The 72,089-nt window shown below is 40.3% G+C and overlaps 1 protein-coding gene across 1 annotated transcript; it reads right to left on the bottom strand.

Annotated features, from left to right (window-relative positions):
* Positions 1-39,657: 39,657 nt before the first annotated feature.
* LOC126092823 (protein nubbin) lies at positions 39,658-64,965 on the bottom strand. Its single transcript, XM_049908551.1, has 7 exons — positions 64,927-64,965; positions 57,794-57,940; positions 52,292-52,483; positions 51,112-51,180; positions 47,320-47,663; positions 45,767-46,063; positions 39,658-44,068 (listed from the first exon to the last, which is right to left on the bottom strand). The coding sequence occupies exons 1-7, from the start codon at positions 64,963-64,965 to the stop codon at positions 43,759-43,761; spliced, it is 1,398 nt and encodes a 465-aa protein (XP_049764508.1). The 3' UTR covers positions 39,658-43,758.
* Between the last annotated feature and the right edge of the window lie 7,124 nt (positions 64,966-72,089).

Genomic DNA, 72,089 nt, shown 5'->3' with positions numbered 1-72,089 from the left:
AAAGGCGTGACACTGCGCTTTGGCACATTTTAAACCAAATAACATGTATTACATTTGATCGAACATATATGTTCTATATACTAAACTGTTCATAAGGATGTGCGCTACAAAATGAAAATATTTTTGAAAGAAACTATTTTTTTTAAAATTTTTGACGTTCTGTCTCAAATGCTCGGGGGCGGGCGCCAATTTCAAGTTTTTGCCCCGGTTCGGAAGGTTGATCCGGGGCTGCTGGGAAGTTCTCCTTGAAGAACTTCCTGACCAGCTAGATCAGAGCGAGCATTCCACTGGAGAAGCATACGAGCCATTGTAGAGGATTTGGCCTAGTTTCGTTATTTATAATATTTCCGTGTTTTGAATGATTACTCAAGCGATCTGTAAATGACTCTAATAACTAAAGTAACGGTTCATTATTTTGCTTACCGCATGCCGGATATCTGATGACAGATAAGTGCCCCTACTTTTGCTTGTTCGACAACTCCTATAATGATATTGAGAAACTTCTCGACAATCGAATTGAAGTCGTGATTTGATAGATCGTTGTTACATGTGACGTCGATTCCTTCTGCTGTACTGGACGTGGATTGTGAACGTGGTGACGTCGTCACTGAATGTAGGTTGCCTGCTGTAGTGTTAGATAGACTGGCAGTTTGGCCATGGGCACAGCAGTTGGGGTGGTGTGCGTTGGAACAAATCTGCTGACTTGGGCCTTGGTAGCTTTACAGAATTGCTACATGTGGTATTGTAGCACAGCTTTGGTGTTTAGCTGCTGTGTTCGTTTTGAATAAGCAATGGATGGGATTAGTATCAGCTAATCAAATTAAATCAAAGCTAACCAATGTGCGATGGGAAACATCTGACCACAGTCATTATACTAACTGTAATCCAGGCACGACTGGAGGAAAAAAATTAAAAATGTGATTAATATTTGTTTTTAACCCATTTAAAGATAAACATTAATTTTGTACAGTTAAAACAATTTAATAATCTCCATTTTTCCATCCCCTACAGCGCGGGAATTATTAGTCTAAGAGAAAAAAAGAATACGACCTTTATTGCAGGAAATTTAATGTAGTTTAATTTTGCGTTGGGGAAATATTTTCGTTAGAAGCCACAGTTTTGAGTTATTCAAGAAAAACACAAAAATGTGGTCTTTAAACGTACCCACTCCTCAGTGCTCACATCCAGTCTGTCAAGATTTTTAGTAAGTTATTCGCGGCACTCTCTTCTACCACTGTATAAAAATTTAGGGCTACACTAACTTTTTCCCCTAATTTTTCTTCGTTGAGTGGACTAGTACCACCATTCTTACGTCACGTTACGCACTGAACTTTTAAGTACAACCTTGTACCTTAACTATGATGCACCCTACTCGCATCAGAAAGGTCATCCAGATAGTAATATCTAATGCAAAGGAGCAAGATAAAAGCATAATTAAAATGGTTTGTCAGTAAAATGGTATTTGTTATCTAGCTACTGTTACACATAATTCAATTCTTTGCTGAATATACCGTATAACAGGGTAAAATATAATTAATATTACCACTGTAATACTTTACCATTTCATAAATTATTGTAGTGCACTCAGATGAAGTATATGTCTTTGACATATTTCCACCTATCAAAAACTTCTCTCTACACAATCAATGGAAAATCATTCATGTATTGTAACAGGCAAACTTCGTACTACCATGTAGAAATGGACAGAAAATAATTAAAAATACGTAGAAGCAACAAAAACCTAACCTTTGGCATTAACTAAGGAGCACCACCCTTCTCTTCTTTAGTTTATTGACAAAATTTTATAAGACAGTGGTTTCGTACTTACAGCCGCCATGTACAATCTAGACGTAAATCCTATAGTACTCGTCCGGAATCTTGCGAAAAATAAGATCAGTAATCCTAATATGCCATGCATTTCACTCTCTAACCGCAATAACGGCTGATGGTTTTGCTGCTTATAAACTTCATGGGTCACTTTGTCTGGTAACGGTACTTCGGTGAATTGTCCGTCAATTTCGCTGCTTTTATACACTAGTAGCCTTTCAGTTGGCCTCAAAATATTAAGTCAACCTCTTTCCAGACCTTTCCACCAGATAAAAAATGAAGTGGTCGCCGGAGATCGAACCTGGAACCTCAGTGTTTGTAGTCACAAATGCTAATCACTTTTTTCCTTGTTTTATTTTTTTTTCTTTATCGCAGGTGGTCCATTTGCTTTCACCGAGGTGATATTAGCATTTAGTGTCGTCACACTGGAAGACTTGAAAGGCTGTGTATCACGTCAAAAAAAGTGAGGAAACTGAAATATAACAAAATCAGTCGACATAGATTGAAGAACGAGCTACATTATTATAAGGGGCTGAAACCGTGAGGCTGAAACACATAGGAACTTAGGAAATACGACATTGGTTCGCTGCCAGGTCGCTTCGAGCGCTACAAATTTATCAGTCCGTCATCTCGTTTCCTTATTCAGTGACTTAAAGTCTTCCAAATTTGTTTTGGTTTTGTTCAAAACAGAATTGGTTACATAGCACTGTGTTCCTGGTTACGGCTTCACATGTGTACTGCACTTTTTGAAACGCATTTTGAAAATTTTGCTCTCATTCTGCTTGAGTTTTGCTCGCATCCGTAATATTGGGTCCAGGTGGCCTATATATTTCCATATTTGTTTTTGTTTCATGTAAAACAGAAGCTTGTTTCATTGGATAGTATTCTGTGGACGTTTGTCCCTGCCTCCAAATCTGTTCGCGAACTGCTTTAAATGCGTAGTAAGTATAGTGCTCGTGTTCTATAATCCTTCGTCATAAGACTAAACCTGATGTAAAGATTGCTCTATGTATTCTTCCGCGTATGCTGGAACCTCATTGGATTTCCGTTTCACGTGGCACTGCAGCCAAGCTGTCTCGGGTACTGTCAAGTACGATTATAGGGTACGTTTTGTGCTGTGCGTTACGCGCACATCGACTTAGCAATAATAGAGGACAACAGCTTTACCGGCGCATTTAGCTTGTACAGCACTGGCCGGTCAGCTGGTACAGCTAGCGTGCAGTGACGTGGCGAGCTGCAGTTCACTCGTGAAAACAGACGAACAGAGGAGCAATACAGCTTCGAATGCCATTTAATTTTTAAGCAGAATTAAATAATACTCTGCAAATCTACCACAATACGCTCTTTAGACGACTAGACCAAAACCGCAACACGTTATCGTTTTTAGCTAACACACTATTGTAATTAAAAACAAGAATGATGAAAATTCCTGACTTAACCACAGGGTAATTTTCCTTTATGAGCTGTGTGTAACGTGGGAGAGTATTGAAGGATTTCACCGTATAGTTAAACTCTGAAGCCACTGAAGGTATTACTTAAAGTCAATCGTCTGGTAATCTATTAGCTCCTTCCTTTTCCGAATCTGAGAAATACATTTAAATTCTGGAAGTGTCATCTGCTACGTTGATAACGAGCCTATCAACGACAGAATCCACGAAGCCAACCAGACGCAGTATTTTCTCTTCTTTTATGACGAGCCGTTCTATATCCCGCCAGCCTTCGGCAGTGACGTGTGAAAAAGCTGCGTGCGTTACTTCCAGTACGACTGGCAGCTTAACAGTCTTGTTACTTCTCGGGCCAAATCCCGCAGCTTGGCTCCAGATCAGTTCTATTGGGTTTATATTGTAATGGTACAGTAGCATATGTAAAAATGAAGCATTTGTATGACGAGCTCGATGCTGTGAAAATGATTGTTTTTCATGTTTCTACGATACTTATTTACCAATGTGATATAGAACGATGGACATAGTCCAAATAAAGAGGATTTGGTTTTTCATTTTCGCCTTAAAAATTAAATTGTTATATTTACTTAATTTAAGCAACTTTTATTAACAGTTTTTCATAAAACATCGATAGTTAAGAATTTGTATTTGAAATGGTAACAGGAATTTCGCGTCCAACATGTAATTAGAAACAAGAAGACGTGCATTATTCATAAAAAAATGATGAGTTTTATAATTATGAGAGGTAGGTATCTCAAATTGAACGAAAAAAATTTTGATTTCGGGTAGGCTTGAACCAACGCACGAAAAACTGTCCATTTGGAACTCATGCCAACACGCTACCTGCTGCGCCACACGCTTTTTTTTGGGGTGAGGGGGGGGAGGGATTTTTTGGAAATGGATCAGGTAGTGGGGTGGCGGAGGCAAGGTGGGCAGGGGTCGCAACCTGAGGCCTGGCCACGATGTCACCTCCCTCCCACCCTGGGGATGTGATGTGGTACAAAGAATGCAATGGGTGTATTATTGTGAATGTTTTGTTGTTATTTTATTTATTTATTTTTAATTTTTTAATTTTTTTAACAGTAAGCAACTGAAACTAGTAATTACACTCGCGTCGAGTTGGGAACGCACATAACTGAAAACATGCTTATACTTGCAGCAATGGGCATAAAGAAAGACAGCAAAGTGTGGGGTTCCTGCAAATAGTTCCAAAAGTCTAAAGTGTCCTTAGTGCCGTCCTGAAACAAAACCTAAGAGTGGAATGCATACCACCATTAACCTGTGTTACATCTTGTACCGGATGGGAAACAAAAACTGCAGACTTTTTCGCACTGGGGAAAAAAGAGGGAATGGGGCAAATATTGCTATAGAGTACGAGGGGTCACGACGAATCTCTCCATCTGCTGTATCATCCAGGTATGACGTCTCGCAATGACCAAGGTAGATCCCACGTTGTACCATGTAGTGTTCTATCATCGTCTTGTAATTTTAGCTTCTCTCACCCGAGATGTTCCAGCTTCGTGGAGGGTCGTGGAACGCACTCCACATATAATTGGAAAAATATTGTAGATACTTTGGGCTATGGAGAATCTTGCAATGTCGTTCCTGCAAATAGTTCCAAAAGTCTTAAGTGTCCTTAGTGCCGTCTTGAAACAAATAATGCACTGCATGTCCACGAAGCCACTTCATGGTATTAGTTTTTGTGAGTGGGTAATACGTCTCATCCGGGTATAAGATAGTCTTGAGGTCGCTATGATTCGGCGTCACTCGAAGGAAGTATGCTGACATTTGCTTCACTAAGTGCCTCACTGGCGTAGACTCGCCACAGCTAAGACGGTGTTCTTCGTTGTCTTGCCCGCCACAGCTTGTGCACGTGTGTGGGTCTACCATATGGATCACATGTAGCCTTGATCTGGTCACCTGCTTACCGTTGACAGTGATATACCCCATGGCCGTGACGTCAGTGTCCAGTGTTACGTGGTGAATTGTCCTCCACACTACTCGCTAGTTCACGTTCGGGTGCTTCCTCTCCACGACGTTATCGGGTCGTCCACGTTGCAGGACCCGATAAAACGTCTTTGCCGTCGCCAGTTGAGTCGCTGGTAAGGCAAGTCGAACGTAACTGAGTTCGAGGTAAAAGACACCGATGTAAAAGAGCGAGGAGGGGACGTAGTGTATTGGCATAGGTGGCAACAGGGATGGCGGTGCTAGTTCTTCTATTAACGAACTTGGCAGACTGTCCGGACGGTGGTGCCATAATTTGACTAACATGCTCACAAATAGGGCGACCGCTCTGTCATAAACGTGATAAAGGCCAAGCCCTCCCCGGTCTGTGGGAAGGGTGAGTGTCTTATATTTGATCTTGAAAAGCATTCCTGAACTCACGAAGGACCCAAAAGCCGCCAGTATATGGCGAGCTAACATCAGCGGTATAGGTAATATCTGGGCGATGTGCGGAATGCGTGATGCTAAATGTGTGTTGACATACTAGGTCCTTTGGACGATGTCGAGGGCTCGTAGGTGGTTGTCGGCTATCCCAGTGCTAACATTTCATAAAAGCCGTCGGAAGTTGTGAGCAGTGGTTCGTCGTATATCGTCTGTAAAATCAATGTCAAGACATTTCAAAGTATCTCTGAGCTGTAAGGGGTTGACGCTGTCCTCAGACAATCCGACCCTGATGTTCATCGCCACCGATTTTGCGACTTTTATACGACTACCAGTGACCATGCTATATGTCGCTATCCAATTCAGTGCGTTAGCTATGTCGTCGCCGTTGCGGATGACAATCACCAGGTCGTCAGTATACGCTTTACATTGGAAAGTGTGGCCTTGTAACGTCATACCCGTTAGTCGTTGGCGCAGGCCGCATATTAGTGGTTCAATGGCCACAGCGTAAAGTAAAGTGGACAGAAGGCAGCCTTGGCGTATCGATCGAGAAATGGTGAGGGGCTGCGTAGGTCAGCCGTTGACAATAACATTGGATGTCGCGCCACGGAGTAGTCGCATGACTGAGGGACTGCGTACAGTGGGCTGCCAGGTAAGAGACATGGGAGGACACCTGTGACACCAGTGACGAATGGCTGTGGGCACCGCATATATTGGAGGACCGCTTCCAAATAATCGTGGTTCACGCGGTCGAAAGCTTGACTGAAATCGATTGCCGCCAGTGCACCCTTCAGACGACTTGCCCTCGCCAGTGAGATTAAGTCACTTAGTGCTCCTTGAATATCCATTTGGAACTCATGCCAACACGCTACCTGCTGCGCCACACGCTTTTTTTTGGGGTGAGGGGGGGGAGGGATTTTTTGGAAATGGATCAGGTAGTGGGGTGGCGGAGGCAAGGTGGGCAGGGGTCGCAACCTGAGGCCTGGCCACGATGTCACCTCCCTCCCACCCTGGGGATGTGATGTGGTACAAAGAATGCAATGGGTGTATTATTGTGAATGTTTTGTTGTTATTTTATTTATTTATTTTTAATTTTTTAATTTTTTTAACAGTAAGCAACTGAAACTAGTAATTACACTCGCGTCGAGTTGGGAACGCACATAACTGAAAACATGCTTATACTTGCAGCAATGGGCATAAAGAAAGACAGCAAAGTGTGGGGTTCCTGCAAATAGTTCCAAAAGTCTAAAGTGTCCTTAGTGCCGTCCTGAAACAAAACCTAAGAGTGGAATGCATACCACCATTAACCTGTGTTACATCTTGTACCGGATGGGAAACAAAAACTGCAGACTTTTTCGCACTGGGGAAAAAAGAGGGAATGGGGCAAATATTGCTATAGAGTACGAGGGGTCACGACGAAACTCTCCATCTGCTGTATCATCCAGGTATGACGTCTCGCAATGACCAAGGTAGATCCCACGTTGTACCATGTAGTGTTCTATCATCGTCTTGTAATTTTAGCTTCTCTCACCCGAGATGTTCCAGCTTCGTGGAGGGTCGTGGAACGCACTCCACATATAATTGGAAAAATATTGTAGATACTTTGGGCTATGGAGAATCTTGCAATGTCGTTCCTGCAAATAGTTCCAAAAGTCTTAAGTGTCCTTAGTGCCGTCTTGAAACAAATAATGCACTGCATGTCCACGAAGCCACTTCATGGTATTAGTTTTTGTGAGTGGGTAATACGTCTCATCCGGGTATAAGATAGTCTTGAGGTCGCTATGATTCGGCGTCACTCGAAGGAAGTATGCTGACATTTGCTTCACTAAGTGCCTCACTGGCGTAGACTCGCCACAGCTAAGACGGTGTTCTTCGTTGTCTTGCCCGCCACAGCTTGTGCACGTGTGTGGGTCTACCATATGGATCACATGTAGCCTTGATCTGGTCACCTGCTTACCGTTGACAGTGATATACCCCATGGCCGGACGTCAGTGTCCAGTGTTACGTGGTGAATTGTCCTCCACACTACTCGCTAGTTCACGTTCGGGTGCTTCCTCTCCACGACGTTATCGGGTCGTCCACGTTGCAGGACCCGATAAAACGTCTTTGCCGTCGCCAGTTGAGTCGCTGGTAAGGCAAGTCGAACGTAACTGAGTTCGAGGTAAAAGACACCGATGTAAAAGAGCGAGGAGGGGACGTAGTGTATTGGCATAGGTGGCAACAGGGATGGCGGTGCTAGTTCTTCTATTAACGAACTTGGCAGACTGTCCGGACGGTGGTGCCATAATTTGACTAACATGCTCACAAATAGGGCGACCGCTCTGTCATAAACGTGATAAAGGCCAAGCCCTCCCCGGTCTGTGGGAAGGGTGAGTGTCTTATATTTGATCTTGAAAAGCATTCCTGAACTCACGAAGGACCCAAAAGCCGCCAGTATACGGCGAGCTAACATCAGCGGTATAGGTAATATCTGGGCGATGTGCGGAATGCGTGATGCTAAATGTGTGTTGACATACTAGGTCCTTTGGACGATGTCGAGGGCTCGTAGGTGGTTGTCGGCTATCCCAGTGCTAACATTTCATAAAAGCCGTCGGAAGTTGTGAGCAGTGGTTCGTCGTATATCGTCTGTAAAATCAATGTCAAGACATTTCAAAGTATCTCTGAGCTGTAAGGGGTTGACGCTGTCCTCAGACAATCCGACCCTGATGTTCATCGCCACCGATTTTGCGACTTTTATACGACTACCAGTGACCATGCTATATGTCGCTATCCAATTCAGTGCGTTAGCTATGTCGTCGCCGTTGCGGATGACAATCACCAGGTCGTCAGTATACGCTTTACATTGGAAAGTGTGGCCTTGTAACGTCATACCCGTTAGTCGTTGGCGCAGGCCGCATATTAGTGGTTCAATGGCCACAGCGTAAAGTAAAGTGGACAGAAGGCAGCCTTGGCGTATCGATCGAGAAATGGTGAGGGGCTGCGTAGGTCAGCCGTTGACAATAACATTGGATGTCGCGCCACGGAGTAGTCGCATGACTGAGGGACTGCGTACAGTGGGCTGCCAGGTAAGAGACATGGGAGGACACCTGTGACACCAGTGACGAATGGCTGTGGGCACCGCATATATTGGAGGACCGCTTCCAAATAATCGTGGTTCACGCGGTCGAAAGCTTGACTGAAATCGATTGCCGCCAGTGCACCCTTCAGACGACTTGCCCTCGCCAGTGAGATTAAGTCACTTAGTGCTCCTTGAATATTATTGTCGCCTCCTAATGACGTTTGATCAGGTGAGATGACATTTCGTAAGGTCTGGTGTATCCGCGCCGCCAACAGTCGAGAAAAGATCTTAAAGTCGCAGTTCAATAGCGTCAACGGGCGGTAGTCCTGCAGCCGTGAGCCACCAAACGGTTTGTGAATAGGAATAATCATCCCTTCCACAATGGCCGCAGGGAGCAGCACTTCTGGGGATAGTAGTTCGCGACAGATGTCCGTCCATCGGGTGGCTAATAAATATCGAAAAGTCCGGTAAAATTCCAAGGGGAGGCTATCAGGACCCGGAGACTTGTTGACAGCTCCTTTTCTAATGGTGCCGATCACTTCTTCTTCCGTAATTTCTTTCGTCAAGGCCGCTTCCATTGTTGGGGTGACAGTGTCATAAATCGTCTGACAGGCGTCCTCCAGTGCTGTCGGATCAGGGGTCTGAGCGAAATAGAGCTGGGAATAATGATCATAGAATGTTGTGTTTATGTCTTGTTACATGGTGAGGCGACGACCGTCCTCCGTGTCGATGAAGCATATCAGCACTTGTTGGCGTCGTTTACGTTCACGAAGTACATGGAACATCGATGGGCATTCACTCGGTATCCGATCCTGCATCCTCAAGCGGATGACCACCCCCTGTAGGTGGCGTCTGATATGAGCAATGATCTGAGCCTTAGCACGGTGGACCGCTGTTTGTCATTCCGGAGACGGTGTCAGAGCATTGCAGTCGCGCAGTACCCTGAAGTAAAAATCGAATGTATGTCTACACCAAGCAGCGTGGTCGCGACCGTAGGTTATCAACGTTCGCCTCAGTGCCGGTTTGGCGCAGTATAACCACCAGCGGATCGTTGTGGGATATGCACGGAGGCGATTTTCACACAAATGCCACGTATCCTCAGTGGCTTGGTGGCAATCCAGGTGCGACAGGTGAGCGATGTTCAATTTCCATGGGCTGCGGCTTCTCCACACTTGTTGCCGCCAGAGAGTGACAGCACAAATGTAAGCTGAGTGGGCCGAGAAAGCTGTAGGCCACTGTTCCGCATCCTGTGTTCCAGTGGCAAGAGAGCGTGAGACATAAATCCGGTCGATGCGACCGGAAGAGTGACTCATGAAGTGTGTAAATCCCGGTCGGTGGCTGTGAAGATATTCCCAGGTGTCCACCATCTCCAGGTCTCGAATTAGCGTCCCGGGCACGAATTATGTTGTGGGAGTTGGTCTCTTGGCACCAGTACGCAGTTGTGGTCACCTCCAAACACTAGATGGTCGTTTCGGCCTGGGAAGAGTGGGGCGACGTCTTCTGCAAAGAATCGTGAACGTTCGCGACGTTTGTCCGTCCCGGAAGGTACATAGATATTGATAAGGTGGACACTTAGTACTGTGAGTGCCATTCCTCTTGCCCCAGGCAGAAAGAGGATATCATCCACTACTATCCTTTCCCGAAGAAGTACAGCGACACCACTGCCTGTGGGGGAAGCTGGAGAGACGTAAGAATTGTAACCGTACATGCCGGGGAAGTCATCGACGAACACTTCCTGGAGAAGGGCTATATCGATGGAAGCAGAATTCAACATATCCTGAAGCAAGGATAACTTAGCGTGTGTCCGTATAGTGTTGATATTTATAGTTGCAATCCGATACGTTTGAGGTCTATCCACAGCACCCGTGTTGGCCATCAATACCCTTGTAAGGCTGTCTCGTCACTGTATCTGATGGTGGGAAAGGATCAACACTGGTAAGGTAAATTCCCCCACGTGTCATCCGACATGATGGGCAAGGAGTTTTCCTCACTGTCGTCCGCCCAGTCGCCATGAAATACCATCGGCTGTTAGTGGCTGTTTGTAGCTGCTGCAGCACTCGGCGCTGACTCCATTGGCTCTACTGGCTGGGATTCGGCAGCGGCTGTCTGCTTGTGATCCTGCTGCTCTGTGGGGTCGGACAGACTGAAGCCGTCACCATGGCGATCTGTTTGGTGGGATGTTACTGCGGCCTCTGTACCACCAGTACTGTCGTCAGAGTGTCCACAGTGCATGTCAGACGATCACTGCAAACACTCGTCCGATGAAGCACGCTGCCGTCTCTTGTGTTTCCACGGGGAACGCTGTTTACAGATGTGTGTTTCAGTATCCGAATGTGGGTGGATTTCTTCAGCTTCTCTCGTGTCTGGAAGAAAAGCCGCTGTCAGCCCAACCTGCGGGTAATGTCCATCCTGGCATCCATGCTTTCTTGCAAGGACGGTTGGTGATTATCTTCAGGTGGGGGCGTTGTTGTAGAGGCCGGATCCAGTACTGCAGAATCCATCATGGTCTCGCTATCAGGGGGGGCTATCGGACGAATGTGGTCAGCATCGGAAAGGGTTGCTGCTCCTGCAACTTCGGCATAATTGAGAGGAAGGGTCATCACCGTAGAAGGAGGCATAGATTCACCTGTCGGGATTTGAGTAAGCCGCCGTCGGTGACAATCCGACCGGATGTGCCCTTCTTGGCCACAACCGGAGCAAGTGCGTGACTGACCGTCATACATAATGATTGCTCTACATCCGCTGATGACAAGGTAGGATGGTACATGTTTGGTCAGTTCAATTTTGATCTGTTGTACCCCGTTAAGAACCGGGTACGTTGTAAAGGTGGTCCATTTTTCGGCCAAGTAGCTGACCACTCTGCCGTAAGGCTGGAAAGCCGTGGTGACTACATCCAGTGGTACTTCGAAAGGGAGTTCAAAGACTCATATCGTACGGAGTCCAAGCTCCTCGTGATCGATAGAGACCACCCCAATATGGACATCAGAATGTTTGAATTTAAGATCGTTCGCATGTGCGCGCACGATTATGTTGCACACCTCGTCACTTACTAACTTCACGTAGACAACACTGCTCGTAATAGAGAGATGGATACCAATTATGTCCCACGGTGCAATTTTAACATCGTCACATAGAAAACGTTCCACTTCAAAAGCTCGCAGTCGTGCATGATCGGGTTGAAAACTGATTTTGATGATGGTTTGTCTGTATGAATGTGCCATGTTGCGTCGGTAGTAATGGACTCTAAACTAGCGATGACGAAGTAGTAAACAACTATTGACACTTGCGACCGCGTGGATGGGACGTTAACAAGACGCCCTCCCTGCAGTGCTGTGGAAAGCAGACTGACGCTCAGTGGGGAAATGAGAACAAGTGAATTTTATACAACTTAGGGAAAACTTCGAAGCTGACTATCTCCGTAAGTTTATGAAAAACAATAAGAACAGCCTTTGCGCATTAACAGCGCGACAATCAAGAGCACAACGCTCCAGGGGCTGTGACGGTACACGATTTTTGAAATAAAAACTACATAGGTAAAGCGTGATTAACAAAAGCGTTGATGACTGTTAATACATTTGAATATCTTAATGTTTCATTTAACGTAACTTAGTAATAAGATATCTAATACAAAAGTTGGACCTAATTCCAAGAGCGTAATGATACCAGTGTAGGTGTGCTACGGCTTTTGATTAATCATCACATTTATGTTTGTTTCCATCAGATTTATTCTTACGATGAATGGATTATACATTTTTTCTGTTTGCATCCGTTTTTTGCACTTTCTCACATTTAAAGGAGAGCATGTTAGTAGCTTTTGATGGAAGTGGTATTGAACTTTATTACATCTCATCACGAAACGAGTATGTATTTCTGCTTTTAATGATGTTGCTTCTTGCAACTGACTATGCTTTCAAGTCTTAGTAACTAAGACATTCATTTTGCAAATCCTAAAAATGCAACAGTAGTTAGCAAATATGTTCACATGTTATTGACAGATACTACAGACAATCGATGTAGTAGATCACACTCCCACACTAAAAGATGGGAACAAAAACAAAGAGGAATACGACCAAATTGATTGGAATGAATTTAAAGTGAGCAGATCATACACGGATTTGTCAAATATACATGAGCACGCAGAACACTGTGCGACAAAACCATCTTCTGTTTTATATGGAACAAAAACAAATATGCAACCATTTACCCCACCCAATATTACAGATACAAGCAACATACTGACAATACAATTCAAAGGGTGCACTACACACAAGAAGTCATACTCATGCACACAATAGTATTTGAGCAAGGCCATTTCTACCACACAGGGTACCCCAAGAGTTCTGTAACGATGACATCATCCAAGGTGGCGGCGATGACGTCATCGAAGATAGTGGTCTGTAGACTTGGCAACAGTGCACGACATCACCCAAGATGGCGGATTTTGACGGGAAGATACATCAATTGGGCTACCCCCACTAACCTTACCCCCCTCCCCGCCCCCAGAAAATGGCGGGAAGCTCAAATTTCGTCAGGACAATGCAACCTCCACTAGCATAAGAAAATGGCGAGAAAGAAAGTTCACTTGGGTTACCTCCACTAACCCAAGTCATCCGACCAGCATCTCATCCTAAAAATGGCGGGAAAAGGACTTTCTTGTGGTAGACATAAGACTTTATTATTAAGAGACAGCTCAACCATCCAGTGTGTTCACCACAAGGTCCAGACTCCAACTGTCCTAGTACACAGTACCACGACCAGAGGGTGCTGTTGTCTGTTCTGTGACGTAATCGAAGATCGCGGGCATGACGTCAGCTGATGACGCAAGTACTGTTATCCAAGATGGCGGATTTTGGAGGGAAAAACAGTGTTTACCACGAGGTCTGGGCCTAGTTCACAGTACCACAACCAGAGGGCACTGTCGTCCATTCTGTGATCTAATCCAAGACTGGGGCCATGACATCAGCTGATGATACAAGTACCGTTATCCAAGATGGCGTGAAACCGTTTTTGCCATGAGGTCTGGATCTAGTACACAGTACTGCCACCAGAGTGTGCTGTCATCCGTTCCATGACGTAACCCGAGATGGTGTGGAAAAATGGCGGGAAACAGTGTGTTCACCAGGAGATCTGGACCCAGTACACTTTACTGCCACCAGAGAGCGCTGTCTTCTGCTCCATGACATAACCCAGGATGACTGTCTGGAGGGGCGATATGACACAGCCTGCACTGGGCTGCTGGAGAGAGGAAGGAGTGTACTTTATTTATTTTGGAACAATTTATATAGAGATGGATTTGAGATAGTATATTTATCACACTGATACAAAACACATGCTCTGACATGCTTGGGGTCATGCCATACAGCCCACAGACCTGTAAACTGCTCCTAAATAATGCCCTACAAACAACTCCTAAATTACTGAAGTAATTTCAGTACAGACATGCAAACCCCTCTTAATGATGCAGTACACTGATGTGCAGACACAAAATCAACTTGAAAACTGTCCAAATAACACATAGCACAACCTACAGACCTGTTCCCAAAGTAATGCAACAGACACGCAAACAACATCGCCCGCCGCCCCCTGTCCATTGGACCACGCAGGAGGCTATGGCACATGCACCCAGAAGTCGGGATGCACTGGCAACCCCCCTGAAGTGACACGTTTTCTCGGATTCCTATTGCTGCCGCATACTTGTCCCAATGTACAAATTGTTCTGCACAAACCAGAAGATACGCAAGTACACATTTCGGTTTATATTCATTCAATTTATACCTACTCCCTGTCAGTTTTCGCAATTCTATCGATTTTTTTATGTCAGTTCTATCCATGCGATCATGACATACATCTCGTTCTGTGTTCTAACACTGCTTGTAAATGTAGTACAGGTGCCAACACCTAGCCCAAATGCACTGGTCAGGAGGCATAATATAGAACTGTACTCGATTGTGTCCAGTCATGTCCACATTTGTAGAGCATTTGCTCTGTTTTCTGTATGTCTGTTGTGTTCCAACATGTGTGAAGGAGATGACTGTGGAATACTGTGAAAGCGAGGGAAGAGTATGTCAAGTCATAAGAATGGTAGAGATATTTCTATTTCCAGGACCATGGCTGTCAGCAGGATGTATTTCCGATACTTAGCTCATTGTCAAATGTCATTCAACTGAAACCACAATCGTAATATTTAATTGTAAGTACAATGATGAAACATATATGTGACCGGTTTTCTAGGATGATTCCGTCTATATGTGGCCTGTGGTGGGAATGATTCATGTTTCCAGCTAACGGCAGGAGCCGTCTGAATGCAGATGTCTGTTGGTATGCAGGAATGTAGATGAGTTAACTGTGTCGTCCTCTAGACAGCAGAATAGTGAACTAACACTTAGTATGAGTTGGGCCTCTTTCATGATCACATGGAAAGAGAGAAGATTGAAAATGGAGAGTGTTTGCACTTGACCGATATTCCCTCCCATGTAGATTGTTTGGTTGACTGCTTCTGTAAATTTCGCGCCTTTATTTAGTTGAGGGAACATCGATTGTGGAGTGTGCATCTAGCAGGTGAAAAACACATTTGCTGGTTCTCTAGATATGAGAAACACATTAGTTGACTTTGCAAATTATAAGGATGATTTGGAATCTGTTACATCATGGACATCAGTATTCGCGAGTGGAAATATAGGTATCCTCTATTTTGTTTTGAGTTCTTACATAAATGTCTTTGCAAATGGGACAAGTTTCTAGTTACTCAGTGGTCTGGAGCATCCTCCAAAGTTTCGGGTTTGTAGAGAAATAATTTCCAGTCTATATCTTGGGAATTATGGTGAGCGAGTGGTCGGTAGGATGCAGCCGTGTGCTTGATATCGAGAAGTACCACGAGAATGGTATAATATTGTGGCAAACCATGTGAAAATACATGTGTTCTTGTAATCCCTGAGTCTGGAGATGGGTGTAGAAAGTGAACAAGCAAGCAGGTCCAGACCAGAAACAGTAACTCATTTGTGCCCAGGGGAATCGAGCCCAAATTTGTAGAACAGTTCTGAGAGTGACTTCGAACTTTGAACCGCTGAGGGTGCACTAATCACATGTCAGGGGTGGATGACCACCGACCTCGCAGGGAAATATCTAGTACTGCAAGGGGTATATACGACGCAATCTGTCTTCATGGTATATGTACAAATGACGTAAAAGAGGTGTTTTTGTATGGTGCAGGATAGGAATTGTATGTTTACAACATCGACACAGTACACAGTGATATATTGCTGGGTTAGAGATCGGTTTCACGCTCTAATATTCAAGCTCCTGTTCTCAGTGGGAGAGCAGTGTATCTGAGTAAGAGTCTTTCATATTTCACGATATGTAGGGGCACTTTGAAGGGTTTAATTGTCAGTGCAATATGGTGATCTGTGTAAAATAGTTTTTTTTCCCTCTGAAAGGCTCATCTGCAGAAAGAAAGAAAAGGCGGACAGTGCTTCAACACCGGCGGCATCAATAATTCGAAGGGTAAATTCGATAAGAGCCAATCATATTGCTCGATTCATTCACATGATATACTTCGTGCTGGGATATAGGAGTCTCCACATAGTGGTGAGAACGTTTGCGTATATTGAAAGCAGGAAGGGTAACACATGATGGCTTGGGTGCTACGTTAGGTCCATGAGGAAGAATGCATTTGAAGTTATTCTGTGCTATTTTCGTAAACAGGGTCTGTTAGAGCAAGAATTTCCATGCATACAAGCTGAGACATCGAGAAAGAGAGCGTTAACTATTTCTGGGACACTATACAATTCCAAAGAGGGTGACTCAGTTCTTATTTTACATAGCCATGTGACATCAGTATAAGATTGATAACCTTGTTAGATGCACTTGCGATGGTTTGTAGCTACACGCGTGCACATCGCAATGTCGCATCAGTCACGCTGGGTAGTTAAGACCGGTTAGAATTGTCTCTCATGTCACACTAGGAACAATGCACCAATGTGGTACGCGGTGATGTTAGTATCCCCAGGTATTGCATCAGCAATGGTGAAATGCACATGCTTTCCAGAGGTCTCTTGCATATAGGACCAATGTGAGTGCACGTTTGAGTTCTGTGATGTCAGTATAACACTCGAAGAACTCTAACTGTATACCCAAAAACAGAAGCAACTTTCACCCTCGTGCTGCAGGTAGCAGTGGCATGAGAATGGTGGCTCCCACTGGCTTGTGTCCGGTGGTGGCTCGAGGTGGTGTCATCGTGCTCCGCAAATGGGTCTTCACTCGGGTCCAGTCCCGTCAGCAATGGTGCCTAGGTGAACACATATTTCGAGAGGAATTTCTTAGGTGTCAAGTATGAAAGGGATGTCGCTGCCTCATGGTTGCAGGACCCAAACGGGCAGCTATATGTGACTTCAGGGGGGTTGTCAGTGCATCCCGACTTCTGGGTGCATGTGACATAGCCTCCTGTGTGGTCCAATGGACAGTGGGTGGCGGGCGATGTTGTTTGCGTGTCTGTTGCATTACTTTGGGAACAGGTCTGTAGGTTGTGCTATGTGTTATTTGGACAGTTTTCAAGTTGATTTTGTGTCCGCACATCAGTGTACTGCATCATTAAGAGGGGTTTGCATGTCTGTACTGAAATTACTTCAGTAATTTAGGAGTTGTTTGTAGGGCATTATTTAGGAGCAGTTTACAGGTCTGTGGGCTGTATGGCATGACCCCAAGCATGTCAGAGCATGTGTTTTGTACCAGTGTGATAAATATACTATTTCAAATCCATCTCTAAATAAATTGTTCCAAAATAAATAAAATACACTCCTTCCTCTCTCCAGCAGCCCAGTGCAGGCTGTGTCATATCACCCCTCCAGACAGTCATCCTGGGTTATGTCATGGAACAGAAGACAGCGCTCTTTGGTGACAGTAAAGTGTACTGGGTCCAGATCTCCTGGTGAACACACTGTTTCCCGCCATTTTTCCACACCATCTTGGGTTACGTCATGGAACGGATGACAGCACACTCTGGTGGCAGTACTGTGTACTAGATCCAGACCTCATGACAAAAACGGTTTCACACCATCTCGGATAACGGTACTTGTACAATCAGCTGATGTCATGGCCCCAATCTTGGATTAGATCACAGAATGGACGACAGTGCCCTCTGGTTGTGGTACTGTGAACTAGGCCCAGACCTCGTGGTAAACACTGTTTTTCCCTCCAAATCCGCCATCTTGGATAACAGTACTTGCGTCATCAGCTGACGTCATGCCTGCCATCTTGGATTACGTCACAGAACAGACAATAGCACCCTCTGGTCGTGGTACTGTGTACTAGGACAGTTGGAGTCTGGACCTTGTGGTGAACACACTGGATGGTTGTGCTGTCTCTTATTGTTTAAATAAATAATGCATGTAAAATAATAAAGTCTTATGTCTAGCACAAGACAAGTCCTTTTCCCGCCATTTCTAGGATGAGGTGGCGGTTGGATGACTTTGGTTAGTGGGGGTTGGTGGGGGTAGCCCAATTGATCTATCTTCCAGCCAAAATCCGCCATCTTGGGTGACGTCATCGCCGCGATCTTGGATATATCTGGCAGCAATGGACTGTGGAGTGGCATCAGCCTGAGGTGGGGTTGACATCATCTCCGCCACCTTGGATGATGTCATGGTGATGGAACTTTTGGGGCACCCTGTGTGGTAGAACCGTCGTTGCCCCAATACTCGCAATGCGCTAAAAACAGCTGCTGTGTGGTATGTCAGATGATTTTTAAGTTTTGCATGTGCTAAAACACAATTATTTACATTTAATAATGGTCACATGGTTGGAATTGCAGTACTGGGGTTTGCAGATAATTAATTTAAGTCGGAAAGCGACCATGAAGTCATTTACAGAGTTTTACATGAATGTGAATTCCTGCTACGAGAAGTTAATCTTTGTTTTTGATTGACATTTCTCGAATATATTACGAGGGCGGCCTAAAAGTAATGCCTCCGAATTTTTTAATCTGTTCTCAATATAGGTTTTCACACATATCACTCAGTTCTCTTTCTCGCTTTTCCGTCGCAAATTGCAACTCTCTGCCGTGTAACGTAGCAATGTGTAACGTAACAACGTCGGTCTGTGAGAAACAGCGTGCTGTAGTCGAGTTCCTGACTAGATACCTCCATTTGAAATCCATAGAAGAATGAAAGATGTGTACAGTGATGATTGTATCGATATCAGTTATGCGCGATGTTGGGTTGTTGATTCTCGTACACAAGGAAACCGACGAGACCTCTCGGAATCGGGTTGATGAACTCATCAGTGTAAATCGTCGGCTAAAACAGTCATCGCTCTCAGTTAAATGTGGCATATTACCAGAGCGTGTTCAGTCCATCATTGCAGAACTGCAGTACAGAAAATTATGTGCACTGTGGGTACCTCGAACGCTCACTCCTGGCATGAAACAGGTGTGATTCGACATCGTTTTGAGCGTGTGTGTGAAGAATTTCTTAACAACACTGGACGGGTGATGAACGCTGGATTCACCATTTTGAGCCCGAAAACAAGAGATTATTTGTTTCCAAAACTTAGAGAACATCTTCGGGGAATTCGCTTTGGCCGGCCTTGGTGGCCGTACGGTTCTAGGCGCTTTAGTCGGGAACCGAGGGACTGCAACGGTCGCAGGTTCGACTCCTGCGTCGGGCATGGATGTGCGTGATGTCCTTAGGTTAGTTAGATTTAAGTAGTTCTATGTTCTAGGGGACTGATGACCTCATATATTAAGTCCCATAGTGCTCAGAGCCATTTGAAGTATTTGAACTTCGCTTTTATAGTGATGAAGCGCTGCAAACGGAGGGGAGTTTGTGCCTCCATCAACAAACAAACATTCTGCAGTGGCGCTATCAACAAACTGGTCTGTCATTGGGAGAAATGTGTTCATTGCCAGGGTGACTACGTTGAGAAATAAATATGTAGACATGAAGAATAAAGACGTAAAATGTCAACGAATTTTGTGTTATTTAAAAAGCTTTAAGAGTTTTTCCACATGAATAATTTGGAGGCATTACTTTTTAGTAGGGTCCCATACTTTACAACGTCGCAAAAACGTTTTCAGGAACAAGTTTACTAGCAGGCTATTAGCAGACTCATAATGTATAAATAAAAAATATTATCATCTGATACTTGTATTTCACTACGTAAGAATACGCTATATTTTCCCCAGATTTGAGGTTCACTGCCAGGCCACTAACACGGAAACTCCCCATTTCACCCCCCTCAGATTTAGTGGTAAGTGGGTCCAATAGACAACTCGTCAAAAACTGAACAAAGATCAAGCATGAAAAGAGGAAGAAGGTGTGCTGAACTGTGAAAAAAAAAAAAAGCAAAACAGAAACCGTGAAGGGTTCGAGCTTAACATGGAGCAAAGAAGAGAAGCGACGTCAACTTGGTGAAGTGGTCAGCGTTGTGCACTACAAGCGGCCGAGCCGTGATCAAAGCTCCCTTGTCCCTTTCTTCTTTTTTTAATCTTTTTTTTCGCTGTTCGATGTATTCAGATTTGTATATGTGTCGTGGTGTAACGTCCGTTTGCAACAGCGAGGTGTACAGAAGGGATCAACAATGATAGTTGATTCTGCACAACTACTCCATTAGCAGTAGGATCCGCAAACCTTTGCTGACAAGGCGACAAGTCAACCGAATGTTCCACCGGAAAACACATCTGGTATGTTATACACGGAATTACGTCTGTCATAAGACAGGACCAAATTTGTACGCCTGGTGAGTGAGTGAGATATGCCTCCTTGCCCGATTTAGGTGTTCGTATTAATGCGAATGTGGCCACTTCTAAGGAAATGATGAAAATATGACAGTTTGTCACATAAGCTGCAACAAATGGACCCAACAGTTTCAGAGTCACATAGTTTTTCTGTGCTCTCTCAAAACACATAGTTTTAAGGTTTTTGAAGTTGCGTTCGGTGTGGGAAGTTTTGACTCTTGAATTCCTCTGTTATAACATAGTTCATGTTGTGGTTGTCAGGAGAGCCAACACCGTGTTACTAGAGGAAGCCGAAAGGCACGCGTTTTAGCTCACGCAGGCTGGCGTGAGGTCTGAACAGGACAAGGAAATTAGAATTTAGAAAAAACGGACGTAGCGGGTGGAATACTTAACTTTAATCCATTAATGGTGAACGTCACTCTTGACGGTACATGATTTACAGTATCAATAGTAATGGTAATGGCGCCTTGCTAGGTCGTAGCAAATGACGTAGCTGAAGGCTATGCTAACTATCGTCTCGGCAAATGAGAGCGTATTTTGTCAGTGAACCATCGCTAGCAAAGTCGGTTGTCCAACTGGAGCGAGTGCTAGGAAGTCTCTCTAGACCTGCCGTGTGGCGGCGCTCGGTCTGCAATCACTGATAGTGGCGACACGCGGGTCCGACGTATACTAACGGACCGCGGCCGATTTAAAGGCTACCACCTAGCAAGTGTGGTGTCTGGCGGTGACACCACAGTTCACATCCGTTTATTTCATTCCTGTGAGACGTCTATGTGGTGTCTCGCCTGCTGTCACTATTCATCACATTTACTTGCGACGGTAATGTATTTTTACCACATGACTTATATTCAATAACCAACGTATACTATGACGACTGCTAAGACTACAGAAAGAGAACAAACGTTTCAATGACTGGACGGACAGTTCATAAGGTTGTGAAATAAATAAATGGCACGAGGGGGTTTAGCACCCGGCTCGCTCGCTTCACAGCGGAACAGCATGACCACTTAACCACGACGACATGATGCACTTGTTGAGTTTTTGGACCGTTCGTTGTTTCTATTGTCCTTTTTTTTCGCGGTTCAGTACATCTTCTTCCTGTTTTCATGCTTGATCTGTGTTCAGCTTTTGAGGGGCTATGCACTGGGCCATCTGACCGCTAAACCTGACTGGGTGCGATAGGAAGGTTCCCATGAAAGAACGCTACTGTCGTCCTCTGTTTCCGTATTGTAAATGGGCCTTGCACTCTATTTTAGTGTTCTGTGTCTGAAACAACAGTCACTGCTGTGGAAGATAGCGTCGTCATTGGGGAAGATAATTTTACAAATAATGCCAGCGAAGAAGCGTGAGCTGCTGTTGTGTGAAATATTGTACTCTGTTATTTTTCTAAATAGTGTCGCTTTAAAGGGCTCTACACACGCATCAACCTACCGACCGACAAACTGAATGTATATCCCTTAACTCACGAGGTGTGGTGTCTCAGACCGCGCGAAAATTTTCGAACTCGCTCTCCAAGGCCAGTTGTGGTGGAACTCTTCTATACTCCCGCTACTCTCCTTAAATTGCCAGACCTACGATGTTTGTTGTCGGTTGCGTTATCGCCTTCTGTGTTTATTGTTGACACGTGTTATTGATAGGTGTTGGAGTCTCCTAGACCGCTCCTTGTAAACTATGTACCTGTTTGCTTCAGTACTATATTGTATAGCTCAAACTGTGTTGACACGAATGTGTCATATTTAACTTTCCCGAGTATGATGAAATTGCTAGTCGGCCTATGGAGCAAAGTGTCAGTGATATAGATCAAGAAATAAATTATTTTACATTCTCCAGTGATCACAGCTCTGTTATCAAACAAGAGTATCATTCAGAGGAAGAACTCCAGGAAAGTTGTGATGGGGATCTGTCTGTTTCTTCAAAGAAATACTTAAAGTGTCTGTTAAAAACGAATGTGTTCTGATTGGCGATAAAAATGTAGTTCCCTGCAATGAATGCAGATTTTCTTTATGTACCTATCGGATGGAATTTTCATGAGCAAATTTAAACACAGGAAATTAGTTTTATTTAGGTAATTTATTTGCTTCAGAGATTTTATAATTTTTCAGAATGTGAAATTCATTATTCTAACAGTCTATTTGTACGTCCTATTTAAAATTTACCTCGCAAAATTATGTGTGATAAATAGTAAAATGCTGCAGGCTTTTTTAGTGCTATAAAATAAAATATAAGCATTTAAACAACACAAATAATTGTAAAAATAGATGTTATACAGCACAAATTAAAAATTTCAAATGATTTTCGCCTTAAATCTCGGTTTAAATACAGGGGTCCTAGAGACCGCACCTCGTGGTATACGTTACAGAAAAGTCACCTCGCGAGTTAAGGGATATAGACACTTTGGCCAACCGACTGGCCAACTTTTCTTGTCGGGCGGTCGGTTGGGTATGACCATGCATATGAGAATATTCTAATATCCTTGGGCACGACCACCCAACAGCCGACCCTCACCACCATTTTAAGCAACAATTGTGCTGTGTGTACTATTGTACCAATCGCTCAACAAAAGTTCGTATTTTGTGGTTATGGCTCTGTAATCGCTGAATAAAATCACTTGGGACCTACACACGAAATTGGTTGTTCAGTTGGTTGGTGCATTGGTGGTTGGCATGTCAGTCAGTTGGTCTCCTCAGTATTCACAGTGAACCACTTGTAAGAGTACAGGAGTGTACGCTATTGCTACCTCGCCTCCTGCTACTCAGACGCCATGTCCATGTTTCCAGTTTGGTTTGCCGAATAGTAGGCTAATTCCTGTTTAATAAAAACAGAAAGTGCTGCTGCTGCTGGTGGGTTCGCTTGGCTCCACAACTGTGGTGTGTTCTTCACTGAAACGCCCATTTTGAAACATCTCACAAATGCTTCACAACCTAGCAGTCAATAAATCCGCAGTAGAAAATATATTCAAGTTAGTTCCCTTTGTGGCTTTTGGGCTTAACATCTGATGACATGCTTTTCAAGCAGTAGATGAACTATATAATAGTTTTAAGCATTGTTCAGTGAGGAATTAGGTTCTACGAACGACTTCACAGCTTGTATACCATAAATTCGTCAGTGGCACAAAAATTCTTTTGAGCTTAGTCCATTCAGTTTGCCTTAAAGGTGTTGCATAAAAAGAAATTCGCACACTAGAAGCTCAAGTGTTGTAAGATATATAAGTTACTCTCCTTAGTACAGGGGAACATATTCCTTTTTAGCAACGATGTAGGAAGTAACCATTGTTAATAACGCAGGAATATATGAGTGGCGAGCCAGTGTCACTTCCATTTAGTTCTCCAGTGTGAAATTTCGTGGACTTTTGTCTTGGCCCTGTACACCCTTGTTCTTGATGTTAAAATCATTTTCTCTAGCGTAGTCTCCATCAATATTCCTAGACCTATTAAGTTTCTCTTAAGCATTTGTTTAGTGGTACATGATATGGATGGTGTGACGAAAAAGTACTAATAAAAACAATTGAAATTGTATTGGGGCGCTTCTGATGTTAATTAAACGACAAGTTCTCAGAATTTACACAGATATTACAGATCGTCTTGCTGTGGTACCCTCTGAACATAGGCTATGTATTTGGGAGGCTAGAAGGGACTGTTATGGGGTGATACAACCAATTCCGCCAAGCAATGAAGCTCGGTGGCACAGTGGGAAAGTGCCGTACTGCAAATTCAGAGGTTTCCGTGGTATGGCAGGAGCTACAGAAAGTGATAAGGTGTCGAGCTATAATTAATTCAGACACGTTTTTATAACAAATTTACAACAAGAGCCACCCACTCAATATTTACAAAAAACACATGTTGCCAAACAGAGTTTCCTAAAAAAAAAAAAAAAGGTAACCATTACAACACAGTTGATTAAATAACAAGCTTGATCCAATATTGATGGCAAATAACGGTGGTATAACGGTATCAACTTTAAGGTCATGGCAGTTACTCTGACACCAATTAAAAGTTTTAGCTGAAACAAGGTAATTACTTGTCATTAAAGTTTAAATTCACAAACTATCGGTAAAAATGCACATAGTAAACCTTTAAACAAAATTTATAATGATAAACTGACATCAACTCAAATATAAAAAAATCTTCAAATAACGTCAATTTAGCAGCAGAACTTAAAATAAACAATAACAATTACAGTGGGACCCCTACTGGCAAGTTTTACGCACTTCAATTTGACTTGTGGTAAAATTTAAGAATTTCTCAAGTACTGTAGGGAAGTAACAGATTACAAAACGAGCTTAGGCGTACAGTGCCTTCACTTGAATGCCAAATAAGAAGTGTGAATTGTTCAATTACAATAGCTGATTACTTAAAACTTGATCTGCAGCATTAGGATTCATCCATGGATATCTCAAGGGGCTTACAGTGCCGTAAGCTTGGAATCAGATTTTATTCCACACTTCAGTCCAGTGTACACTTCTTGGTGATACGTTATGCACATCACTGAACTAGTATGATAAAACCTGAAGCATAAATCAGATGCCATCAGTTCCACACGTACGCACAATAAAATCGGCACCCCCAAGGGCAGACTCGGTGACAACCGTTACAACATGAACCTATCAAATAAACAGATCACCAGCTATTGAATAGTAAAACTATTCAGCTTCACACGGAGTGAATGAGTACTCGTCCACAAACGCAATCAGGGTTCAGTAACAGTGCAGTGAAAGCTGGGTGAACCTTCTATCTATGCTTTGATCGACAATCTCTTCCAGACAACGGATACAGTTTCCGAAAATGTACACACCATTCACTGTTAATGTGTTTATGAACACCAATATAGAACCAGCGAATACTTGATTATAAAAGCGGTGGTTCTTTTCAAACAAACGGTCCTCGACTCCAGCGAGACCATGCTATCATTCCAGGCCCAGATAAGACGTTTTCAGACACAAACACGGGTTTGTTCCCAGCACCGGCCCGGCTCGGCACCTTCCTCATGCCGCTGCTAACCCAAAACTTCTTTACTGAGGCCCATGTTCTAACGACAAGTTACTCTCTGGCAAAGAGAATATGTACCACCACTGGCTCCACCAGAGGGGCACGAAGTCAGCAAAAAAAAAAAAAAATAAATAAATAACTTTCAGGAGGGTTCTGTGCACGGCACACTCAGGCTCGATCAATGGTCGATCCTAGGATTTTTACCTCTTACTTATGACTTCTGGAAAAGTTTGTTGATGTGAAAAATGCCGAGTTGAACCGTGGTTTTGAGTCCATGTTAAACTGTAGGTTCCGGTATAACAGGCTGGGTAAGGCAGTTCAAATGTCGAAGGAAGGCAGAAGCTTACCACCTCCAACAGGTGCATGCCTAGAGAAGCACTGATTTGTTAAAAACGAGCTTCAAATTCATGACTGCTTTACTAATTTTCTTACAGTGGCACACTGGCAGAGACAATAACACAGCCAAATGACACACTCTGCTTGTGCAGCTATTTTAAAATTGATATATTTGCTTGTTCAGTAACAAATATTTAGTACTTGGCTGCCTGAAGGATCTGTTATCCAGACTGTTTTTTTCTTTTTTAAACCTCACGAATATCATTTTCGCACATGTATATTGACAAATTACCGCTAGATGCAGGAATGCAGCAGGTTACGAAAATCAACAAATCTCTGGTTTATAGATATATAATGATTATCATTTGGTTTAATGTTAGCCTCAATACTATTCAAGACTCTCATAAGTACTTAGAAGAACTATTCACAACCTCTCATTGCCATATCTGAGCCACACTGCGAGCATCCCAAAATAACGATCCACTTTCTACAACACTGGGATCTTCTCTTAACCTAATAGGATCATGGGTAATTCCTGTAGTATGACACGTCTTATTCACACCGATGTAAACAATCACAACACCAAAAAATAATTAATGTAGAGTAGTGAAATTTTGGGAGTATGTTTGTGTAACATATTTAAGTGATTACATTGCAAGGTCAGAAGTTAACATACATGTGAGGTACGCCATTGCAAATGTGAAATGCCTGCATGTTGATAACTGGTGTAATCGCCAGAATGTTGAATGCAACCCTGCAAACGTGCATGCATTGTGTTGTACTGGTGACAGATGTCAGTTTGTGGGATGGATTTCCAAGTTACATCGTCAGACCAGTTTAACTCTACATCAAGTGTCAGGCCAAGAAATTTGGTCGAGTATTCTTTTTTAATGTATTCATCACTTATTAAAATTTGGTTTTCATGAGTTTTTTTCCTCCCAAGAACAAATTCAATATAGACAGATTTAATAGTGTTTAATTTTAGTTTGTTTTCATTAAAATACTGCAGAATTATGCCTGCTGCAGCATTGGATTCCACTTCAGGCTGCAAACAGCTTGGATTGTAGCATATTAACGTGGTATCATCTGCACATAATATAGCTTTAGTTGGGTTTGTTATAGACTGAATATAATTAACATAAATAATAAAAAGAAGTGGTCCTAATATTGACCCCTGTGGAATACCAAAATTAATGTCAGTGGTGTTTGATTTGTATGCTCCCTCTGAAGTGCTAATAGACACAAACTGCTGCCTATTTGTCAAGTAGGATATAATCAGATTATGGGCTGTGCCTCGAATGCCATAGTTCCACAGTTTGTCCAGGAATATCGTCATATCAACACAGTCAAATTCTTTCAGTAATTGTAGAAGGATGCCACATACATGTTCTTTACGATTTATTGCTTGAATGACATCTTCGATTAAGTTGGATGTTGCTGTAATGATGGATGACCCCTTCACAAACCCATACTGCCACTCAGAAGTTTTGCCTACCAGGAAGTTCTAGATTCTTATGTATATGACTTTCTCAAAGATTTTGGATATTATTGGAAGAACAGATATGGGTCGAAAGTTTTCTACTAGATTTCTGTTTCCTTTTTTAAAAATAGGCACAACTCAAGCAATTTTCAACTCATCTGGAAAAATACCATCTTCCATATGGATGTTGACAATTGCTGACATAGGTGATGCAATTTTATGACTGCATTTCTTAAGAGTGTCCAGACTTAGACCATCATATCCTGCTGCATGAGTATTCCTCAAGATACTCACTATTTTAATTATTTTTTCTTCACTTGTTGGTGTCAAAAATATGCTTCCTGACACTGGTGTTCCTTTGAATTTATATTTATGATTTGCAAGCTGATTGTTTATGCGGAAGCCAACAGAAACAAAGTAATTGTTAGATAGATCTGCTACCTTATTCTGATCAGTTTCTATTGTGCCATGTATTAGCAAGTGATTTTGCAGTTTTATGTTTCCCAGATTTACCTGTTTCTCTGTTTACTAGTGACCATGATGTTTACTAGGCAGTATGCCACAGTATGGTTAGTTACACTCCTGGTCATTGACACTACAACACCAGGAAAAAAAGCAAATAAGGAAATGTTACACGTTGTAGGTATACTGCACAGTTGTTTGAATACACAGTTGCATTTGTAGGTGACTTGGGGGCGTACAGAGTTGCTACATTTTTCAGCAACAATGGTCACCAAAAAGACCTGAGCTTGGATAACAGGTACGAGTACTTTCGTCCTTGCTGCTCCAACTCTATGCGAGATTTCATGGATCATAGTAATTATCGAGTGGTGACATACCATTCTCATTGACTTGACGATATTCTACATATACATCTACATAGATACTCCACAAGCGGCGGTACAGTGCGTGAATGAATTTCGAGAGTAATAAGGAATCCTGCTGAGTAAAAATAGAGGAAAGAAAACCTTTACTTATATCAAGAATACAAAATTGTGTATTTCTAATATAAATTATAGGCATAAAATGTAAATTTATTTATTTATATAATATGATAAAATGTGTACTTCAATCTATTCTACACTGTTAAGTATTCACTTGAACTTACTTATGGGGTGAAGATAAAAATCAGAATCTCAAGTTCGTAAATGACGATATTAGGTGATCATGTCGTAACTGTGCTAGTGACGAACGTGAAGATTTTCTCAACACGATAAATTCAAAAGACGAATTTAATAAGGTACTGAATAGTAGTGACATTGACACTCTCTGAAAACAAATTGTAATCTTGAAGCAAGAAAGCGGGTAACTGTTAAATGAAAAACGTTTATGAATCCGTGGAAACAGCGAATCAGTGAAGGAAAATGGCGAAAAAAACAAACTCAAAGTTTGAAAAGTGATATGCAAACCGATAAACGTGATGATAATGACGAAAGTCAAGTAGAAAGAAATACAAAATACGTTGAACGTAGAAATAAATATACGTGGGTTGCAGTAACGTACCAAAACAAAGGAAGGAAGCATCAAGAAGGTGGCAAACAAATCACCGGAAATGGCTTCTTAATAACTGGTGATTCACTAATTAAAAACGCTGCAGTACCGAATGCTAAAATTGATGTCTACCCAGGGACAAAGGTATACATCACCTCAAGAACATGCAGACAACGAAAAAAATGCATTCTCGCCGCTACATCGCAGTGAAAACTACAAAGGTGTATTCATCCACGTGGGGACGACTCGCTGCGAAAGAGCAGTGAAGAAGAGATAGTAAAAGAAGCAATAAATCAAATCCGGACTGCGAAAAACGTGTACCCAGCATCAAAGTTAATAATGAGTAGTATCCTGTACAGAAGATCGGTAAGTGATAAATACATAGACAGGATTAACAATCGCATCAGAGAGCAGTGCAACAGACTTGGTGTAGTTTTCGTGGATTCGAATAAATTTATCAGTGATAAATGTGTAAGACAAGATTGCCTGCATCTAAACAGGCTAGGATCGGCAACATTCAGCAATATGTAAAGTTATGTATGTAAGATCATACATAGTAAGGGAAACTAGTATGCAGAAATTGATAACGAAGTTGAAACGAAAATATACAAACAGCTTTTCAAACCAGATGGCATTGGGAATATTCAAAAAAGTAATAATACCTTCGGAATGCACTTTAACATAAATGGCAGAGAAACAAATCTTAACGACTTGCAAATCATTGTGTCAGAAATAACAAATATCAAGGTTGTATGCTTGAATGAATACTGGCTTACAAAGGGTAGTATCTAAATCTTAAATAACCTTGATAACTTTTGTGTTGCTAGCAGCTTTTGTAGGAGTAATTTAATTTGAGGAGGAGCGTGCATACTTGTGGAAAGATCAATGGAGTATAGAGGAAGACTCGATTTCGATTCGCTTAATGAAGTTTGTATATTTGAAAGCTTCTACGTTGAGTTAGAGCAACATATTGCAATTTTATCTGTGTATAGAATTCCAGTCGCAGAAATAAAGAAACATTATTAGTCGAAATTCCAGTCTCTATTGCAAAAAAACTTCAAAAAGAAACCAAGACAACAGCCATAATAACTGCTGATTTCAACATTGATATAGCCAGTGAAGCCAATTACTCAACAAAATTCATTGATATGATTCCAATATCTGGTTTCAGCGCAAATTTCACAGATTAACGAAAGGTCTGCAACACGTATAGATAATATTTTAACCGATTACACTTATAATGAGGCAAATAAGGTGTTTTTTTTTTTTGTTTTTTTTTTTTTTTTTAGGACTTTCTGATCATTGTGCTCTGTTTATGGAGCTACCAAAAACAATAGAACCTTACTCCAAAAAAACCTACACCAACCCCATTACAGCAAAGAAAATATGAACTTATTCTTTCATACATTTAATAACGTGGAGTGGGCTATAGATCATAGTATTTAATGCTCTGAAAATTTTGCTACTTTCTTGGAAAACTTCTACATGTTTTTAATGAAACTTTCCACTTTACTATACATCATAAAAAAGTAGGAAATGAAGTAAAGTGGATTACTGAAGGAATAAAAATCTCTAGTGCAAGGAAAAGACAGCTACACAGGGAAATAAAACATCACAAAAGTCCTGATTTTGTTGCCTATGTAAGAAATTACAAAAATATTTAAAAAAAAGTTGTAACAGCAGCCAAATAACTAGCCAATAACAGATTTATATTGGACAGTGAAAATAAATCAAAGGCATTATGGTCAGTGATCAAAGCTGAAACAGGTGCCACAGATAGAGGCCATGATATTTTTGAAATCAAGATGAAGGATAAAACTATTGGAAATCCTTTTTAAATTTCTGAATTATTTAATGAATTCTCTAGAAATATAATCAAATCTAATGTCAATGTATCAGAGTGCGCAGACAATGTAAATTTCTTCAACAGAGAGCAATTTGATGATGAATTTTTCAGTACATTTTCCAAAACTACAGTAAAAGATATAGAAAATGTGATAGCAACATAAGTGTTACAAACAGTCTCTAAAATAATTGTGCAGCCACTAACTACAATAGTTAACCAGTTCCTTCAAGAAGGGTATTTTCCAGACACACTGAAGTACGCAGTAGTTAAGCCACTATTAAAAAAAGGCACAAAGGAACACATGGGAAACTACTGTCCAGTCTCTCTTCTTCCACCGCTATCAAAAATATTTGAGAAGGTAGTCACTATACAAATTCAAAATCTCACAGAAAAATTTAAAATAATCTAAAAAAATCAGTATGGATTTCAAAAAGGCAAAACCATAGTATCTGCTATAAATAATTTTGTTGATAAAATTAGCTCATCTCTAGACAACTCACTGTACACCACAGGAGTTTTTTGATAGCGCGAATCACTCCTTGCTAGTCTGTAAACTGGAAAAGTATGGAATTAAGGGCATGGTATTACAATAGTTTAAGTCCTATCTAACGAACCGAAGGCAAAGAGTGTTTATAACATCAGAGAGAGGAATGTGAATTTCAAAATGGAAAACCATTTCACATGGAGTACCCCAGGGTTCTGTCTTATGTAAAACAAAAACAGAATGGGACCTAAATGATCTGTCACTTAATATTGAGTGTCACGCAGTTTTATTTGCAGATGATTCATCTTTAATCATTGAAAGTAGCAGTACTGATCAAATTCCACAAACTGTATTAAATACTTTATAAAAATTAGATACCTGGTTTGATTCAAACAGGTTAGAATTAAACATGGAAAAGACTCAGTAAATGCAGATACAAAAAAGAAAAATTAAGTAATATTCAGGTCAGTCACAGAAACCAGGATTTGCAGGAAGTTAGCTGCGTGAAATTCCTAGGAATGCAACTAGATAAAAATCTATCATGGGGATCACATATACAGCACCTTGCAAATAAATTAAATAGCTTAGCATTTGCAATGAGACTATTATACAATGCTACCAGTATGGACATAAGAGGAGCAGTGTATCACAGCTACTTTGAGTCATTGTAAGGTATGGAATTGTATTTTGGGGTATCTCAAGCCATATGTGCCGAATACTAAAACTTCAGAAAACCACCATTAGAAATGTGGACAACATAGGGTGAAGAAAGTCGTCATCCACAACTGAAAAATCTAAGTATATTAAGTGTTCCCTCTCTATACATACATGAGCTGATTATCTTTCTACACAGTAACCCTGATTTATTTGTAGCAAATCATTTTCAACATGATTACAACACCAGATATCAAAATAATTTTATGCTGCCCACCCACCATTTAAAACTTTATGCTCAAACTCCACATTATATGGGTATGAAAATGTATTAAAGTGAAAGCAAGAGAATTGCTCAGCATAAATTTAGAAACACTGAAAAAAATCCTTATCTGAGAAACTAGAGCAGAAATGTTACTATTCAGTAGAAGAATTTATAAATGACAGCCTGAAAATTTGAGCAGCAGAAGCAAGTACTTACAGCTGTTAATCTTTCAAAGTTTGTTACTTTTGAAGAAAAATTATTAATTGCATAATTAAGTTATTATTCAGTGCTGTATATTACATTACTGGTGTTATAAGGAATATTGTAAACCAGTTTTTGTGTTTTGACGAGTCTCTTGTACTTTAAGTCAGTGACTTGAAATTGTATGTTGTGAGACAATAAACTTCTACTTCTACTATACCAGTAAAATGAAGATTATACTATTGTCCATAATCAATCATTCATAGAAAATAAGTAATTATGAGATACATAAAATTCTCACATAATTTTGTTTTATTTCACTTCACTTGTCCTATATTACTAGTACACCATCTGTACTATATGTAATCAACAGGACCAAATAAAAAATCAAATCAAGCCAGTAGTTTATATGACTTAAGTGGCCCTTGACTGAAGTTTCCTGGGTGAACAGCAGCATTTTGGTGGGCGTATTTATGTTGGAGATGGTCAGGCTGTGATAGTTTGTGTTTCAAGGAAGTTTATATGATAAACAGTGAAATAGCTCTAGTTTACATATGTGAATTATTCAGAGCTCCTACTTCCGGACTTCTTACTAAATAAATAGAGGAATCATTAAAAGTAGTGGCAGTACTGCAAACTTTAGGTATATAGGAAATTATTTAATGTATAATTTATATTTTTTGTAATATTTACACTTATAAATCTGAAGATGGAGGAAAACCATAACAATTATTGTTTATAAATAAGCTATGACAGATAAAAGAAAAATGTCATTGAAGGTGTGTTAGTCTGTAATTCGAGAAAGTTTATTTGAGGAGCACTGAAATAGCTGCTAGTCCATGTGTGTGAATTATTCAGAGTTCCTACTTTTGGACACTGAAGTTTTTCAGCATCTTATGGCCTTGTTATTTTTAGGGTTGCATGTGATAGAAGCTGCATTAGAAGGTTTCTGTGTGTAGCCATTGTGGAATTTGTAGTTTGAGATACTGTGCAACTTTAACAATTTTCTAAAGATAACACACACAGTTAATTGTGATTTATTCAGCCACCTCCAAGATCTTAAGAAACTTGGCCAGGCTCTGAAATTAATTTATGTTGAACTGTGACTTTCGATGTTTCTGTATTCGTGTTACTATAAACTCGATTATGTGAAACTTCAAAAAATACATGAGTGTGTACATGATTTGTGCATAGAAATACTGTCTGCATCTATATTAAACACGTTTGTGGAGCATTGTGTACACTGCAGTGAATGTGAGTTAGCACCCCATAGATGAAACTTAGTCAGACTTGTAAGTCCAACTGTAGTTACAGGGGTACATTGAAGTGTTTGTGCTGTGTAGTTTGTGGGTAAATCTGTTCATGCAGTAGCACCTGGGGACTCTGAGCTGATACAGAACTTGTGAACAGTTTAGAACTTTGATTTTTGGTGCGTTAATGAGAGAGATTGTATTTTATTTCGTCACGCACAACATGCACATTCTCATTCAACCTGTACAGTCACAATAATTACCAGACATAAACTGCTTTGCACCAACACATATGCATTGTACAAAATGTAATAGTGTGTACTTATGTGGTGTAGACTACTCTTTCTATTGTGGAATAAACCTAAAATGATTTGTAAAGAATTGCCATTAGTAATTTAATTGCGTTTTTGTGTCACTTGATGGATTGTATCTTATATTCATATTGATAAAACTAAAAGCATGAAGAACATTTTAATTCTGAAATACAACCAGGGTCAGAGTATAATGTGTGTACATGGAGATGATAACAGTTATAGTTATGGATCATAAGATGGACATTGTCCTGTACTAGTTGATAAGAAGTTTAATTTGCTGTCACCACCTAATTTGAGGGTAATGAGATTCTTAAGATAATAATCTACTGATAAAGTAATTAAGCTAAGCCATAGCAGTGAAAGCTGTTATCCATTTGGTAAGCTAGTAATGTATTAAGGGTTTCCTAGATTTTGAGTGATTCTCAATTGAATGGGGTATTAGTTAGGTATAGGTTTACATTCACAGTTGATATGATATCTAGAATTTTTCTTCCTCACTTAGTTTTGCTGTCAGTTGCATATGTCACTGTGGTTGATGCAAGTGAGTACAGCACATAAATAAATGAACAATGAAATATACAGCACTGTGTACTTTCTACAACTGTACACATGAAGCACCTGAGCCTATAAGGAACCAAAGGTGTACATAAAACAATTCAGAAGCAGAGTTGCCAAGATAATTTTACCTTTTTGTTTATGTTACTATGTTAACTTCAGTTGAGTACCGTATAATATGGCTCACAGTCACTAGTGATTTGTGATGGCAGTATTAAAAATGATATATTGTGAGGATGCCATATGAGTCTACTAGATTTATATCTATAGATTGACAATTAGAACATTCAAAATATTAGCTGGTTAGCTGCTTGACTGACTTTACAGTGTGGATAAGGAACTGTAAACTGCAATGGCAAACACCAAAAAACTGTGAGTAACACTTGCCTTCAATCAGCTACTCTGATATTGGGGTACAAATTTCTGCTGTGTGGTGTAGACTACTCTTTCTGTTGTGGAATAAACCTAAACTGATTTGTAAAGAGTTATCACAAATATGTTAGTTGAATTTTTGTGTCACTTGATGGACTGTGTGATGGAAGCACTGCCGTGAGCATTACACAAGTAAATGAAAGTAGAGACATGCTACTACTGAGCAACTGCTGCTGAGATGACAATTAGTTTGGCCAGCTGGCATTGGTAATAAAAACTGTGTGCATCAGGCACCTTCAAAATATGTGTTATGGCTTATCAAGAGGGCAGTAAACTAACTAACTACACATGTACAATGTAAGTGCATTTGCAAATATAATGGCCTGTATTGCTATGACTGTGGGCTGTGGTGTGAGTCACAAGTTGATGAACAGTGAACTCAACTGGCTCACAGACAGATTCTGCTAACCATTAGCCAGCCGGGGTGGCCAAGCGGTTCTAGGTGCTACAGTCTGGAACTGCGTGATTGCTACTGTCGCAGGTTCAAATCCTGCCTTGGGCATGGATGTGTGTGATGTCCTTAGGTTAGTTAGGTTTAAGTAGTTCTAAGTTCTAGGGGACTGATGACCTCAGAAGTTAAGTCCCATAGTGCTCAGAGCCATTTTTCTGCTAACCATTATCAAATGAACTTTGTTGTAGATTGCTTCTCCCTAATCTGCATGTTTGCAAATTGTGGTAGGTTAGGAATCTCTTATGAGCGAGAATATCTCTGCCTCCAGTTTAACAATTGATATTTAACTTGTTTTCCCATCAGAGAGCTATTACTGTTATATGTTTTTGATACCTGTGTTCAATTGTTTCATGTGTTCCTGCCATGATGGATGGTGGTTCCATGAGCTGTACCCCCTTAACTTGGATCATCACACTGCTTCCTGGGCTGAAGCTCTGAGACAAAGCTCCACTGACAACCATATATGCAATCCATATGAACAATCTCCAGTCTGTTACATTTGTGAAGCAAGAATCTCTCTGTGAATACCCTTTGTAAATGCCAAACAGCTATGAAAACCAAGCAAGTATTAATGTAAAAACTTCTCCAATGAAAATAGTGAAACTTATTTGTCAAAATACTGTAATGATAGTTACCATATGTAAAATAACTTAATGTCTCTGAGGTTGGAGGCCATTCCCTTGATTTCCCTGGTTTCCTGATGGACTGGACTAAATAGTGGGGCAAAATATAGAGATTAATCCAGGGTGAAAATTAAATCCAACCTCAGAAGTAGGAAGAATAACAGCATTGATGCTTAATGTTGTATACTGTTGAAAATGAAACAAATTGTAATTCACTGATGCACTCATCATGTAAACTCTGTTCTGTCAAACCATCTTTATTACTCCTTTCCGTGGTACTGCAATTTATGCCAGTGTGGATATTCATGTAAAAAATAAATAAATACAGGTATTCCACAATAACTCTAGCCTTGTCTTCTTATGTCAACCAAAGAGAAAAACAAAAATTAACCTTAAAGAAAATATAAAATTTAATTTGGGAATTTCAGAGAACAAATAAGAAAGATAGAAATGTATTAAGTAGTGGAGTGAGTAAAATCAGAATGGCAAGAGCTTTGTTTACCTAGTAAATAAAGTCTCTCACCATTATGGGCTTTGTGTTGAATTTTCTTGATTTGTGATATTTTCCATCTTTATTCACTGTAGCATAGAATCCAGAGGTGCTACGTGCATGAAATTTAATCCTTCTGTTGTCGTTCTCACTGAGTCTTCTCCGTGTGGCAAAAAAGCTAAATGGACATATAATACAGGGGTTGGACAAAAATATGGAAACACCAGAAACACAATAATACATTAACATGCCTAATACAGTGCAGGAAACATATTGGCATTTGGGACAGCTTCCAGTCGTCTTGAATGAATGAGTACAGGTCCTGTGTGGTTTTTAAGTGAATTTTGTACCATTCTTCCTACAAAATAGTGGCCAGTTTCAGTAACAACGATGGAGGTGTATAGTGATCATGCACCCTTCTCTCCAAAGCAGACCAAAAAGGCTCAATATACTGAGATCTGGCGACTGTGGTGCCCAGGGGAGATAATTGACCAGTCCTGGAAGATGCGAGCTGTGTGAACAGAGGCCCTGTCGTCTTAGGACACATCAGTATTGTAGAATGGGGATGCATTGTTCAGTCAAAATGCTGACATGGCTGGTAAATGAGATGTTATATGCTCATTTTTCTTTTGGCATTTTTCTTTCTGCATCTTCACAATTTATTTCAAGGATTATTTTTGCTAACAAAAAAATTAATTTACTATGATGCCTTATCCCACTTGACAGAACAAGCAAATATAATCCTTCATTCTGCTTGCAAATACATTACACATAAACCTCAGTAAATAGTAAAGTAAAATTTCATTCTATTACAAGGTATTGTTCTTATGTTAAGCATCAGTATTTAAAGTCTGCTGGGGCAGATAAAAAATATGGTGATAGAAGTAGTGGAATAGCAGTGGATTTTATGCTAAATAACATTTCTTCCATGACATGTTTAAGTCTATACTTTTCTCTTTTACGTTTGTATCTACAGAAAGTTCTCGTAGAGGTTCTCTAATGTTCATGAGGATGTTTTCAATTTCCTTTTTGTGATATGTAGTGAGAGCCAGCCTTTTCACACCTAAAATTACTGGTTTTAGTTCCAGTGCAAAATTCACTATGCCCCTAAAGTATTTCATTGCAATAATTGTTCTTTCCAAAGTTTATTCTAATTCAGACTGCCGAATTTGGGGGGCTCTATAAGCTGAATTCTGGATTATAATGTACATCATTTTTAAATATGATACAGTTCTAAGCAGAGTATGGTAATGGAAATTTTCATTCACATTATCTTGCCCTTTACTGCAAACTTCATTACAGTTAAAATTCACCTGCAGCACCAAGCAATCCCCTATTGTTGCTGTTCATTAGAGTAAATAACTTTTGGCCTTTGATGGTTGGTCTTTAAACATAACATTACAAGACAGTCTCAAACAATGAAATGTTTTGTTGAATTATGATAAGTAAATGGAACTAGCCCAATACCAAATTTTTGTAATTGGTCAGAACTGTCCACAACTAGATTCGTACCACAAACAGGGTAATTAGTTTTCCTTTTCTGCAGTAGCTAATCCAGAAGGATCAGAAAATTTGATGCTCATCAATAGGTAACTCCACTGAACTACTTTTGTGTGTGGCTGTATTTTAATTAGTTAATGATTTTATTGTGAGATGTTGAAATGAAAAAGGACTTATTATTCAGCTGAACAATCAAAAATTTTAATCCAGTATTTGCCAATTGGTCATTAATATCATGATGAATTTGTTCATTTCTGCACCTTTCTGTTTCAAGAAGGAAGGTTGAAGCCTTTTAAAACATCTGAGAATGCCACATTTCTAAATCTTTTCTAGTAGTGTAGGCACTAATGACTTATTGAACTATGTTAACATGAAATAAACACTTCTAACAGCATTTTAGTTGCCCTGCATCTTCCTCATAGAGATTCATTTTTTTTCTGTGGTTTTATAAACAAAAGTATGTGCAGAGTAGCATGTGCTGCCACCACAAATCAGTCATCTACTTCATGATTATTTTCCAAACTCACCCTATCAGCACTTGCAGTCTAATGTTAAATAATAGTCCATTATATCTTTTTTTGTAATTTTTCTTTGAGCTTACAGGAAGGAAGGGTGAAATACATTTACCAGTATGAACAGCATGAAGAGAGAAGAGGACTTTCTTTCCACTCATCATATCCAGTGTTACCCACCTGTGTTTTCTGCTTCTGGCCAGCATACACAACAGGAAACCAGCCAGGCAGAACTTAAGAGAGACTTAAACACTTCATGTAATTAGACCTGAAGTGGTGGTAATGAGGGACCCATTTCTGCATAAAATGTTTGGGCGTACAGACATATTAGTAAGCATGACATGGTAGTAAGCAGGAACTCCAAGAAGAGCTTCATACCATATATGGACAATTTTTCATGAAAACAACAATTTTAGAACTGACTGAAATACACAGTGGGCTAGTGTAATGGATGCAAAGGACGTAATGGAAGATATCAGAAAACAGATAAACAGATGCTTGAGAAGAACTTAGTCAAAAGTCTCATGTAATAGGATGATGAAAATCCTAGATTACTATTCTTCTTCTTCTTCTTCTTCTTCTTCTTCTTCTTCTTCTTCTTCTTTGTTTTCCTTGTATCTTCACAGGGTTGGCATGTTGATTGGGATTTGGCAGTGTTAGTTGTAGAGGGTGGCCAGATCCCACACCTGCCAATACCTCTTCCTCTCCAGGACAGAATCTGTGTACTCCATCTATCTGCATCTAGTGTTACTCCATATGAAAGTGTGAGAACATTTTAAAAATGTTTGCAGATCTTGTAACTGAGGTGGGGGTGCAAGTACCAGCCCAGTATTCACGTAGTCTGATCTGTGAAACTGCATCCAGACCCACCGGCTCATGTAATTAATCAATGGGGCAGATTTGCTCCAGGGTTGGTACACGTCTCAGAATCCCTGAAGCAGTGTGCTAATGTGTGTGGCTATCTTGGCCAGTCCTTACATTGCTACTGAAAAACAAAATATGCACATCTTGTCTCTCCTGGTCTAGAATGTTATTAGTGCACAAATATTTGCTGAGCAGTAAAAGATGCAGTCCCAATATAAAACTGTTTAAATGATGAATAGCATCTGCTACAGTTATTTCTGAGAAGCAAGGCACTGTGTTTTGTATCATGTTATGAGATATTTTTGCAGTCTCAATACAAAAACATGTAAAAGATGAATGTCAATTATTTCTATTATTTCTGAGATGAGTAATTGAAGCATGGCACTGTGTTCTGTAATGTGTTGTGTAAGACTTTCTTCAATGCATCAGTGATTTTCTTGAAAGTTATTATTATATATTTGTTAATATATAATCCTGCACACAATCTCTTTTAAGTTTGTAACTGATATCATCTTAATGTCTTCTTCATGTATAATGTCAGTTTTTTCAACATTTTTGAACTTAAACTCCTAGATCAACTTAGTGCAACAGAATATCAGGACAACATGACAACTTGATAAACTGAGAGCACATTTACTTAATGAAAATAATGTGCAGTATAATTTTATTGCCTATTTCTTCATTAATCAGAGGGCAGGTACAGTACAGATATGCATTACTTGTCAAAACACCATGAAATAATATAACATATATTTCCTTTACAGTTTCTGTACAACCAGGTAGCTCCAATGTGCATATCCTGTACTTGTTCCCCTGCCCCCACTCTTACACCTCGTATTAACAATGGCAAAATTATATCTTTGAAACACAAGTATTTATATAAAAACTTATTGTTCATTAAATATACAATCATCAAATCATTTAAACAAAACGTGTAACAAAAATGAAGCTACCTTCTGATGTTCATACATCTAGAATATTTCTGTTATTTGCTAGCACCTTTAGCTTAGAAACAAAATTTCTCCACACACACCCTTCATTTACAAGCAACTAATTCCCTTTTCTTATGTCTCTTGGTTAGGTTTTCTGAACCCATAATATTGTGTAACACCACTGCACACCTTGTTACTTGTTTGTCAGCAGTTTTTTTGGATGGAATAAAATGGAGAAGATTGCAGACACAGAAGATATATATGATGCAAATAGTCAGCAGGTAAGTCAATATCTACTGCCTAAATATTTAAACATAAATCTCACTTTCCATTTAAGTGACATGTTTCTTAATAAAAATTCAGCTATAACAAGACACAACTACCAAATGTAGCTTCTTATCTGACCAATTTTCATTTGTTACAAACTGAAATATCAACACTGCCAATGGACAAAGTAAAGTTATAAACAGTGTTATCTGTGGTACAGTTAACATATTTCACTTTCATTTGCTTAGTAGCTGTTTTCATACTGAACTCCACTGATCAGAAATGTAGTTCACTCTGAATAATGACTGTGGAGAAAGTACATCAGTGACATAGCTAGGATTTTTTCCTTAGCCAAAATACTTCTCTGCTGACTTTATAAACAGTACACTTATGCAGAAACAAGAGTTAACTGCTGTCTACAATAGCAAATCTGCTTCACAACTTATTTAAGTTTGGTTTTGGGGGGGCACTCAACTGCACAGTCATCAGTGCTTAATTAAGTCATACCTGTAAAAAGAATGGAATATATCTTACAAAGTTCACAACTTCAAATATTTTTTTCTTATTTCACTTTGTATGTATTGTAGAATAAAATATTACATATATATATGGAAGTTTTTCCCACTTTATAATATTAAGCAAAATCATGAAACAATGACATGTTCAAAAGGACAAAATTTGCTAACCCGCAATGATTGGAGTCCTTTGTGGAAAACAACAGAATAGCAGCACAATTTTACTCAGCCACAGTGTAAGAAATTGACAGATAATTGATTAGACCACGTATGAAGCATGATAACTTAAGCCATATAAAGACTGGCAGGGTGTACATCTTTTCTGAACAGAAACAATAATGTAAGACAGTAACAAAGTGGCAGGTGGCTGCTTTGTGTGTGGAAAAAAATTACATATATCAGTTTTAGCACAAGCAATCACTGTACAGTGCAAATGGCATTAAAACAGTCAACTCACCAAACTTCAAACAATTTAAATATCTAACAGATAAGTAACAAAACAACTTTTGTAATTTGTACACCAAATTCAGAATGATATGTATCAAAATTGTTTGAAATAAGTCATAAAATAAAAGGATAGCTGCTCTGAAGGAGTCCTTTTCAGTATTCACATCATCTCTCCACAGACACAAATATATAAATCTCCTTCATCAACAAACTTCCATAAAATTGAAAAACATCTTTGCTCATAATATATTTGAAAAATCTTTAAAAACTGAAGTTCATCAGCTATATATTTCTTTTACAAGTAGAGTTCTCAGAATGAACCAATCAAAGTAATAGGTTTAAAATAAGTAATTTACACTCCTGAGGCCAGAAATTTGATTGGTTCATTTTATGCTCAGTTTTTATTATATCATTTCTAAACATCTAAGTTAACACAATGTGATATATAAAGTTTGTGTTACTGTGACAAGATGACAAGACACATGCTGACAACAGATGGTTCCTACTTCTTGTGTATTTTCTATTTATAGAATACCACAGTAAGCTGGCACAGAACCTAATATTCTGTGCCAATGAACCTTAAGAAACAAATATGGACGACATATATCACACCAATAAAAAAGAATTTTTGAAGCCACCTTCAATAGCCTCAGTCTGTAGTCTTTGGAAGTGGATAGATTAGAAACAATAGATTTACAATACAGCTCATATTTAGTCTACAGTAGTGAATAGATACACATGACTTTTTTTGCAATGAGTAATTGCAAGAAGGAAAAGAAGGAAGTCACAAGATAGTACACAACAGTACAAAAGGTCATATAAACACCATGACCATTTGTTAATATAGGTTGCTACTAGCTTACATTTGGTCAATCTATTCCAAATTCTAAACAAAATCAGGTATAAAGTAATAACATCGATATCCTACAACAATAACGGTTAACAGCCCAAGGAAAATAAAAACACTTGTATGACCTCAGAGGTAACTTAATTTTTGGTATTTCCAAGAAACATCCTTTGCAATGGTGGAAACACAGAGAAAAGCAGACTGAGAAGATCTTTCATAGGAAGAAATCAGTGAAAAGTAACAATATTAAGCAGAATTTTAAAATGATGAACTCTGCTATTATATTTTTAGCTTTTATGATCATAATTTAAATTTAAAAGAGTACACAATACATCTGTTTTCACACTGAAATAAAAAAGAACCGAACCTCATTCGACATTTCAAACCATATTTGGTTGTGCCAAGATGGCAATAGGAACTTTCACTTTATTCTTGGTCCTCTTGGCAAGCAGAGAATGAAAGTCGAGAGTTCGGGTTGTGCCGCACATAGCTGCCCATGTCCTGCCCAGAATTTGATGAGGAACCCTGCTTTGACGGGTGGGTACATGGGGTGCATAGGTACGGCATTGTCTTGATCACACACACCTACATATGAACATATGTTTGCAGACCATCAGCACATGAGCATGGGTCAAATTTAATGGCATTTCCAAAAAAGTTCAACCGATGAATGAGGACTCTACACGCAAACAAACGACTATATATTGCATTTACATATCAGATAATACTAGAATTGGTAGGAACTTCTTTGTTGGAAGACATTTTCCACTATTACACTTTCCTTTCACTCTCTTCATGGAAGAAATACGTTACATAATGTAATGATCTCTGAGGAATAGCAAGAAGTGCCAAAAGGGAGTCCATAAATTTAGTTTGCTACAGTTAAAAAATTATACTTCTTGAGATCAGGCAATAACTTGGTCAAATATTCTTTGGAAATTTATAAATGATTACTACTGATCTCGTTATGGACAAAATGAGTAAAACACTTCTTGGTGTAAAACTTTACATATTTTGATAAATTTTTGTGATAGAAATGTTAAACAAATTGTTCTGTATCAGCTGTAATGAAGATTAAATACCACAAATAGAACATTATTTATTATTTTTGTAAAAAATTAGCATGGTAATATCTGACTCATCCTATCATCTATGACACAGAAGACCTTACTTTTTAAAAAACATTATTTGACCTCATCAAGCCTCATATAGTGTGATAGTGGCCCATCCCCATGGTGCTGTGGCCAGTTTGCAACATTGTCCCAATATAATCCACTCTTAACTTACACTATGTTACAGACACTTTGACAGTGCCAAGTCAATAGATTCTATTACACCAGCAGATACAAATGAATTTGTAAAACTGGGTAGTTTACACACACTTAAAGAGTCTGCAGTTATGTGAATAGCTGTCCAGTTTCTTGCTCTTCTTCTACTGAATGACTTCGACCATTATTTACACTGTTTTTACAGCTACTTTCAGAATACATATTCACTGATGTAGAGAATGACACCACACTGCTACCAATCGAGAGCAGTCAATATGTCATGCGCCATGGCACGACAGTTCAGAAAGGTCATTCCGTCTTGACAGCAGGAGCAGAGTAATTCGCTGTAGGTCCTCCTACACCCACACCTGTGACGAGCGACAGTGGGCCATGCGGATGCGGGTGTGGGTGAGGGTGAGGGTGGGCGTGCGCATGGGCGTTGATGCTCAGGGCGCCTGTGGCAGCCAGGGGCCCAGCCAGGTGGCCAAACACGGTGGTACTGCCAGTGCTGCCATTCCCGGAGCCCGCTCCGCCGGCACTGCCGCTGCTAGGGGTGTTGCTGCCGGGTGGCCCGCCCATCGCCGCACTCGGGGGGTTGATCCTCTTCTCCTTCTGGCGCCTGCAACAACGCAGGGGGTGGTAGCGAAATAACCCTGTTCCCGGGCTAGTTAGGTTGTGTTATGGAGCAAATCAATGGGCTAATTTTGAAATTAGATTGTAATAAGAACTGTTTGTTGGCACTAAAACATCAAATGGTCTATTTTTTCAGGAGGAATGGATCATTTTAGGGGGGTAAAGTATTCCACACAAGAGCAATAAACAAAATAGTGAGTGGCTGTGTTGCAAAAATGGCCCTAAATATCAGCCCATGATGTTATATCTACATCTGACACAATCTGTGGAGATTGTAACTGATATATATATGATGAATTAATGGAGTTCCAAAACTGTAAACATTGAGCACAGACATATATTATATAATGTAAATAATTGTGATTTTTTTTACATAAAATTATAATTGCCATAGCTGACAAACAGATTCAAGGGAAGAAGATAATAACAGTTCAGCATTTAATAACTTTTGGAACTAGGTAATATCTTCTACAACAAAATTATTGTGAACTGTGGTACAAATTTCCAGTCAGATGCAGTATCTCCACGTGGATTTGATAGCAAAATGTTCACTTACAAACATTCAGAAACTTCAATCATTTTCTTTGTCCAGAATTTCCTCCTTATGAAGTACACCTTTATTTGTTTTAAGGCCATTTTTCCATTGTTCTCTGAGTTCTTCAGTTCCTCTTACTCACTCTAATTTCAAGCCCACATACATCCATATTTTGTACTGAGTCCTTAATCATACTTGTTTCTAAAGTCTGCATCTGAGCTCTTATATTCTGATAATGGTTTCCAGAGGTCCTTCAACTGTATCCTCAAAGTAGTTGAATGCATGTTTGTGCAAAGTAGAGTAGATAACTTCTCATGACGTAAAAAGGGCACTGAGTAGTAGACAGGCATTTAGAAATGAACATTAATTGCTATGCTTTCGAAGCTAGCCCTGAAGATGGACACAATCTGAACATTTAGCAGTTTAATATCCTTTCTACAGACCCGTCTACTGTTCAGCACTGTTATGCCTGCAAGTAGACATGCTGTCTCCTATACATAATTCTATTCCATCTCAGATTTACGTTTGATGGATATTTGTTTAGGTAAGTTTATTTTTATTTCAGCTCTGGTACTAAAAATGGAACATAATTCTACACGTATTATTTGTGATCTTTCATTATTCTAGTACCTTTATTTTTTTTTTTTTTTTTTTGTTTCATCTTCAGCTTTTACTGATTCTCTCAAAAATCTTTGTTTTGTCTCACTTGTAGCTACACAACTTACAGATAACTGAAATGCATTTGCATATGTGTAGTTGCATTTTTGTCATCTGTAAATATTCATAACAGTTGTCCCATGGAATTCACAGTGCAAGTTGTTCTCATATGTTTTTTTCAATCACATTCAAGTATTTCATTGTGAATCAAAATTCCCTTTATGATGACACTGCTGGTACAGTGAAAATATGTTTGAAATTTCTTTAAAAAACATGATATTTCCTGGTATTTTACATTCTGTAACATCATATGCCTAACAGCACCATATGAATCCATATCACGTACATTTCTGCAAGAGACTGCACCTGCTCTTTGAAAATCACACATATTTCCTGTAAATGACTAAAACAAACTCACAGAACCAACAATTTATTAATATGTCAAGAAAATTACTCCTACACCACAACAACAGTAGTTTGTGTGCCCCATACCTGTTACAGAACCATACTCGCACCACCTCCTTTTCCATGACCAGACTTTCAGCAAGCACAGCAATTTCTTCACTTGTTGGCTTTGGATTCTGTAGGAAAGCCTTCTCAAGTGCTACACGAACACTCGTCTCAATAGATGTGCGCTTCTTGCGACGACGGCCTACAGCCTCTGGTGTTGTCAGAGGGTTGCTTAAGGAGCCGGGGTTGCTTGCTGAGCTGTCTGCATCCTCTAACCACTTTTGTAACAGTGGCTTCAATTTGCACATGTTCTTGAATGACAGATTTAGAGCTTCAAACCTGAAACACAACAATAACTCTCAAGAATAAGACTTTCTCAAATATATTACACTGTTGGTTATACTTGGACTAAATTGGATAGATATCAATTTACTATGTCAGAAGTGGGAAAGGGTTCATGTACTGTTAATGATCAATTAACTGGAAAATCTAACACACTATTCCTGAGAGCAGCTTAAGACTGCATTACTTTAGCATATGTGGGAATAAAAAATACTTATGAACTTTCAGGATGCTAGAGTACTTGCAGGGCAACAACTTGTGTTAATCAATACAATAGAAAACCAGCCAAAGCTGCCAATTTCACTTTTATTTACTTGATAACTAGTTTCGGTTCAGGATCCATTTTCAAATCATCCAGATAGTCAAAATGGCATTTCCCAAAATATAAGAACCATGCCAAGATACACCTATTAACAAAGTGTTAGTGAACAGTTACAGAAAATACAGATAACTCTGCTGTATAACTGTTCATTTGCACAAGTTTGTTATCTTGATATGGTTCTTATATTTTGGAAAATACAGTTTTGACTATCTGGATGATTTGAAACTGGGTCCCAAATTGAATCTAGTCATCAAATAAGTAAAAGTTAAATTTGCAACTTTGGCCATTTTTTCATTGTGATGAATAAAAAATACTGCTACAGAAATTATGATTAAGAAGGGTAAATGTAAAACATCACAGAATAATTTGTATCTTTTAATAAAAAATACTTCTGCCTGCAGCACACTCAATGAACATCTGATAAAGAGGCAAATGCATTATTCATTGATACATTAGGTACAGGAAAGCAGTGAGCAAAAAATTCTCTGGCACATCAATGAAAAAAAAAAAAAAAAAAAACCATTGAAAGTTTGTGTCAGTCTTAATTTTTTTGAAAAATACATTTAAATTCATTGATTCATTACACACTTACAGAATTTCAATATTCAAAGTCACAAAGTTGAAATGTGAGAATTATAAATGGAGCTGTGCCTCAGAATCAGACAAAAGTGGCAAGATGTTGCTATGGTAATATGCATATAAAGGCCCCATGATACTGAGTGGATTTCACTGAAATAACATCCAAGGTTGTTTCCTGAGACTGAACCCAGAAACTCTCTGTCATTAGTCAGCAATGATATAATCAAATGTGAGTTACAGACAATTTTAGATGAAACTGTAGATTTGGCAGAGCTCTCTTATAATACCAGAAGAGTTGTAAAAGACATTATAAGTTTTCTCATGCCACTTGCAGAAAATTTTAACAACTAACCTGGAGATTGTGGTTTGTGAGAAGTCATTCCCATATAGTTTCCCCATAGCAAGTCCAACATCACCTTGAGTGAACCCCAATTTTATGCGTCGCTGCTTAAAAGTTTTTGCAAACTGTTCCAATTCTTCCAGGTCAGTTGTCTCGTCTGGGCCTGGTGGTTGTGGTTCTGGAGTCCTCATCACTGTTGCACCAGCCTTGTGATGTTGGTGATGGTGATTGTGGTGGTGGTGATGGTTATGATGGTTGTGGGGAGATGGCCCATGAGCATGACTGTGTTGCTGTGATGCTTGTTGCTTCTGCAACTGCTGCAGCTGTTGTGCTGCTTGTGCCACTGCATGCTGCACCTGTGAACACATTCATTATATGTTTCTGTGCAACAGCATGAACATTATACAATTCTTGTACACACAGCATCATCACAACAGTAATGTAATTTCTGAGATATTCTGGATATAAAACATAAAAAAAGTAAAAGAATTTGTGAATAGTAATACAATGAAGTGCCAAAGAAACTGGTATAGGAATACATACTCAAATACACAGATATGTAAACAGGCAGAATACAGCACATGAGTGATGGGACACAGCACTTCTGAGATAGGGATGAAGTGAAGATTTTTCCCATATGACAATTTCATGAGTATATCGTGAATATAAGGAATCCGATAAAACATCAAAACTCCAACATTGCTACGGCCAGAGAAATATCCTACAAGAAGGGGACCAACAATGACTGAAGAGAATCGTTCAGCATGACAGATGTGCAACCCTTCTGCAGATTGTTGCAGATTTCAATTCTGGGCCAGCAACAAGTATCAGTGTGTGAACCATTCAACAAAACATCATTGATATGGGCTTTTGGAGCTGAAGGCCCACTCGTGTACCCTCGATAACTGCACTGCACAAAGCTTTACGCCTCACCTGGGCTCATCACCAATATTGGACTGTTGATGACTGGAAACATGTTGCCTGGTCGGCTGAGTCTCGTTTCAAATTGTATCGAGTGGATGAACATGTGGGTGCAGTTGGAGTGATATGGGACCCCTGACATGTCAAGATATGACTCTGGAAGGTGACACATATGTAGGCATCCTGTTTGATAACCTGCATCTGTTCATGTCCATTGTACATTCCAATGATCTTGGGCAATTCCAGTAGGACAATGCAACACCACACAAGTCCAGAATTGCTACGGAGTGGCTCCAGGAATGCTCTGCTGAGTTTAAATACTTCAGTTGGCCACCGAACTCCCCAGACACGAACATTATTGAGCACATCTGGGATCCCTTGCAGCATGCTGTTCAGAAGAGAATTCCACACCCTCCTACTCTTATGGATTTATGGACAGCCCTGCAGGATTTCTGGTCTCAGTTCCATGCAGCACTACTTCAGACATTAGTTGAGTCCGTGCCATGTAGTGTTGCGGCACTTCTGCATGCTTGTGGGGGCCCTGCTTGATATTAGACAGGTGTACCACCTTCTTTGGCTCTTCAATGTACTTTTTAGTGTATGCACAAAATCCTTTTTTTCATTCTTTATCAGCTACTCAGCTAGGACATTTTTTTCTGGGAAAACTTGGGCTACCAATATATAAAAATAAAAACTTACTTTCCTTTTGTGTGTACCTGACGAATACATAATTTCAGTTGCTTTTTATGTGCAAGCTTATTTTTTTCCTTGTTGTGATAGCATTTTTCCTTGGCCTTCCTGTTCACTAATGATTTCTCTTACTAATGTTGTCTATGTTTCTTCTCCTTTCTCTAACAGTGAGAGTAATTTCTCTTTTGTAATGCTTTGAACTGTCAGTGGGTATGAGAAGACATATCCATTCTTTCGAATATGCTAGGAAATACATGGCACACATGCAACTGCTCATTGTGCTTTTCTGTGATCACTGTGAATATCTCTCACATGGTGAGAACGTATTTCCAGAAATAAGTATTACTTTGTTAACCCTGGGACATAATAGCCAAGGAAACTTTGCCAGGCTATATTTTTATATTAACAAAGTGCCAAAATAATTTATAAATTTCCACACAGAAATATTTTATTTTGCACAGAGGTGATTCAACTGACATTTATATTGAAAAATTAACTATTGCAACTGGGCTGAGAAACGATGAACAGAAGGCAACTGCACTTGTCAGTATTCTGTATCTTTGACAAGTTATGTCATTTCTTATTCACTTTTGCTGCTCCTCAGGTTCCTCTCCCTCATCAACTCATTTCCAGTTCCTATGTTTATTAAGTGGCCTTGTATTTTAAATTCAGGTATCCAAATTCCAGTACTACCTAAAGAAACATATAAAAGTGCAAAAAGCTATCCTAGCCTTCTGCACTATTAGTTCCTTCCTCAGGAAAGAGGGAGTGACAGGTTAGGGAAGGTTGGGACAGGACATGTCACTCAGAATACATTATGAAAAGTATCACAGGATAAATGTAGTCAAAGATTTGTTCCTTCCTCTAGGAGGAAAAGCCATACCTCACCCTTTCTAACCTTCCCCAGCCCATCCCTCTCTTTTTCTGAGACAGAAACTTATAGTAGAAAGTCTGTCACTTTAAATTTTAATATGTGTATTGGCAGGACTGGAATTTGGTCCCCCAAAGGTACTTAAAGTATGGCCAACCATTCTGTCTCAGTAATTTTATGTAGCGAGTATACCTCTTGATACAGTTAAATGAGCTTGTCTTTTCCTGTTATATTAAATTTCATACTTCAGTTTTCCTCGTTTCAGGTTTATTTTCTATGATATTCATGATACTGACTGATTCTAATTTCTTGTATTTTAATGCTGTTGTTGCCCATAGATGTGGATCCAAACACTTGTTTCTTCTCGTTTACTAGATTTTTGTATTTTGCATTTTATAATGTAAGAAAATGATCTGAAATCACTATGGAAAACTACAAAGTTGAATCATGTTGAGGAACACGTTTCACATTACTGCTGGTAAATCTTTTGAGGTAAAGGGTCATGATCCACAAAACTCTTCTGTTCTTAATGTTTCATTCAAAACTGCACTGGATGTCTCAATGACGTTGCTCCTATGTTGAGTCTTGCCAATGGAGAAGCAACACCTCTGAAGATGTCTGGCACAGTTCCGGACAAAATGTTAGGAACAGAAGAATTTCAAGGACCACAACCTTATACCTTGAATGGTTTACCAGCAGCAATGTCATCCAGTTGTAAAAGCCCTCATTCTATGAATATTTCACATTGGATAATTATTATGATGTTCTACAACACATAATTGCTTAATGCTCACTTTTGACCCTCTGTCACAAAGTATAAAATAAACATGCCATGCTAAGATAAATAAATCACATAAGCATCAGGGCTTTTCTTGCTGAAGCAAAGGTCAGTGCAGGAGGAGAGACTGTAAAATGGTGGGTGCTGTAATCAGACAAGTGACAGCAGATACAAAAAAAGAGCATTTGTGTATCATCTTATTCAATGAGAGGAATATTATCAGTAAAACTTTGCATGGATCATAATAGTTTTGTTTTCTGAATATGCAGAAAACTGATTAAACAAGAGAGATTGCTGGATTCCCCAAGCACTAAAAAATTAAATACAAAAAACTGCAGCCTTCTGTCATGAATGAATTCTTTCTCTAAAAATGTGAGGTTCTTTCTGAGATTGCACTATAGCCTACTCATGCATCCTGAAACTCTGCAGATGTTTGACATGCGGCTAATGATATGCAGGAATTACTACGGTTTCAAAAAACCAAATGTTTCACAGGGAAGGAAACAATGCATTCAAGCAGGTAGTCAAGGAAAGGGCGAGTTACCTGCGCTGTCTGCGTAGGTACTCCGCGCCCAGACAGATTTTGATGAGTAAACCCTTGTTGTAACAGATCCTGTAAACATCAGAGGCATATAGCCAAGAACAGAAACTTACTGTTGTTTGCAGTTGCTACAGAGAGAATATGGCATTGAAATAGAAAGGGAAGACAGGTTGTAACGGGAATTTTATGTATGATATGCAAAAACATTTTAAAAGAAAATCCTGTCTTACAGATGACAATGACAGAGTATTGTAACTTTGAGAAAGTGGGGAGAAAACAGAATGGGGCAAAGCTTTTGAAAATTATTGATATCTGTATATCATTTTCTTAATATTTCAAAAACCTGTGAAATCATTAATTTTTCCAAAACACGCCCATCACATTCTGCAATGTAAGTCCACGTTTAGTACATTAGCAAAGTGTAATTTTCTTCTAGTTTGATAACAGACTGCGTTTACTACAAGGAACATGCACCTGTGCAAATTCTCTCTTTTCTTAGTAGTCGTACTTGAAAAATGAAAATTAAATTTTATCTTCTGTCATTATAATACGCACAATCAATTTCAGTAGTTACTGGTTCTGCCAAGAATAACCACAGCACGCAGGACTGATGGAACTGACACTACTATACACATTTCTATAAAGTATACACTTTATTATAAAACATTTAAGATAGTAAGTGATTTTGCAGTTCATTAACTTAGATGATAGGACCTTCACGTTTTTTTATGTAAAAGAATTATGGCAAAATAATTAAAACTGAGCATGCATTAGAGTATATATTTCTTTTTATCAGTGGAGAAATGTTTGTTTATAAGGAAATTTTTAACATAGATTCTCATTTCTGTGAAACATGATGACATATTTTCACTATGCACTTCATTCTGTGTAATTTACCTCATCTATATTTAGTACAGATCGGCATGATAAATGAACAAAAATTGTAGATAATATATCCATTGCAGACTAGAATATCATTCCGACTTGATGCATCTTGATTGGCCTATTTCCCAGCCACTTTCATAATTGCAGAATGTTAGGAATCCAATCTCATTAGCATCAGAAACTGAATTAATGAGTCTGTTGTTGAAATTATCAAATTTAGACTATGTTAGAAAACAATACAGCCGACTTGGGTCTAGGGGATACTGTGTTGGCAACATATTTGGCAAAAATCACTCACCCGACTTTGCAGAAAGAAATGTGCCTGGCTTCCAGGAGCTGGAGCAGTAGGTGAAGAAGTGGCTCCAGGCTGGAAAAGCACAAACTGCTGCAGAACTTGCTGTGTACTGGAGCCCAGTCCAAGAGAGCCCGATGCTGCTGCTGCAGCAGCCAGCTGATTCTGCAAGAACAGCTGCTGTCCCTGGCTCATCAGCTGAAACAGTTAACACAAATCAGCAATTTAACATTTGATAATTAATTACTGTTTGAAACACCTATCTTGGATGTGGCCTTGTAATATTTATTTCATCTTGGATGCATCCTTTTAATATTCATTTCATGTAAATGTACACATTATTTAAAGCCTTACCCTCTATTTTCAAAAAATTTTTTTCTGTAGCTGTTAGGATGGGACAGCATCTCTTCATTAATATCAAATTTTTAATGCACCATAAAAATAAAAATTAGTAATTTTTTGCAATAAAAAATTACCAGTAGTGTCAATTATTTACATTATCCTGTTCAACATGAAAAAGGATTGGGATGGGTGGATTTTGCAGTTCTCAACAAGAGAACAAAATAGGTACAGCTGACTGATGGAACAAGTAAACACAATAAATTAGCATGTAATGGAGATGCTGAGCGGTGCGTATAAGTATGAACAAGGACTCCATTATAGTATCTAATCATATAAAGGTATGACCATTTCAATATTTGTGTCCCAGCCCTCTCTCTCTCTCTCTCTCTCTCTCTCTTTTCCTCTCTTCTTGTGTTGTTGGAGAGAATGCCTCTTCCCTGCAAGATAATGGAGAAATGGTTTTATGTGTCTGTGAAGGAGCACTGTAAAATGACTCAGGAAAAAGAACATTGACTCTCAGAAACAATGCTCTGGATCCCTGCGGCCACAAAAATAGAAGAATACTTTATTAAAAAGATCATTGTAAAACTTTTGTTGAGACTGAGAAAAGTATGGAGTGGATACTCTAACACAAACAAATGTTTTTGAACATTTGGTCTCACTGAGTGATGTGGTACCAAATACCGATTGGAGAATACAAAAGTCAAGGCATCTAAAAACAACAATCTATAGTTATGTTCAATAAGCCTAGTCACACAACTGAGAAACCAAATGAAAATTTTCTGTCTGCTGTTTTGATAAAGAACGTATTGTTGCCAAGGTGAAATGCTTGCCTCCACTCATCACGATATTCGTTCAGTTGACAACTGTAGAGTCAGCTACAAACTTTTGGTGTACTCTTGTAAGATGTTGATAGATAAAATGAAATAAAGTGAGACTCCTAGCCATGGCACTTGTTACTATTCAGAAGTGGCGCCATTGCTTTGGAGCATTTCCACACCTATTTTTTACCATTTGTGTCCACCCAGTCTGCTGTTTGGTTTGTGTGGAAAATAGGGTTAGAGAAGACCGGGAAAAATATGAGACAAGGGAAAAAAATCCTTAATGAATGCTGGTTGGCCTACCAATATTCAGCTGTATAGTCACCTAATTCAGCCTTTGAATACAGAGCCATGTTTTGTTTTTTTTTTCCCAAGGAATACCCTCGTTTCTTTTGGTGAAACATGTTTCCACATGTATCTCACTGAATGTTTTGTTACTGAAATCAATTTGGTACTTTTTTGCAGCACACACAATTTCATGAATAATGCCTGGGGAATGGAGCTGGAAACGTTCAAGTTCCACTGTTAGCCTAGCATTCTGAGGAAGTGTGAGTCACTATTGTCAAACAGAGAATGGGAGCTTGATAATATCACCATAAACCCTCCATTTACACGATGCAATTTACTGCCACTTCCTTCATCATCGTTAACTACAGACTCACATCAGTGGATAAAGGAATAATGTCTTTTTCTTCAATTTCAACAGTCAACTTTCTTTTATTCTCAGTATCCTGACATAAGTACTCGGCAACATCACTGGCACTTGCACATTCTCTGCATGTGTAGTTTTTTCACTTACAAGGACAACTAAATTGAATATATTAATTTCATGTACATAAAATGAACTCTTTAAATATATTTAAATCTTATAATCAGTGATTTAACTTTGTGGAATAAAATAATGGGTTGGTGAGCTGACAGCCTGGAATTTGGATGACTAACCTATGGTACCATCGTGGCAATGAGATTGTAAGAATACCTCATACTATACGCTCGCACAATACACTACATGCAATTTCAAAGGGAAATACTGACCTTTTGAATTCAGTAATGTGAGGCAAGTGATTGACTTCAAATTAAATATTTGTTCAGAAATGATCTGCCCTTCCTAAAACCACCTTGATATTCAAAATTTCTCTCCAGTATTGTTTCTACTCTGTTCAATATAATCTCCAAAAACATGTCATTTGCAACTAGTTGCAAAGAAATTATCTGTAGTTGTTATACATCTTGCTTATCTTTCTTATGTTATGGATGAATTGAGGCCACCTTCCACTCTCCTGGCAGTTTTTCTGTTTTCCAAGTTTTCTCAAATATTAATTTTAGCTCATTTTTTTATTTTTGGTAGAGACCATTTCAAAGGTTCTGCTGTAATAGAGTACTCTCCATTAACTTTAGAAGACTTAAATAACTTCTTTGATAGCTGAGAGTACATATTCTTCTAGATTTTCAAGAGTGTTTGAGTATCTGCATTTATGGATTAGTTCTGGAGAATTAAGAAGCTGATCAAAATATTTTACAAGTATTTTGAAATTTTCACCATTACGTAAGCCAAATCGGTAAGGTTCATCCCAGACCCAGCTGTTAGATTTACATTGGAAATATATCTACCTAACTCTTCAAACCTCACATTCTCCTCCAAAGATCTAATGGGCAAGAGTCACTTTAGCAGTTCATTTACGGAACTAAATTTACTCATAAATTCGCTTGTTTCATCACCGTGTAGCCCAGGGGTAGCCAAATTATTTTACCTTAACTTGCCAATAGTGTTGAAGAGTTTTGGAAACAGAGGAACGAAGGAAATAGTCTAGCTCTGTAATGAGACATAAGATGAAAGGGAATGCTCTGATGACTTTCTTGCAATGATGATGATACCAATTGTGAAAAAGAGAAATACCAAAAAAATGTGAAGAGTATACGTCAGTCCAATTTCTCAAGCAAATAAAATACTGCTGAGATGATGTTTGGGGGTCACTCAACTGCGCAGTCATCAGTGCCCGTACAAAGTCCCAATTTTGACACAGTCCAATCTAGCCAGTCGCAAATGATGATGATGATGATGATGATGATATGATGAGGAAAACACAAACACCCAGTCCCCGGGCAGAGAAGAACCCCATCCCAACCGGGAATCAAACCTGGGAGGGTTCTACCCCATAGGTAGCAACGCTAGCCACTAGACCACGAGCTGCGGACATATATACTGCTGAGAGTGCTGAATAAACCGCTACAGGGCAAATTGGGTATATGGACTGGGGAGGAACAATTTCGAATTTTGAAGAGGAAAAGGAACAAGAGATGCAATTGATCTGTTAAAAATTGCAGGGAAAATATATATGAGAAAGATAGAGAAATTTGTGCTGTGCCGACCGGTTTGGGAAATTCTTTCGACAGAGTTCAATGGAACGATGGATATTTTGAAGAAGAAAGGAGTAACGTGGGAGGAAGACGACTGGTACAGAATTTATATTTACACCAGGTAAGACTAAGGATTCGAAAAGAAACGTCGGAAGCAAGCAGCGTTGCAGGGGGTGTTAGACATAATTGTTGCCTCCCCCCTTTCTTGTTTAACTTATACGTGGAAGATATTATTGCGACAGGCTTGGATGGAAAAAAGAGGAGTATGTGTTGATGGGAAAAGAATATAATTATAAGGTTTGATAATTACATGGTATTAGTGGCATAAAATGAAAGAAACTGTAAATAAGTGCTAAAATATCTGAATCAAGCTCGTGTGGGCTATAGGATAGGCATCAATACAGCAAAAAAAGTAGTTTGGTGGACATCACGGAACGAGACTAGCAAATATTAAGATAGGATGAGTTATTACTAGCTAAGAAAGAGCATTTACGTATGTTGGGAGTAAGTTCACTGAAGAGATGTCATCAGGAGGTGAAAACTCGCATAGCTATAGCAAAGGAGACGTTCAATAGAAAAACGAGATAATTATGTAGCAAACTAGATAAAGGTCTGAGGAAAAGACTTAACAAGTGTTTCATTTAGAATAATGCAATTTATGGAATTAGATTAGGAAATGAGACACTTAAAGTAGTAAAGGAGTTTTGCTATTTTGGGAGCAAAATAACTGATGATGGCCGAAGTAGAGAAGATATAAAATGTAGACTGGCAATGGCAAGGAAAGCGTTTCTGAAGAAGAGAAATTTGTTAACATCGAGTATAGATTTAAGTGTCAGGAAGTCATTTCTGAAAATATTTGTATGGAGTGTAGCCATGTATGGAAGTGAAAAATGGACGGTAAATAGTTTACACAAGAAGAGAATAGAAGCTTTCGAAATATGGTGCTACAGAATAATGCTGAAGATTAGATGGGTAGATCACATAACTAATGAGGAAGTATTGAATAGGATTGGGGAGAAGAGAAGTTTGTGGCACAACTTGACCAGAAGAAGCGATCGGTTGGTAGGACATGTTCTGAGGCATCGAGGAATCACCAATTTAGTATTGGAGGGCAGCGTGGAGGGTAAAAATCGTAGGGGGAGACCAAGAGATGAATATACTAAGCAGATTCAGAAGGATGTAGGTTGCAGTAGGTACTGGGAGATGAAGAAGCTTGCACAGGATAGAGTAGCATGGAGAGCTGCATCAAACCAGTCTCAGGACTGAAGACCACAACAACAACAACAACAACAATGGGGCGAGAACGTGGACATTAAGGCGAGAGGATGAAAAAAGGCTAGATGCATTTGAGACGTGAATGTGGAGGATAAGCTAGATGAAAAGAGTGAGTAACGAAAGACTGTTGGAAATGATTTTTGAAACGAGGAGAATGCTGAAGATTGTGACAGTTAGGAAGAACTGGATGGGACATTTGTCGAGACGGGAATGCTTGCTTTGGAAGCACTAGTTTGTGAGTGAGATTGAGAAGAAGGAGGAGATACAAGACGATAGACGCTATAAAGGCAAGCGGAAATTACGCAGACGTGAAGAGTATAGCGTAAGACAGGAGAGCGTATGGAGAGTTACTATGTGGAAATCTGCCTCTGGGCATAACACTAATGATGCTACTTTATATTTGAGGTAGGTTGCCAATCTTTGCACCATGCTGAAATCTTGTCAAGATGTTACTGGATTTTTGCAGCTTTTTTCTGATAGTACTTCATTACAGATATCTGCATCATCTGTTAGAAGTCTGAGGTTAACGCTGGTCGTGTCATCAGTTAGTCTACAGTATAACCAGGAACAGTCAGTGTTTCACGACAGAACATGTTTTGTCTGCGACAGCAGACCAGGCGATAAAATGACAGCAGCGCGAAAGCTAAAACCGGTACGTCGGTCGAGGTTTGACACTAGAGAGGAAAAGGTTGCCGCTGGAAGTGCCACTTACCTGGTTGAGGGAGAGTAGCGCGGCCTGAACGGAGGCGGAAGCGGACGCCGCCCCCGCCCCTGACGCCGCCCCCGGAACCGCCCCCGGCGTCATAGGTGGCCCCGGCGACCCGCCTCCGGAGCTACGCTGCGACACCACCTCCGTCACCTGTCAAGGACCAAACCTGCCCTTCAACAGTCTCGCATTGATGGGCCGCTGCCCAAGACTGGACGGCGTCTAGGATTTAACGGAGAACGTGACTCCTCTATACCCTAATTGAAATTAGTTGCCATCTGATATTTAAGGTCCGAAGTTACGCCGTTGTCGCAACAAGCACTGTCTATAGCTGGCACAGGGCTCCGCTGCGACAGAAAATTGTTTTAAATTCTCTTGCTTCCGTAAAAGACCTTAAATTCACGTACGGCATCGATTTCTGTACTACCTCTAACAAGGAAACATCACCAACTTGACCTCATATTTTAAGGAGGAGGAAAAAAAAAACAAAAAAAAAACCACACACACTTTTAAGATAATCAGCCCCAGAAATCGATGCTGGGCAAAAATTTGGGACATAATTCTGATAGCACGCAGTTGTGACTTTCTGAAAGTACACCTTTTAAATTTTCGCGTGCACAGGTCGTTCGTAGTTCGTTCAGTCCCAGTGCAGCTGCCTAACTCTCGAGATCGAAGTGCTGTACAGTGGAGAGGGAAGAGGTTTGTGAAATTCTGTTGCGAAATTCTGTATGGAATACTACCTCCCTCAGCTTCTTCCTTTTCTTTTACTATAAAATTAGTGTTAATTTTCTTAACAGAGTTGGGAAAAGTCTTAATCTTGTTTGTGATGAAACTTCAGAAAGGGTGTGAATTGATAAATCAAAACTGTGTACTTTACTTCTAAATCTGTTTGTTAAGAGTACAACTAAAAACCAGTCAAAATTGCAAATTTCACTTTTTTTATTCGCTCGATGACCAGTTTCAGGCCGGGAGCAATTTTCAAATCATCGAAACATAGACAAAATTTGCGAAAATGCAAAAACCATGTCAATAAAGTGCAACCAAACAGTTACAGCGCATACGGATTGTTTTTTAACAATTTAAGATGGACAAAATTTTGATAGCTTTGGCTCTTTTATCTGTGATTATGCACTTATGTATTCTTTTCATACAACGGAATGTACGTTGTAACCATTTGTTTCAGATGGCTACACAGAGTACACGCGCTGGAAGCCAAATAAATAAAAAGAAATTCTTCAGGCCTCATCTATGACACCACGTGATCATGTGGATTCCGGGTAATCATCGTTATACATATCATAGAAGGTGCGCCTTAGTTCCTGCTATGGTGAGAACTACGGCAGCAGTCAACATGACTATTGATAGGAAGTAGGGACTTGTAAATACAGCTGAAGACATCACCTTACAACATGAAGACGAAATTTCAGTCTCCATCTTCTAAATAAGCAAATAAATAAATGAAATGAATAAAAAAGTAAAAAAAATCAAAAAACCGGAATAGTACAGATATCTACAATGTCTGTAAGCATTTCAGACAACGATTGTTAATTTTAATTAGAGCTGGAATTTTTCTTTAAATAGACGAAATTTTTGTATACAAATACGTTTCATATTTGAGAACTGGTAGACGCAATTCTTTGCGCAGCGGAAACGGCAACGCAGTGGGAACCGACTCTCATTGGTGTTATGCTGGCGAGAGAAGTCCAGCCCTCTCACCGTCAAATCCTAACTAGTTAAAAGTAGAACTGTTGACAATTGAATCTGGAATAGAAGCCTTTTAGTCTGTTTTAAATTAACTGGCATCCGACAGCGAGCGGGAAGGAATGCTCCCGCCAGAAAAACATCGATGTCAGTTGTATTGTCATTGTGGGATCTGTCTGTTTGGCATTCCGGCTGCGAAAGTATTGTTTCCGCCATTTCTCAAGTAGGAAACTTCTCTAATTTCGAAAAATCACCTGTTTTAGTAAAAAAAAAAACGGAAGTCTGATCCTAATTAAAACGAAGAGCAGAGTTCTGACATGTTTAGATACACTACTGACACTTTTGTGTTTTCTAAGTGTTTTTAACATCGGACCTTAAACATCAGATACCAACTAATTTAAATTAGACTATAATTCTGAGTTTATAAACAAACGAGGCGATAATGTAACATGTGAATAAACTATTGCGTTAGTGCACGAGTAAATACAAATACCTTTGTCGCCTTGGATTTATCGTGTTGACTAGTGGAAGTTGTTTACACAAAAATTAAAAACTATGTTCCCCAGCTTGTGTGAATAACTAAACATAAATTGAGAGGTTAATAAACCATACCGTGGTAGCATCTACCTGACCAGACGAAATATGTCAGCGAAGTCTGCATTAATACCACGGCTAAAGAGACATTCTCGCAACGAGAATCTTTCAGTAAACAACTTAAAATTTAAAAGAAAGAAGAGCCAGAAGGCAGCACGACATTCTGACTTTTTTTCGGTGCCACTTTGTTTTCCCACACTAGAGTCTCAGCACGAGTAACGAGATTGTCAGCATTCTGGAAGCATTCAAGTTCGGGCTTGAGGACTCGCTTAAAAAAGAACAGCACGGAGCGGAGAGGGGAGCTGTTGTCGTCCCTTAAAACACTTGATAAATCGGATTTGTCGACAGCGAGGGCGCCCGACGATCACGTTCGTCCCCAGGCGCCCTTCGCCCCAGCCACAGCAGCAGATGCGACCTCCGGAACGCGCCCCCCCCCCCCCCCCCCTTTCAGCTGTGGGTTACTTGTTCTCATCGTTCAGCTGTGAGACTGTTTAACGACAAGAAATGTGACTAGACACTGCCACAATAAGAATCATCCAAATTCCGGTCTGTCTAGAACGCTCGAAAGTTTTCGGTGTGGGTACGAACCGCCAAGTTCTGCAAAATAGTTCATATCGGACAAGTATCAAGGAAAGAATATGAGTTGCTACTATTAGCATCGCTCCTCTTCCAGGGAGTGAGGCAAACTGAGGAAACCAAACTGTGGTGTCAAACTTTTTCTGTAATTCCATCAACAGGCCCTGCTGGGTCCTTCGGTACCGACCGCCTGCCGTGTCATGCTCTACCAATGGCGTCGTTGGGTGCGATATGGAGTGGCACGTTGTCAGCACTCCGCTCTTCCTGCCGATGTCAGTTTTCGTGGTCGGGAGCCGCTACTACTCAGCCAGGTAGCTCGTCAGTTGCCATCACGAGGCTGAGAGCACCCCGTTCCACTCTTCCCACCACGCAAAAATCCCTGGCAGTACCGGGAATCAAACACGGGCCCACCACATGGCAGTCACCCGCACTGACCACTCAGCTACGAAGGTGAACCATACTCTTTCTTTCCCACATCGAATCCGGTGTCTTACTCCCGCTTTAAACTCGTCATCATCGTTCCTGAGGCACGGAAGAGTAATAATTTTCATCTGTAATTGTGCCAGAAGAGGCAGCACATCAATCTATTTAATTGGCAGTATGGAATTATACCACTCTACCGAAAACTTGATAGTGGTTTAGATGCCCCTCTGTTTAGCAACTTCTTACAGTTGTTTGAACAACTCTGACGCAGGGTGCGATTTGTGCTTCTACCAGTGGGGGGGATGTCTTAGGGGGTTAGTAGAATTATATATGTTACTAGCTTGGACCGTGGCATTACGCATGGTTAAACAGCTATTTATAAATAGATGTTAAAGCCGAAACTCACTATTGACGCGTATGCACTATCAGAAAAGCCATCCCTTGTTATATCTTTAAAAGTACATAATAGGTAAAGCTTATTTACAAAATCATCTACATACAGGTACAGATATACGAGGGGAATTCAAAACGTAGAGGCACATTTGTGAAAAGTTGTACTTATTCTGATATAGAAAACTGAAACATATTAATAGTGTTAATAGTAATACTTATAATGTAAAATTTGTGTTCGGCTCCACAAATTTACATTATATGTCAAGTTTTACTCCAGTGCGTGGGAAATAAACATCCCAGGTTGGGATGCATAAACTAAAACCAGAGGAGGGAATGGTCTGATGCAAAGGGGGGGAAATCCCCCCCCCCATCCCCCCCCTGCAAATCGCACACTGCTCTGACGACTTTACGAACTGTGCGAGACTACCACTAGACTTACTCAAATTCTGATACAATCGAGATGTTCACTTCTTTTTTGCTGTCTGTTTCAATAGTTTCTATAATACGAAATGGTCACGTATGGGATGAATGAACAATGGGTTTTATCCTCCCGTCGATGACGCTGACATTGGAGACGAAACGCAGGCTCAGATTGGAAAAGGAAATCCTCTGTGTCCGTTCAAAGGAACCATACCGACATTTGCCTAAAGTGAAGTAGGGAAATCACAAGAAAACCAAAAGCTGGGTGGCAGGGCGGCGATTTGAACGCAGTCATCTCGATGAAGACTCCAGTGTGTTACCACTGAGGCACCTCGCTCGCATGAATGAATCATGTCGAGGAAATGAGAAACTGGGAGACGTTGGGATATAATCGGGTAGCTAGGGGGACGCTAGATGACAATGAGAATTTTCGTTGCTGGGACTTCAAATCTGTTTCAGTGAAAGATAAACAAAGCGTGAAAAACATATGAGCTATGAGGACTTATTTTAGATGGTTTAAATTATACGTAATATAACTTAGCACTGTGCAATATAGGGTTATACTCCATACCTTAGCGTAAAAGCAGGTACTTGTGGGACACAAACGGGCAATGTTATATTCTACATCTGAGGCATGGGATATACAGGTACTCAGGCAAATCATCTTGAATGCAACCTGTCCCTCACGGGTCCACTTCTCACCAGTCATCTGATTTTCTTATTGACAAGTAGGTCTCTTTGTAAAGAAGAAAGGATGTTTCATTTTCATGTTCAGAAGAGCTATTTGCTCTATTCGTTTTCGGATTCTTCCAACTCTTTTTTTACGGTCTATACCGGGAAACCTACGACAATTTTTTTTCAAATCTGCCGGGAAGATGCTTTTGTTGTACTGAGTTCTATATTGTAGGAAGCCCGTGATCACGGCGCATTTTCTTCTTGACCTGGTTGATGATGGTCTCCCCTAATGAGGAAACGGCTGATACAGCGAGTGAAGGCTGTGTCTGCACATCAGTCGAGGGACCAGAATGCGGAGCAGCAGCAGTAATGACTGTTGTGTTCTGGAAACCTAGCATTAGTATTTCTGTTGTATCTGATGGTGCAATTTCCTCTTCGCCAAATTCATTTGCATTAAGGGGAAAATATCCGTGTTTTAAATTCAAGATAGGTCGTTTTGCATTGTTGGTATTCTAGTATGTCCATGTCCGAACAATCGAGCTATTCAGTACTAGGTTGCCATTCGTCTCGGATGGCTGTTAAGCCACGTCTTAATTCTCGAACCGTATAAAGCGCTGAATGATCTCATCTCAAATGAAAATATACTCTGCCACAAGGGAGAATTAATCACATTATTAGTGACAAAAGTAATCTAAATTGGAGCAAAATAATTGAGACTTCTATATGCAATTATTAAATTCTAGATATAAAAACGTGTGCACGACAGTGGCGTAACGTTAACGGCATAAATTTGTGACGTTGCACATGTAAGTTATACAGGTGCATTCAAGTTCTAAGGCCTCCGATTTTTTTTCTCCGGACTGGAAACAGATAGAAACATGCGCATTGTTTTAAAATGAGGCCGCGTTCATTGTCAATACGTCCCAGAGATGGCAGCACCGTACGGCAGATGGAATTTGACCGCCAGCGGCCAGAATGAGAACTGTTTTAAACACTTAAAATGGCGACGTTTTCCTTACTTGAACAGCGTGCAATCATTCGTTTTCTGAATTTGCGTGGTGTGAAACCAATTGAAATTCATCGACAGTTGAAGGAGACATGTGGTGATGGAGTTATGGATGTGTCGAAAGTGCGTTCGTGGGTGCGACAGTTTAATGAAGGCAGAACATCGTGTGACAACAAACCGAAACAACCTCGGGCTCGCACAAGCAGGTCTGACGACATGATCGAGAAAGTGGAGAGAATTGTTTTGGGGGATCGCCGAATGACTGTTGAACAGATCGCCTCCAGAGTTGGCATTTCTGTGGGTTCTGTGCACACAATCCTGCATGACGACCTGAAAATGCTGAAAGTGTCATCCAGGTGGGTGCCACGAATGCTGACGGACGACCACATGGCAATGGATGAGACGTAGATGCCATTTTTCAATCCAGAAACAAAGCGACAGTCAGCTCAATGGAAGCACACAGATTCACCACCAGCAAAAAAATTTCGGGTAACCGCCAGTGCTGAAAAAATGATGGTGTCCATGTTCTGGGACAGCGAGGGCGTAATCCTTACCCATTTCGTTCCAAAGGGCACTACGGTAACAGGTGCATCCTACGAAAATGTTTTGAAGAACAAATTCTTTCCTGCACTGCAACAAAAACGTCCGGGAAGGGCTGCGCGTGTGCTGTTTCACCAAGACAACGCACCCGCACATCGAGCTAACGTTACGCAACAGTTTCTCCGTGATAACAACTTTGAAGTGATTCCTCATGCTCCCTACTCACCTGACGTGGCTCCTAGTGACTTTTGGCTTTTTCCAACAATGAAAGACACTCTCCGTGGCCGCACATTCACCAGCCGTGCTGCTATTGCCTCAGCGATTTTCCAGTGGTCAAAACAGACTCCTAAAGAAGCCTTCGCCGTTGCCATGGAATCATGGCGTCAGCGTTGTGAAAAATGTGTACGTCTGCAGGGCAATTATGTCGAGAAGTAACGCCAGTTTCATCGATTTCGGGTGAGTAGTTCATTAGAAAAAAATCGGAGGCCTTAGAACTTGAATGCACCTCGTATGTAACGAAGCCGTGAGGTAATATCAGGTAGTTTCGGTTTTACCTCATTGCTCCTACCCGGCTTTACCCCAGCTGTACCTTATCTCTAAAACTCCTTCCGCATAAGAAAGAATGTGAAGAATCGTTTAAGATGGCATTTATTTATAAAGCCTGTTACAAGTTTTATTTATTGCATTACTAGTTTCAGCTTGTAATACGACGTGGAAGTTCCTTATTGAACACAAAATATCACAAGGTATGATACACAACCACAAAAATCCAACAAATTACTTTGCTCAACAACAACGCGTCTCACAGTACCAAGCGTATGGCGATACCGGAGTTGGCAGCTGTCTTCATGGTCTAACGGTCATAAAATTATGTGACCAACTCGGAAAGAGAAATATGAGTGTTCCCGGTTCTACTCCCAAACTCGATTATACGCCAACTTCCTCGACTGAATATGAGGCAGCCTGGGCTGTATCAAATTTTCTTTGTATAACGTTGAAAAGAAGTGGAAAGATACAGAAAAGTTAATTTGCGATCTACCCTTTGCTTGTAATTCATCGTCTAGACATAAACTGAATTTCGCTGTTTTGGCGCAGCTTTTACAGTCTCTTAGAGATTCTCTGCGAAATTGATGGTTTACAGGTTAGTTGGTTTGCAGCCGAATTGCAAACCCAAAAACTTGTAATACCTCTGTGAATACCTTCGTAAAGATTTCCAGCGTTTTATTACGGTATATTGATAATTTTTACTTATGGACCGTCTGGCGGAACTGAATAAAACACAATTTGTGTTTCATTCAGTTGCTGTCAGACGGTCCATAAGTAAAAATTATCAATATACCGTAATGTTACACGCAACTGAGGAAGACAGGATTACAAAAGTTGAAGATTTTCAGCGTTTATTTAATTGTTCGTGTTTAGGACTAGTGGACGCTTGTGGAAGACTCACGAGGTTGAGGGCGGCGTGCGCGGGGGCGGCGCGGCTGTCGGCCGACGCCACCGAGTCGTCGTCGTCCTCGTCATCGTCGTCGTCAGCGGGGCGGTGCGCGGGCGGGCTTCCGACGGCCACGCCCACCCTCGCCGCCGGCGCCGCAGCCTCCGAGTCGCTGCTGCTGCCTGTAAACACCACAAACGCATCCTTACATACCGTCCGTCTCTTCCGCTTTACCACTCAATCAGATAACGTTCTTCCCGAAACGGTGTGGCGTGTAACGGTCAACAGACAACCAGAAGCCTGCCGTTCGAACTTTACTGCTAATGAGAAAACTGCTCCTCATATTACAGACACTCTTTGCCAACTTCCTGGCAGATTAAAACTGTGTTCCGGACCGAGACTCGAACTCGGGACCTTTGCCTTTCGCGGGCAAGTGCTCTACCATCTGAGCTACCCAAGCACGACTCACGCCCCGTCTTCACAGCTTAACTTCTGCCAGATGGTAGAGCACTTGCCCGCGAAAGGCAAAGGTCCCGAGTTCGAGTCTCGGTCCGGCATACAGTTTTAATCTGCCAGGAAGTTTCATATCAGCGTACACTCCGCTGCAGAGTGAAAATCTCATTCTGGACTCTTTGTAAAATTAGTTACATTTTCGAGGTACATATACTACACAATTGCTTAAGGTATAACTGAATTCAAGCAACAGAATTGACCTTATTCTAAATATTTTTAACACAGGCTACAGGTTTTTGACTACCAGGGTAAGTTTGCTACCGAAGGGCAGGCTGCTTCGATAGGCTGGATCGATTTCTCTGTGGATATTGACAATAGGTGCATTCTAGGAGTCACTAAGCGTACCTCTCGTTACCTAAGTTTCGCCATCTTAGTAGTGAGTTTATCCGCAAAGGCACACAGAAACAGTGGAAAAATGTAAGATTTGCACTATGTTCTTGTAACTGGCTAGTATTGATGATTGAAAAGTCTAGTGATACGGTGATAATGATTAAATTTCTGCAGCTATCATTGGCGAGTATGTGAATCCGTACCAGTTTGTCATACAATATAAAATTAGGTGTTGTGGATGGAGAATAGGTATTGTTAAGCCGGCAGCGGTGGCCGAGCGGTTCTAGGCGCTTCAGTCCGGGACTGCGCAACTGCTACGGTCGCAGGTTCGAATCCTGCCTTGGGCCTGGATGTGTGTGATGTCCTTAGGTTAGTTAGGTTTAAGTAGTTTTAAGTTCTAGGGGACTGATGACCTCCGATGTTAAGTCTCATAGTGCTCAGAGCCATTTGAACCATTCTTTTGTTGTTGTTGTTAAGCAATGCAATGCAATAATGAAGCACTTCGAATTTTGTCTAACCGTAGGCCTAAGAAGGCCACTGCGAACAAAACTGAAGTACAAGTTTTCATTAAATGTTTTCTAGGAGTCTGCAAGTGTTCTGATAATAATTAGTCAATGTATTTTAATTCTTTTGTAATTTTTTTACGTTAAAAGGCGACGTTTCTACTTTTAGCCTTTTTGGTTTCAAATGTCAACAGAAAACTTCTAAAAATAAAAAAATAATATGAAATGTTTTGATGCTTATTTAGATGTGTGTAGTATTAACAGCTGTTACTTCATATCCCATTCACAGAAACTACCTGGCACAATAAAGGAAACCTTTCAAATATTTCATTAACACTGAATATTTATGACTTCTGTCTGTCAGATGCAAAAGATTATGTTCAAGTTACACTTGAATAATTATTACAATACCCGAGGATTTTATTGCACATTTTTTGTAGGTGGGCCATCGACAGCAATCTGCCTCCACAAGCCCCCCGTTGTGACCGAGCGGTTCTAGGCGCTTCAGTCCGGAACCGCGCTGCTACTAGGGCCGCATGTTCGAATCCTGCATCGGGCATGGTTTTGTGTGATGTCCTTAGGTTAGTTAGGTATAAGTAGTTCTAAGTCTGGGGGACTGATGACGTCAGATGTTAAGTTCCATAATGCTTAGAGCCATTTGAACCATTTTTCTTCCCGCACAGGTGCAAACAAAAGAGGTGAGTAGCGGGCAATGAGGCACACAAATAATCGCAGCAAAGACAGATCCGGAAACCAAATGTTTAGCCAATACGACGTAAGCAAAACTGCAGTTCTGCTAATGTTTCAACGTTATTAATATCTAAGGCTGCGTTTATTTCGAAACACTGCAAGTGAGGCGTAAATTACAAAGCGATGAACTGCCCTCGTTTGAATTTATCAACATTCCCGACACCAAAGTACTGGTAAAGAGCATTTCGGCAGCAAGTTTGTCGGTCGTAGCTGATATCATGGTTTCCAGTGTCCCCTGACTTTTACTCCTACATACATATTCCGCAAGCCACCTTAAACGACTATCTATATGCTTCTATATGAGCCCTGATTTCTCGTATCTTCGTGGCACTTTGGCGAGATGTAAGGTGGCGGCAATGGAATCGTCCTGCACTCAGTTTCAAATGCCGCTTTTCTACGTTTTTTCAATAGCGTTCCTCGAAAAGCCTTCCCTCCAGGGATTCCCGTTTGAGTTCCCGAAGCTTGGGTCGTTGGGACCTGCGATGAACTCCGCGGACGCATTGTGGATGCTTGGCAATGCATTCGGAACACGCCTTGGATTTTTGAACGTGTACGGGCATCGACGATGAGACGCGCTGAAGCCCGCCTTCACATAAACGATCAAGAGAGGTGGCGCTGCGGCTTAGAACACAGGACACGCATTCGGGCAGACGACGATTCAAATCCCCATTCGGACAGGTTCAGGTTTTCTGTGTCTTCCCTAAATCGCTCCAGGTAAATGCTGGTACAGTTCCCTTGAGAAGGGCCCGGCCGATTTCCTTCCCCATCCTCGATAGTCCGAGCTTGTGCTCCGTCTCTAATGGCCGCGCTGTAGACCGGATATTAAACTCCAATCTTGCTTTCTTTTTACACATGAACGGTGGCCTTGTGAAACAATTTTTGTAAAGTATTTGTCTTCAGGCACATAACTGCAGTTTGAATTCTCGGGTACTCTGTTATAAAGTGTTCATGCACTCAGTTGTAATACATCATATCGGGGAAAAGATTAGTTTCAAGACCTGTTTATTAACATCATTTGCGTGTTCGACTGTCCTCGTGCGCCTTTTTTATTTTTACCCACAACAGTCGAACAGCCTGTGTACTTTTCTGGCCACTGTATATTTGTTGAGAATTATGGAGAGAGTGGCTGGTATTGTGTTTAGTGATATCATCAGCCGTTGTCTTTCCCGTAGCATACGAGTCAGGCAAAAATGGCTACCTTCTTGCCTCCGTAAGCGCCAAAATATCCTTTTTTATGTCCTTATAATCCTTATGCGCTATGCACGGTGAATCCAGCAGAACCGTTTCCCGAAATTTACCGAATAGCATCTCTTGGGAAGAAAACTGATCTTTCTTAACTATTTGCTTTTCTGACTTCTTCAAGTATCTTCGTAGACTAACAGAATCAAACGATCCCATCTCTAACAACACATCTCACACCTGTCGTCTCATGCCGACTTCGCGAGGGTACCAATACATCACAATTCAATAAAAGATTCCACTAGTTTTTTGCATCCATTCTCCTCCGTAAACTCTCTTAGTTTCTCAGTCTTTCACTTCGCCTTCCTAGAAGGGACTTTGTGTGTTAGTTCCATCGCATGTCGCACTGTAAAGTTTAGATCAACTTATTTACCCGATTGGAAATGATTATCACCAATGCCGCAATCTAATTCTATTCCACCCCCCGCTTATGTGCATTATTTTGTACATATTCACATTGAAACTGAACTTTCCTTGACAGTACCAAATTCACATTATATGTAACTTGTTCCGAATTCTCTTACAAGTATTCTGAGAAGATACAAGTCTCTCTATGAAAATAAAACAGCGTCCTGAAATAACACTGTTCGTCTTGTTCAAAATATCCTTCTTATATTCGTATAGGATGTGTCATACCTAATATAGTTTGCAAACCGTCCTCGGTATCGAAATAAGCTTTAGAACAAGTGGTAGGAAGCAAAGAGAGTGAGTTATTTGCTGTATGGTTGACATTCCTTTTTCTATGAAGACACCAGAGCAACGTTTTTTGCTTTTAGTGGTTCGGTGCAATAGCATTCTGGAGCTCTATAGATATTAAACGTCACGGCCATGGCTGCTGACACAGAGTGGTTACACCTAAACTGCCTCGTATGTTTCAATCAAGTAACGTCCTCTACATCTAGTTAATCCAACTATCGCACTGCTACCATTGAAGAAATAACTACAACTAAAACTCATAGTCACATGCGTCAACGACTCTGCTCTCTAGTGGGCACAGTTTATCATTGTGTTTTATGCACCATGACAGTATTGTGGCATTCGCAAATTATTGGTTTACCTGAATCGGCCCATCAAAAACAAAGTCCTAATTGATACGAACATGTGGGGAAAATAGGTTTTATCCGTTTTCATCGGGAATATACATAGTAAATCAGTAACGAAGATGTTTATGTATGTCAAGAAAGAATATGATGAAATTCGATACTCTGCGCTTAAAATGTTGGTTAGTTAATGAAACCGGATTTTTACTCTTGGAACTTCGTTATCGCCTGCAGGTCGCAATCGCACGATCTGCAGTTCTCTAACACTGAATATATATCGCAATCCTGAATAAAAATGATTGTGCGAATTGTGTGCCCTCACTGTCCAGGCACGGCGTAACTGTAAGCAGGCCCGGCGTATCTGTGAACATGGTGGCTACACGCCAACCATAGCGGTCAGAACGGTTGCAGATGTGCACGGCGTTAGCGTTCTGCGGGTAAGCACTTTCGGCACCTATATTAACTCAGCGAGCAGGTGTCTTTATATGACAACTTTCAATATAGTTTCTTTTTTCAGAACATTCTGCGTAAGGCGCATGCGATAGGATAACACTCTGAAAAAGTGTAAAAGAAATCGGAACAGTAGCAATGAGCGTTATTGTCCTCAATACTTTCACAGCAGCCTGCTTAAGTACGAAAAAGTACGTTGCTAAATGGAATAGCAAGTAGCACAAACATTTACACGGGAAGTATCAGCAGTTTTTCAGCAGAAACGAAGGCGTTAAGATTCCTCGTCAGTCAGTGTCAACGAATTTTATTTAGTTTCCACTGCTCAATCAAATACCCAAAGGAAGTGTGTCATATCGAAATTTCAGGACATCACGAAAATGCTTAAGATATAAATAGCTCATCCGAAACACAGTAGTATAACTGCGCTTCTTACAACGAGACGTATTTGAATGATCGCTTGTTCAGAGTCTAAGGGAAGAACTTCTGTAACGCGCAGAAAAAAAATGGCTCTGAGCACTATGGGACTCAACATCTTAGGTCATAAGTCCCCTAGAACTTAGAACTACTTAAACCTAACTAACCTAAGGACATCACACACACCCATGCCCGAGGCAGGATTCGAACCTGCGACCGTAGCAGCCCCGCGGTTCCGGACTGCAGCTAACGCGCAGAAATAAAATATCGATATAATACGACCAAAAACACATATTTGAATGTCGTGGTTTATTGCTATATTCTCTCGGTTTAAAACAATTACGCTATACGAACAATAAACTTTTTTCTAATGATCTGATAGTACTGCACAAGTATTCAGTGTTCAAAGTGTTGGTATGGTATTTCAGTGAAGTGCTCAAAGCAAAGTGAAACAGAACAATGTGAACGTCTGACTAAGTTAACTTTTTCACATTCAACATCACTTCCGCATTCAAACAGTTCGATATCAAACGTCACACTAAGTGCATTTTCCAACGATGATATTGGCGTGTCAGTGCCATTACCGGCCTTCTGGCAAGAGTAGATCGGTGCAGAAAGTTGACTGTACGCCACAGAGTAAAGTCTGATGATGGAATGACGATCGTGTAACTATTTGTGGTTTCTGACATTGCAGTCTTAGGAAATCAACGATTCCTCTCAAGTAGAGCATATATTGCCTAAAGAAGCACACACAAAGAGGCTGGCAATATAGCAATAAGTCACGACATTGAAATGTGTGTGTTTTTGATCCAGTCATGTTGATACTTAGTTTCTTCGCGCCACTTACCTTCCTCTCTTAGACCTTCAATAGGAGATCATCAAATGTCTCGCGGTAAGACGCGCAGTTTTGCATGAGAATGGGTCATACAGCTGTTTTTGGGATAAGTGATTTTTATTCTAAGCACATTTTCAAAAATGGTTCAAATGGCTCTGGGACTTAACTTCTGAGGTCATCGGTCCCCTAGAACTTATAACTACGTAAACCTAACTAACCTAAGGACATCACACACATCCATGCCCGAAGCAGGATTTGAACCTGCGACCGTAGCGGTCGCGCGGTTCCAGACTGAAGCGCCTAAAACCGCTCGGCCACACCGGCCGTCAAGCACATTTTCCTTCCGTTCTGAGCGTCCGAAGTCACGCTCTTCCTTTGCATGGTAAATTCGTATATTACGCCGATTTAAATATTTAAACGATATCTATAGTTACACGTTTTGTAGCGTGTATCTGTTTCATTAGGAGG

Source organism: Schistocerca cancellata, chromosome 7 (genome assembly GCF_023864275.1).
Source record: "Schistocerca cancellata isolate TAMUIC-IGC-003103 chromosome 7, iqSchCanc2.1, whole genome shotgun sequence".
Classification (NCBI taxonomy): Eukaryota; Metazoa; Arthropoda; class Insecta; order Orthoptera; family Acrididae; genus Schistocerca; species Schistocerca cancellata.
Note: the sequence above shows the minus strand (reverse complement) of the source record. Positions and strands in the feature narration are given on the sequence as shown.

Excerpts from the sequence above, each read along its gene's own strand:
- LOC126092823 (XM_049908551.1), bottom strand. The coding sequence starts at position 64,965 with ATGAAGACAGCTGCCAACTCCGGTATCGCCATACGCTTG. Across the intron at positions 46,064-47,319 it reads TCACAAACCACAATCTCCAG|GTTTGAAGCTCTAAATCTGT; the intron begins GTTAGTTGTTAA and ends GTTGTGTTTCAG. Across the intron at positions 44,069-45,766 it reads CGAGTATGGTTCTGTAACAG|GCGCCAGAAGGAGAAGAGGA; the intron begins GTATGGGGCACA and ends GCGTTGTTGCAG.